General features: G+C 45.4%; 1 pseudogene across 1 annotated transcript; it reads left to right on the top strand.

The window, feature by feature from the left end:
- The first annotated feature begins 18,542 nt into the window (after positions 1-18,542).
- Positions 18,543-46,843, top strand: LOC311226166 (kinesin-like protein KIF15-A; annotated as a pseudogene). Its single transcript has 5 exons — positions 18,543-18,589; positions 21,443-21,521; positions 36,652-36,750; positions 38,380-39,943; positions 46,830-46,843. The product of its transcript is annotated as a kinesin-like protein KIF15-A (transcript).
- Positions 46,844-72,089: the final 25,246 nt, after the last annotated feature.

Here is a 72,089-nt window from a genome sequence, read left to right as displayed (position 1 = left end):
GTGGTCTAATGATCGGGGGAGTGGTCAACATCGACCAATGAAAGAGGATATCCCTACCGAGTACAATGGCACAATCCGCAAGTCTCTATGACAAACGGTTCAAGAGATACACTGAGGGGGTGTGGCCTAAGGGGGCGTGGTCTAAGGATCAGGGGAGTGGTCAACATCGACCAATGAAAGGTGGTCAACATCGACCAATGGCACAATCCGCAAGTCTCTACGACAAACGGTTCAAGAGATACACTGAGGGGGTGTGGCCTAAGGAGGCGTGGTCTAAGGATCGGGGGAGTGGTCAACATCGACCAATGAAAGGTGGTCAACATCGACCAATGAAAAATGAAAGAGGATATCCCTACTGAGTACAATGACACAACCCGCAAGACAGATGGCGCTGTCCAGCAATTCAGTACTGCAACACAGTGATGGGCAATGATGAGTTAAGTGGATGATGTCATTGTCAGGTCAGCTCAGCCATGAGCCCTGAGCCTCACAGCTGTTAAGGCTGAACCAATCAGCCATGAGCACAATGACTTGCATATTCTGAATGTTGTGAAGGGCCAGATTAAACCGAATATATATATTTATTTATATATATATATTTAATTGTATTTGTATATTCTCTAATATTCCCTGATATCCCTTGTATATTCCTTGTACAATATGCATTGAATATCCATTCTAGCCTACTGAACATCCCATAATAGTCTCCATTCTACTATTGGTCGAGACCTTGGTGCCAGGCTGCCATACCCCTCAGACCCAGTTCAAACGTACCGCTCCACATGTACGAACAAGTCCTAGTTCCGCGTAGGAATCTGACTACCGCACCACTAATGGGACTATTTGTTCATAGTGCGTATATATACTGCGCTACTAAAGTAGGACTTCCTTTTCAGTCCAGTTTCTTACCCTCCAATAGAGTCACAGACGTAAAGCCTCCCCGCGACGCCACGTGTGGGAGTAAGGCCAAGTTCGCCTACCATCGGTATTGAGACATCATGTATATTAATATTTGAATAGTCATATTTGGCACTATATCGTCGAGTTGGACGTAGTCTATTAAGCTAATAATAGTCTGTTAATATATAGTGCTTCGTGCGGTGAGAATACTACCGTAGTCAGTACCCCATCGTTTCGGGCAGAGAACTGGCTGCTTACCCAGGGTGGTTGACCCCATGTGAAGCTGCACCCGAGGAGCCCCAGAGCCGACGAGCGAGTGGACCTGTATACCGGATTATTCTACCGACGACAGCCCGCCTTCCCAGGCACGGATTATGCTTTGTATACTTTGATTATTCCATGGATAAAGACCCCCGACACTGCCGTGTGTTGGAACCCCCCCCCCCTGGAGAGGACGCAAGGTGAGGAGACGCTCTGCAAGACGAGGTCGCTTCACGTCTCTCCCCCGTGGACCGGAGAGAGCCGGCCCACAAAGAGTCCACCTGCTTTCATCTGTGGTCCAAGGATCGCCGGCGCATTGAACGGCACTACAGTGGGTTCACCTGGGATACCCTTGGCCGGACGAGGCAGCCGGATTCTACCCCCCCCCCCTCCTACTCCTGTCGGCTTACAAGCGACCGGATTAACCCCCCCTTAGTGTATCTAGTATATAATCATTAAAGTATCATTGCTGTTATTCCTTAACTATTCCAGGTCGTATATTTACCACCTGCGCCATCAGAGATTGGACATTCTCTATTGATATACCGACGAATACTCTTTGCCATAAAAGTGCATACTATTTCAATTCATAAATGTAATTAAGTGATTAAGTGCTTGCTCTACACACCATTGCTGTGTAGTAATAAACGCATACTTCGACTTCGTACATTTGTGTTGGATCCGTTTCATCTACGTGAGAGTGTTTATGATAATATATTTATGCCGTGTACTGGGTGGCCGAATATTAAGTACAAAGGTAGTGGTAGTAAGTATCATATCTAGTAATACAGTCAGGGAATTGTACCCCTCAGTTACAATTGGTCCTTCGAGCCGGAGGGTAATTAGTGTAATATTAATATAGTGTTATTAATATTGAAATGGCCTATGATGAACACTCCACGAAACGATCCTCCTAACCAACGCCCGCAGCGCGAACGACGGCTCCCTCAGTACTTAGAGGCTTACGCTGTCAGTCAACAACCTAGTCTTCTACTAACAGTAAACGCGGTAAAACTAGAAAGTAAAAGTATGTCTAACCCCAACGCCCAGACTACCCCGACCATAGAGGCCCCTACGGGCTCTAATGTAACTGACCAAGTTCACGGTGGGGACCAGTGGGAACCAGACATGACTTCACACCCCGCCAGTACTGAAGAAGTAGTCCCCGATGAGTCCCGGGAGGAATACAACGCTACCGAGAGAGAACTCGGCACGGAAGAAGACGGGGAGAGCACCGTGGAGATAGAGCTCCAAGGCTCCGCAAGGAGTACCCCGAGGGAAGGCTCCCCTATACAACCGCCTTCTCCCAGCGAGGCAGAGAGGACCCTACAGCAGGCCTTCCTCATCAGCCTGAACGCCGCTGCTGAACGCGACCGACTGCAGATCCAGCAGCGAAGCGAACACGAGCAGATACATCTAGAAATAAGACGCATTCAGATGGAAGAGAATATGGCCCGAGAACGAGCCGGTGCTCAACGGGACGCAGCGCGCGACAGACAGCAGTCGCAACTAATAGAACAGCTGATCAGACGGACAACACCCTCTCCCTCCGCCAGAGGCTCCAGGAACTCGTCTAGACACACCTCCAGGGCGGCATCCCCTAGCCGAGTAAACAACCCTGAACTTGACCAACAGACGAGGTCTATACCCCCCACAGACCACCTCCCCCCACCGGTCCAAGCGAGACCTAGCAACCGGGAAGGAGCAGCATATCCTGTGGAGAGGCTAAACCAGAGACTACAAGCACTGGATGACCTAACTGAAGACGAAGAGGAAGAGGAGGAGAACCACGCCCGAAGACAGCACAGTACTCTACCGGACCAGGAGGTCCGGTACAGCCCAGGCTATACTCCCGCGGAGCTGCGCTACAGACCCCCGACTCTATACACGGGTGAGCACGACGCACGACCCGCACCGAGGAACAGCACCTGGACAAGCGGGCCATGGTACACTGCCGGTACCAGCCCATACCAAGGAGCGGGAGGAGACTCGCCTAGGAGGCCTCTCCCCCAACGCTCGCCGATGTATCCACAGTCAGCGTCATACATTGGCACGCCTATGGTACCCGACTTCACCCAAGAGAACCGGGCCCAGTATACAGAACTCCGCATGTGTCTGGAGACCATGTTGGTGGATGTATTGGATGAACGCCACAAATACGCCATCCTACTGAAGCACTTAAAGGTACCCCGCGCACATAATATAGCGCTCGCCTACGCGACTTCCACCACCCCATACACAGCAGCGCTGGTAGCATTGGACCAGAGGTATGGGCGCATATGGGATTACGTGATCCAGGAGATCCGACACATCGACCGCTTACCCCCAGCAATAGACAATCGAGCACTGGACGACCTGTCCATCAGAGTGCAGTCCCTGGTAGGGATGTTGGGAGCGCAAAGAGAGAAGGGGAGGCATGAACTTTACGCCAACTCAAATGTGGAAAGGATTCTGGAGAAGCTGCCGCCCGCTCGTCAGGAGCGCTTTAGGCGGCAGAGGGACCACAGAGACCCGAATGGCCCCGAACCGAACCTCCTCGATCTAGCAGACTTCCTGGCGAGAGAAGTCAGCAGCCTACGGCTAGATACATTCGGACGGAGCACCCCTGGCTCCAGAGAAGGAACCAGACGACTAAATGATGGAAGAAGATCGGTGACTGTGATGCACCAATCGGAGTCAGTACCGAGCAGCAGGAGCCACAGTACCCCCTCCAGAACGGAGAAGTGGAAGATAGTGTGCCCCTACTGTGAGAAAGAACACTGGCTAGCGCAATGTGACTCCTTCCCCAAGCTGAACGCGGAGGAAGCAGGTCAATGGATAAAGTCCAACAAGCGCTGTTTTCGCTGTGCGCGCTCACACATGGCAGCCGAATGCCGCTTAAAGAAAAGGTGCACCAAGTGCGATGGAGCCCATCTGGACATACTTCACGACAGTAACAGACGGCGCCCTTCACCTGCACCATCCAGCCGCAAAGCGAGCGTCATGTACATCGATCCCGCCAGCAGCAGTGGAGCCCGAGTACTCCTAAAAGTAGTGCGTGTGACACTAAGCTACCAGAATAAAGTCCTGGACACTTACGCCGTCCTCGATGACGGGTCAGAGAAGACCCTGCTGCTCGCCTCCGCTGCGGCCCAGCTAGGGCTGCGGGGAAGCGAAACCCAAATGACAATTCGGACAATAAGACGAGATTTGAAGACGATAAAGGGCGAGAATGTCTCATTCTCTATCGCAGCAAGCGGCCAGCCTGAGCGACGGTACCAGATTACAGACGCTTTCACCAGCCAAGAAATAGGACTGTCGCGGTACACATACCCCGTCGCCAAGCTGATGGAGAAATATGCACATCTGCGCAAGTTACCGATCCCGCTCATAGACAATGCTATGCCGACCCTGTTGATAGGCTCCGACCATGCAGACCTCATTGTCCCGATAGACCGGGTTCATACCGGACCCCGAGGCTGTCCTGCAGCAGTCGAGACCCGTTTGGGATGGACTCTCCAAGGCCCGCTCGCCAAATCTCTCAACCGAAGTACAGCCACTAGATGTCTCCACTCCCGAGTCACAGAGGGAGAAACCGCACTCCTGCAACACGTAGAGCGGCTATGGACCTTGGAACAAATGCCCTTTAAGAACGGAAAGAAAGACATTCGCTCTAAAGATGACATTTACGCCATTCACCTCCTCGAGACAGGGACCAAGAGAGTCCCGGTCAACGGCGTGTTGAGATACGCCACGCCACTCCTGCGGCGAGAAGGAATGCCTACTTTCCACGCCAAGACAGACGCCACAGAACGGTACCTGCTGAACACGGAGCGGCGCTTAGCCAAGAACCCCGCCCAAGAGAGTGTATACCGCGCTGAGATTGAGAAGCTCATCACAGCGGGACACGTCACAAAGATGGACATTAAAGAGGCTGACCAGACCACTGAATCGTGGTACGTGCCCCACCACAAGGTCCATCACAACGGTAAAGACCGCATAGTATTTAACTGCAGCTACCAGATCGGATCCCAAAATCTAAATAAAGAGTTACTGCCCGGTCCCACACTCGGCCCCTCCCTACTCGGCGTTCTACTCCGCTTCCGCCAGGAAAAGGTGGCCATCAGCGGGGACATTAAAGGAATGTTCCTGCAGGTGAGATTAGTAGAGGCAGACAAGCCCCTGTTACGGTTCCTATGGAGAGAGAAGCCAGGAGATGAGCACCCAGCCATCTACCAATGGGAAGTTCTCCCCTTCGGAACGACGTGCAGCCCCTGCTGTGCTACATTTGCACTACAGAAACATGTAGCAGAGGACCCAGCAGCGGACGAAGAGGTCCGACACAGCGTAAAGAACAGCTTCTACGTAGACAACTGTCTACAAAGCCTTTCAACCCAAGAAGAAGCCGAGGCTCTCCTGATTAAACTCCGCGCCTCATTGATCAAAGGCGGCTTTGATCTCAGGCAGTGGGCCAGCAGCGATCCGCAAGTACTGCGCAGCCTCTCCTCCGAGGACAAGGCAGCCAGCAGCGAGACCTGGATGGCTACAATCCCGGGAGAAGCCCAGGAGATGACCCTGGGATTGGTGTGGCGATTCAAAACAGAATCGCTTCACTACAGACACAAGCCCCTGACTACGGAGCAGGGAAGGCCGGCGGCGGCGCCGACCACCAGACGGAGTGTGTACACAACACTCGCCCGACAATATGACCCGCTAGGATGTATTCTACCGTACACCACCAGGGCAAAAATGATTGTACGAGCATTGTGGGACAAGGACCAGGGCTGGGACGACCCCATTCCCACACACCTTGCATCCACCTGGAGAGAGTGGGAGATGGAGCTCCACTCACTCCCAGGCGTTAATATGCGCCGAAGCTACTTCCCACCCACGGTGAGGCCAGAGACATGTAAAATGGACTTACACGTCTTCAGTGACGCCTCAGAGGTCGCATACGGATCAGTAGCCTACTTGCGGGCCCAAGACCAGGGGGGAGAGATCTACACAGCATTTGTCCTCGCCCGCTCGAGAATAGCCCCACGCAAGCAACAATCTATCCCACGTCTAGAGCTCTGCGCAGCCCTAGCCGGAGCGCACCTAGCCACGCTCATCCAACGTGAGCTCACCATACCGGTGTCTAGAACAATCCTGTGGTCAGATTCCACGACGGTACTCGCCTGGATCAAATCGGACTCATGCAAGTACAAAGTCTTCGTGGGAGTCAGAGTCACCGAGATTCAAGACTTAACCGAAGAGTTAACCGGAGAAACAGAGTGGCGCTACGTTGATACAAAACAGAACCCAGCTGACGTCATCACCCGGGGGATGCCCCTGGATGACCTCACCCGTCGCAATGTCTACAGTGACGGCCCCGCATTCCTAAGACTCCCGGAAGGACAGTGGCCCATGCCTATCCCGAGGGAAGCAAGTCCAGAGGAGGTGGAAAATAAAAAGTCTGTGTTCTGTGGATTGAGCACCGTAGCCTCCACCGACCCTAACATAGACGATTGCACGTCCATAGAGAGTGCACAACAAAGAACATTCCTGCGGTACCACCCGGAGTGCAAGTCCCCCGCTGATATGTCAGCAGCTAACTACGAGGAAGCAGAATTGCTTCTACTGCAGCGAGCCCAGAGAGACTCGTTCCCCGATGAATTGGCCTGTCTACAGGGAGGAAAGCCCGTCCCATCCGACAGCAGATTAATTAATCTGGCCCCCGAGAGCGACGCTCATACCCTCATCAGAGTGGGTGGTCGCCTACGCAGAGCCCCCAATCTACCGGATGACATTAAATACCCGATCGTATTGAACAGCCGACACAAGGTCACAGAGCTGATTATAAAGAAATACGATGAGGATGTACATCACGCAGGAGCAGAAAGAGTCTTCGCGGAAATCAGACGTCGTTACTGGATCCTACAAGGAAGAGAGGCGGTACGACGCTTCCAGCAAACATGTCTAGACTGCCGCAAGTGGCGCGCGCAGCCCAGCATACCAAGGATGGCTGACCTTCCTCCATGTCGCCTCCGAATCGGTGACAAGCCATTCCACTCAACGGGTATGGACTGCTTTGGCCCGCTGCACATAAAGAAAGGAAGAGGAACCGAGAAGCGGTGGGGTATTGTATTCAAATGCATGACCACCAGAGCGATACACATCGAGCTTCTCCCGACCATGAGCACAGACTCATTCCTTATGGCCTTCCGAAGATTCACATCACGGAAAGGAAGACCGTCTACCCTATTGTCCGATCATGGGACAAACTTCAAAGGCGGCGAAAGAGAGCTGAGAGAGAGCTTCCAAGCTATGGGCCCAGAACTTAAGACCCACCTCGCTCCAGCACAGGTTGATTTCCAATTCAACCCCCCAAACGCACCCCACTTCGGTGGCACTTGGGAACGAGAAGTGCGCTCCATAAAGACAGCCCTGTACGCAGTACTTGGGGCCCAGACTGTGGCGGAAGAAGTCCTAATGACAGTCCTCACGGAGATTGAGGGAGTACTTAACTCGAAGCCCCTCGGATATGTCTCCAGTGATGTGGCGGATATCGACCCAGTTACCCCCAACACACTCCTGATGGGGCGGCTAGATCCTGCATTACCCCAGACAATGTACCGGCCTGAAGAAGCGAACGGCCGACGAATGTGGAGGTACAGCCAAGTATTAGCCGACAAGTTTTGGAACAGTTTCCTACTGCACTACCTACCGTCTCTACAGACCCGCCAGAAGTGGGTAAAGGAGAGAGACAATTTGACAGAAGGAACAGTCGTCATGATTATTGATCAATCACTGCCCAGAGCTATGTGGCCGGCCGGCCGCGTAAGAAAAGTGATCACCGGTGCCGACGGCAAGGTCCAAGCAGCTGAAGTGCTCGTCCAGGGTCGCACTTACACCCGTCCCGTGGCGAGGCTCATAGAACTGCCTCGACTCCCAGACACAATCGATGATGACCATGACCCTACAACCCTATGACTTTGTGAAGTTGACTGACCCCTACAGCAAACCCTTATGTGTAAATAGACAACGCGATTAATCTGCCTCTGTTTAACTGATTAGGTCTGGGACCAATCAGGGGGTGGCTGTTGTGAAGGGCCAGATTAAACCGAATATATATATTTATTTATATATATATATTTAATTGTATTTGTATATTCTCTAATATTCCCTGATATCCCTTGTATATTCCTTGTACAATATGCATTGAATATCCATTCTAGCCTACTGAACATCCCATAATAGTCTCCATTCTACTATTGGTCGAGACCTTGGTGCCAGGCTGCCATACCCCTCAGACCCAGTTCAAACGTACCGCTCCACATGTACGAACAAGTCCTAGTTCCGCGTAGGAATCTGACTACCGCACCACTAATGGGACTATTTGTTCATAGTGCGTATATATACTGCGCTACTAAAGTAGGACTTCCTTTTCAGTCCAGTTTCTTACCCTCCAATAGAGTCACAGACGTAAAGCCTCCCCGCGACGCCACGTGTGGGAGTAAGGCCAAGTTCGCCTACCATCGGTATTGAGACATCGTGTATATTAATATTTGAATAGTCATATTTGGCACTATATCGTCGAGTTGGACGTAGTCTATTAAGCTAATAATAGTCTGTTAATATATAGTGCTTCGTGCGGTGAGAATACTACCGTAGTCAGTACCCCATCGTTTCGGGCAGAGAACTGGCTGCTTACCCAGGGTGGTTGACCCCATGTGAAGCTGCACCCGAGGAGCCCCAGAGCCGACGAGCGAGTGGACCTGTATACCGGATTATTCTACCGACGACAGCCCGCCTTCCCAGGCACGGATTATGCTTTGTATACTTTGATTATTCCATGGATAAAGACCCCCGACACTGCCGTGTGTTGGAACCCCCCCCCCTGGAGAGGACGCAAGGTGAGGAGACGCTCTGCAAGACGAGGTCGCTTCACGTCTCTCCCCCGCGGACCGGAGAGAGCCGGCCCACAAAGAGTCCACCTGCTTTCATCTGTGGTCCAAGGATCGCCGGCGCATTGAACGGCACTACAGTGGGTTCACCTGGGATACCCTTGGCCGGACGAGGCAGCCGGATTCTACCCCCCCCCCCTCCTACTCCTGTCGGCTTACAAGCGACCGGATTAACCCCCCCTTAGTGTATCTAGTATATAATCATTAAAGTATCATTGCTGTTATTCCTTAACTATTCCAGGTCGTATATTTACCACCTGCGCCATCAGAGATTGGACATTCTCTATTGATATACCGACGAATACTCTTTGCCATAAAAGTGCATACTATTTCAATTCATAAATGTAATTAAGTGATTAAGTGCTTGCTCTACACACCATTGCTGTGTAGTAATAAACGCATACTTCGACTTCGTACATTTGTGTTGGATCCGTTTCATCTACGTGAGAGTGTTTATGATAATATATTTATGCCGTGTACTGGGTGGCCGAATATTAAGTACAAAGGTAGTGGTAGTAAGTATCATATCTAGTAATACAGTCAGGGAATTGTACCCCTCAGTTACACTGAATTGTCTTTACATGACTGCATTGTCACGTTGATTAAAAGAAAACTATAAGAGATGAAGCGTTGTGACGCGCACATGAGCACTACAACGAGTAGGCGAAGGGTTGTGTGCGATATTGTGGCATACGTGCGATATTGTGGCACTCCTTCGGCGATCGGGACAGAAGGGTAAAAAAGAGTTGGAAAAAAGATATTCCTAGAGTGCGATTCCATGGTGGTCAATGGAGAGGAGAACCTTCAAAGAAATGGTCGTCAGTTGAGATAGAAATGTCCAATTCCATTTATTTTTCTTTTGTGAACGGGCTGACAGCCGTGTCATCGTTTTGATGTGTTTGTTTTATTTCTACGTCCAAAATTGAGATCACACTCGCAATTCACCCAAGGTAGGGGAAAAAAGATTATTTCAGCTGCTACACTCTAAATTGCAATGCATTTCCAATGGGGCCGAAATTTTACCGTTTAAAGTCGATTCGTAGCCAGACGGTGCGGTGAAACTTTACGAGTTTGAATACCGCTGTTGCCATAGGCAAGCCACTCGTTTTGATACCTTTCACGTGTATGGGGCGCGAACGCTCTGGCACGAGTGGTGTTGGCAAAATCGGTGGAATAAAGAATAAAGAAGAACTAGACAATTCCGCGCGGGGGAAATTGTGAAAGTGTGGGTGACGCCTGTTCACCGCCGGCCAACGGGAGAGGGTCTCTCGCGAGTCTCTATGAAAAACGGTTCAAAGGATACAAAAAGGGGGCGCGGCCTAAGGATCGGGGGAGTGGTCAACATAGACCATTTGAAGATCGGACTTTTCCGAGTTTTAATTTTTTGGCCAGAACACGGTAAAAAAAAACGCTGAATCTTACCCCAGTCTCCTCGGGCCGTTGGGCGATGAGCAAAAATATTCCTATTATGGGATGTTGAAATATGCGATCCATCTCCAGGTTGTATAATAGTATATATGTCCAAATCATGTTGTTTATCGAGTTATTGGTAACGGATCGCTATCCATTGTGTCGAGCCCGAGTCCCGGGACCTATAGCGAGTGGTCGGACCGATTTTGGATGAGCACCAGTTTCCCTTTCTGGTTTGGGCGATCCGCCGATCGGCCACCAGATGGCGCTCTTGAACCGTTTGAGAGTTGAGAGGGGATCAACAGTATATCTCAAGTCTCCGCGGGAGAAATATGATTGCGATCACAGATTTTTGAAATATTGATCTCAATGACGTGTTACGGCATCATTGGCAGAATTAGCATGGCGGGGAATGACGAGGTAAGGCGTCCATGGCGGCCATAGTGTTAAAAAGGTGAATTGTATCCTTTTAAATAGTGCTTGGGAAAGTACTTAAGTCCTTGCATTTAATTTTTCAATGTCTGTGGGAACCCTGTATCAATAAACTTTACAAATGGGTCCCTTTATTTGGAATCTACCGGAATGTATTTTGCAAATGTTTCTACATTATCTTAGCTGAATAAAAATATGTAACAAACCAGGAATAATTGTTAAGGTTATTGAAGTGCTCAAAGTCATGGAATCTTGATCTAAACTGTGTGCAGGGCGTGATGGAGCTGTGAATCTTGATCTAAACTGTGTGCAGGGCGTGATGGAGCTGTGAATCTTGATCTAAACTGTGTGCAGGGCGTGATGGAGCTGTGAATCTTGATCTAAACTGTGTGCAGGGCGTGATGGAGCTGTGAATCTTGATCTAAACTGTGTGCAGGGCGTGATGGAGCTGTGAATCTTGATCTAAACTGTGTGCAGGGCATGATGGAGCTGTGAATCTTGATCTAAACTGTGTGCAGGGCGTGATGGAGCTGTGAATCTTGATCTAAACTGTGTGCAGGGCGTGATGGAGCTGTGGGAGTTCCAGCAGAAGCATCCTGACCTGGACATGACTCCTTGGCTGAAGAAGAATTTTCCAACTGTGCACACCTTCATAGCACAAGGCTTTACACAAAAATGCATCCTATATAGACTCATAAATTATGCCAAAACATTCAGAAATACCCAAATGATGAGTTTGTTTTTTTATGACATGAACAAGCTTTTAAGAACACCGACATAACCGCTGAATATCACTGAAAACCAAGTTAATGTATATCTTAGAAGTTATTTGTTTCATCGTACAAACAGCCAAAGCTGTCATGTATGTTGTGTATGTCATAAATGTCGATATGAATTGAAAATGGGGGAACCTGATGTAAACAAGACAAACGTCTTTCTCTGGTCTGCATCCCCTTAACAATTGTGTGCATTGCGCCAAAGGGAACACAGTTTCTTGAGTCTGGCGTTGTTGTACTTTGTCTATTTAGTGTTACTTTTGAGAGTAGTGGGGGAGAAATTAATGAATGAAAACTTTATTTAACAGATTGCAGAATGGGTACTGTTACAAAGGGTCAGATTAAACCGAATATATATATTTATTGCTTGAGATCCCATGTATACTATTTGTATATCGTTTGATATCCCTTGTATATTCTTTGTACATATACACGGAATATCCCTTTACCTGGTACAGGACAGACCATAATATTCGTTCTCCTATTGGAAGCGATCCCCTAGGCGCCACGGCCATACCCCCCAATGTCTAGTTCAAAGCCACCGCCAAGGCTTGTCTCAACATGCCCAGGTTTGCGCAGGAATACGAGACAGAAATAAGGTTGGCACTAGATTATTCACCGTACGTATAAATACGTCGCAGGTGGATACAGCAGTAGTCTTGTCTTATCCTAAAACGTTCGTTCAACGTATCGTTCGTTCCTTACTAGTAAAGCCTTCATCACGAGTCAACGACCAAGTGAAGTGAGCAACCGTGCATCTAAATAGCGCACTTAGAACCGCGTGCGAATAGGATAGTAAAAGTGTCAGAGCTTAGTGTAATAACGTCAAGTTCGACCTAGTTAATGTGAAGTACCGTGCACCGGGGAATCTACACCGGTGAATGCAGAGCCTTTTCCGGCTGGATTATTGCTTTGGTCCTGTGGCTGTTGGAGCGGAGAATCGTCTACACCCACTACTGTGTGGGATTTACCCGTGAGGAGCATCACTCGAGCCCGTCTCTAGGAGAGGCTGGCTGGCTTTCACCTATGCTGCACGCATACTTGGATTATAGCTGCTGCTTTCGTCTGCCGATCAAGGGAGTAATGTACCACCTCCTGTAGCTGGAGCTTATCGATTCCTCGGTGATCCAGACCTTTGCATTCGAACATTCCTCTCCCCTGCTGGCTTACAACCGGAGGGAACCCTTTTATTATCTCCAGCGGACGTACTAGTGTACCATATATAATTCTTATGATACAGGTGGTATTAATTATCTCCTGCGTAATATTCTCATGGACTTACGCTCTTGACCTATTCATGCACATTCGCCTTACAAGCGCAACTCTCAATCTTGATAAGTAATGTAAGATAATCTTCGTGCTGCTAATAAATATTCTTCTAAACAGTATTTCTTGTGAAGCCGTGTTATTGTGGGAGTGTTCATCACATATACCTGTGTACTGTATGGCCAGTAGTAATGTACATAACGCAGTAGTGGTTTAATGATACCATACTTATTCAATACAGTCAGGGAATTGTACCCCTCAGTTACAGGTACAATACAGTACGGCGCAATACACACAATTGTTAAGGGGATGCAGACCAGAGAAAGACTTTTGTCTTGTTTACATCAGGGTCCCCCATTTTCAATTCATCGACATTTATGACATACACAACATACATGACATTAGGGATTAATAAGAACGAGCCGCCTCGGAAGAAGACGGCCGCTGCTGCTGAAACCACCGCCTCGCATCGCCTCGCTGGCTCTTCCGCTTCATAGCGCGGCATCGGGCGATAAGGGGGGCGTGCTAGCCGCGGTCACGTGGGCTTAGTGGCCAATCAGAGGAACCGGGAAACCGAACTGTGTTGTATTTGGCATAGACGCTTCCCAGATGCCACTCATCTCCCTGATTGAGCTGATTGCACCTGCTTGGTGCACCTGTGGGCAGTCAGTTGGGATGAGTGGATATAGCCTGGAAGATGACACACATCCGGGCGCCTCTCTGTGTCAGTTGCCAGTGACCAGAGCTTGGAGGTTGCCCTGGTTTACCACTGTGTGTGGATGCCTTAGTGTGCTTTGTTTACCACTCTGTGTGTGTGGATTAACCAGTGACAGAATATATATTGTTGTTGTGGGCCTCAGAGCCATTTACTACTTTTCAAGTAGAAGTAAGTATATATATATATATATATATATATATATATATATCTGTATTGTTTTCTGGCTGGGTGGCTCTCAGTGCCAACCCAGTTGGCTGGTGTCCTCCCACACTTAGCGTTTTGGTGCTCAACTATATATTATTATTATATCCACTTTACTATAATTATCTGTTTGTTTTCCCCTTACCTTTTTCCCTGTGTGTTAAATGTTGTGGGTTGTTATTTCCCTTTCCTATAGCGTGGAGGTTTTAATCCCTGCCACAGATAAATATTATTTACTATTTTGAAAACGCTTTGTATTATTTCTTACCTGCCGGGACCAGTGCATAAAGCACCTACTGGGCGGACTGATTTTCATGTGCAGTCAGGCTCCAGCTTATATTCCATATGGTCGACAGACCTTTGTACATGACATGGGGGCTCGTTAGTTTGCGCAATTGTATGGTTCCTTGTTTATTATTGACAGGTGAACTTGTCAATTGGAGCGTGTCAGGTAGGTGGCGTTCTTTTCTTAGTAAATTATATTGTTATGTATCCATTTTCCGTGTTGCACATTTGATTAATGTAAACCGTTCTTGTATATTGTGCTCTTAACCAACATTTTTTTTTGCCACATAGGTAAAGGGTGGATCACCTGTTTGGTTAGGGGGAGGGGGGCGACGCGTCGTGTAACCCGGTGGAGCGCGCAATGAAATCGGTAAGCGACTGAAGATATGTGTAGCCCTCAGCCCGCTAGGGGAGTAGTTTAGTTGGGGATAGGCTAGAGTAACCCAGGTGGTCCTAATTAGTTGGTTAGAATCCGATAATTTTTTGTTTTGTTAGTAGTAGATGTGGTCATTTAGATTGTTTTGGTTAAAGGGTATAAATACGGAATGTGGTTATTGAATGTGCTGCGCACGGTTATGGTTGGGTAAGTGAGTCCGTTATTTTTCTGGGGGGTGGTAAACAAGACCTACAGTTCTTTGTAGGGTGTCAGTCACGCTCTGTGGTGAAGAGGGTATGGCTATGTCGGCTTTTGATTTGGATGTTTTTTTGGTGCTGAGCGGGCCTGTGATGGCCTGACAGCGTGGGGACAGAGAGAGCTGGGCTGTTGTTCTGCAGATGGATGCTTCTCACACAGACCGCAAATAAACTAACGCTTATAAAATGATTTAATAGGCTAAACTTCGTTTAAAATTCTTTATTTTACACTTGTTTATTCTATTTGACTTTTGTCGACATAATGCTACGTGGCCCGACTAGATCCATGACTCCGTTGCGATACAAATGAATTATCTATAAAAGTGGCTATCTTTGAAATCCACTGTTGTGGCGAGCCTGGGGCGAGCCTTTATCGCTACCGGGGAAACCTAGGGGGAACATAGGACCCGGGGAACATAGAACACTTTTGGAACATGGGAAACATAGGGGGAACATAGGACCCGGGGAACATAGAACCCTTTTGCAGATGGGGGAACATAGAACCCATTAAACAAACAAAAAAAGCGGGGAACATAGAACCCGCGGAACATAGAACCCGGGGAACATAGGGATGACCCCAAGCAAGCTACAGGAGCTACTACAGGAGCTACTACAGAAGCAAGCTACAGGAGCTGCTACAGGAGCTGTTACAGAAGCTGCTACAGAAGCTGCTACAGGAGCTGTTACATGAGCTGTTACAGAAGCAAGCTACAGGAGCTGCTACAGGAGCTGTTACAGAAGCAAGCTACAGAAGCTGCTACAGGAGCTGTTACAGAAGCAAGCTACAGGAGCTGCTACAGGAGCTGTTACAGAAGCAAGCTACAGGAGCTGCTACAGGAGCTGTTACAGAAGCAAGCTACAGGAGCTGTTACAGAAGCTGCTACAGGAGCTGCTACAGGAGCTGTTACAGAAGCTGCTACAGGAGCTGCTACAGGAGCTGTTACAGAAGCAAGCTACAGGAGCTGCTACAGAAGCAAGCTACAGGATTTGATTTGATTTTATTACGGATCCCCATTAGCTGGTGCCATGGCAACCAGCTAGTCTTCCTGGGGTCCACACAAAAAACATACAAAAACAATTGTTGCAAAACAGAATTATTAAAAGCCAGTACTCAACATACAATACACAATGAAACTAACAATTAAGATGGCTAAAAACATAGGACCCGGGGAACATAGAACACTTTTGGAACATGGGAAACATAGGGGGAACATAGGACCCGGGGAACATAGAACCCTTTTGCAGATGGGGGAACATAGAACCCATTAAACAAACAAAAAAAACGGGGAACATAGAACCCGGGGAACATAGAACCCGGGGAACATAGGGATGACCCCAAGCAAGCTACAGGAGCTACTACAGGAGCTACTACAGAAGCAAGCTACAGGAGCTGCTACAGGAGCTGTTACAGAAGCTGCTACAGGAGCTGTTACATGAGCTGTTACAGAAGCTGCTACGGGAGCTGCTACAGGAGCTGTTACAGAAGCAAGCTACAGAAGCTGCTACAGGAGCTGTTACAGAAGCAAGCTACAGGAGCTGCTACAGGAGCTGTTACAGAAGCAAGCTACAGGAGCTGCTACAGGAGCTGTTACAGAAGCAAGCTACAGGAGCTGTTACTGAAGCTGCTACAGGAGCTGCTACGGGAGCTGTTACAGAAGCAAGCTACAGGATTTGATTTGATTTTATTACGGATCCCCATTAGCTGGTGCCATGGCAACCAGCTAGTCTTCCTGGGGTCCACACAAAAAACATACAAAAACAATTGTTGCAAAACAGAATTATTAAAAGCCAGTACTCAACATACAATACACAATGAAACTAACAATTAAGATGGCTAAAAACATAGGACCCGGGGAACATAGAACACTTTTGGAACATGGGAAACATAGGGGGGAACATAGGACCCGGGGAACATAGAACCCTTTTGCAGATGGGGGAACATAGAACCCATTAATCAAACAAAAAAAAAGCGGGGAACATAGAACCCGGGGAACATAGAACCCGGGGAACATAGGGATGACCCCAAGCAAGCTACAGGAGCTACTACAGGAGCTACTACAGAAACAAGCTACAGGAGCTGCTACATGAGCTGTTACAGAAGCTGCTACAGAAGCTGCTACAGGAGCTGTTACAGAAGCAAGCTACAGGAGCTGTTACAGGAGCTGTTACAGAAGCAAGCTACAGAAGCTGCTACAGGAGCTGTTACAGAAGCAAGCTACAGGAGCTGCTACAGGAGCTGTTACAGAAGCAAGCTACAGAAGCTGCTACAGGTGTGTGTGGGGGGGGGGGGAGAGGGGGTGTTGGACATTTACGGTGGCCAGTTTTGAATAGCAGTCTCCCGTAGGTGCTCTTTAAGAGCGGTTTTGAATGTGGGTAGGGATTCACATTTTTTTTTTGTGATTTGTGGAACTCCCTCTGGTGTTGTGGGCGTGGTATTAACTGACCTTTGGGAAGTATTTCGACATGTACATTGTATTTCCGTCTCGACTTGTATTTCCATCTTGACTATCTTTTAGACATAGCTGACCTAGTACCTCTGTGTAATAACATACAGTACTATATCAACATTTTCATGAAAAGCTTTATTCCAGGAGCCTCAAGTTTCATTGAGCATGGGTTATCGTATGGTAATGCCTGCATTTCTGCCTGTGTTTATATTTGCAGGTTGAGTTAGGCCAGCTGTTTGATCTCAACAAAAGCCTGGAGGAGTTGGTCAATTCCACTGACGCAACATTGGTCAATTCCACTGACGCAACATTGGAGGCAGGGGCGTCCATTTGGTATGGCAAGGTATGGCACTCGCCATACCTTGGCAAATAAAAATGTAAATTCTTTCTCTTTTTTTCTTTTTTTACAATTTTTTATGTTGATTTAGAATTCGAATGTCAACATTATGAACGAAGCTTCGAACTATTTGGTACAGCCCTAGCATGTTTTGATATTGTCAATTATCTCACTTTTACTAGGTGACTTTTGCTGTGACTAACTGAAATATGCCAAAAAAAAAGGAAAATGGACATAGGGACATTTTTTTATCAGAGGGCAGCAGAGACAAGTGATACAGGGACACAGGTACAGTCTGGCTTAATGATTATAATAGTGCAGTTCAGCATTCAGTAACCCATACTTTTTGTGAATGTGTTTTTGATACTACATTCTGTTGAACACACCTCAAAACCGTACCTAAGGAAAATTGGCTCAATTGCAAGAAAAGTAATAGACAGTTATGATATTACATTCTGCATAATTCGTATGCAAAATATTGTGGTTCCCTGCTTTAGTCTGTTGACACATTTCTATACTAAAAATGCTTGTGTAGTCCTGTGTCATACCTAAATGTCATATAACTGAATTGTATAGAAACAACTCACCAAAAGTGACTATTGCACAACCGATTTGACAAAAAAATCACCTTCAACCCCCCCCCCCCCCCCCCTCCTCACCATACATTGCCTTTTACTGAAAGGACGCCACTTGTTGGAGGAGGTAATGCCACCTTCTCCTGCTCTGAGTCTAGACGAGGCAGGTGTAGTAGAGTATCCTTGGACAGATTGTGAATGCGGAAGTTGTTGGCTACTAGATGCTAGCTAGAAGGACCCCACAAACTAGATTTCCCCCATTTTTTTTGAGCACAGAGAGAGAGGGGAGGGAGAGGGAGGGTGAAGAGCGGCGGAGAAACACAGCCGCCAGTCGATGTAATTTGGGGCTGATTATTATAGATTGCGACTGCGAGCCATGGCGGACAGTGAGAGCGGGAGCGACACCAGCGTTTCCGTTAGCCGGTAATTACCGGTATTTGTCCGGCAAAATCTCTTGAAGTCCGACATATTTAATTTCTCCGGTCTTAATGTCCGGTGAAAATAATTCCCTGAGTCTAAGCACAATTTGATTATTTGAATTGTATTAAAATAGGCTAAAATTAAATAGCCTATGCGATGAACGAAACGATCATTACATTTGTTTCCTCGTTGCTTCTAATAATGACAACGACGTTGTCAGCGAGAGCTTTAAAAACGTAGGTCTCGGTTCGCTTCATCGGACCAAACGCGAACCAAATATAGGAAGTGATTATTATTACCACTGCTCGCAGCACTCACTGCAAAACAAGCACACTGCATCTAATCTCTCTATCTATCTATCTATCTCTCTATCTATCTCTCTATCTATCTATCTATCTATGTCTGTGCATCTTGGGAAGAAGGAAGAAAAAACGCGGCTTATTATTATTACCGAGGCGCGCGGCTTATTATATTATTAAAACGGCTACTTGTGGGCACTCATAAAAACACCGTGGTCTACAAGTTGTTTAGCGAGAGGATGGTGGTAAAGTAATGTGCTTCAATAGAACAATGGATCAATGCCATGTCAAAACTCGGCTCCGCTGATCTGGGCTCCGCAGTACACACACAGACACACACACACGCGCGCGCGCACACACAGGATCGCAGCCACACACACATTTCCACTGTCCAATAGACAAGCGCCCTTTTCGACCGCGTGACATTGAGGTGGAGAGAGTAGTCACGCAAACCACGATAATGTTGCCGGCTCTCTGCTTTCTCAGTTCTTCGCTTGATATAATTAATACAAATGTCCAATATAACGGAATTCGTTAGCTCATAAAAATGTGATTATAACAGACTGCTGTTTAGTGTCCGACCGACTGCCACATACGCGGTCTATTTTATTTCAAGTCAGCAGCAGCACGGAGACGGAGTATCGAGGGACTTATTTTATTTGGAATATATTAATGACTGTATACGCAAAAGTAGCCTAGTTTTAAGTAATAATATTATAAATCTACATGCCTTGAGGATGACATTCTTTATATAGCCTGCCTATCTCAATTGTTTTAAAGCTCAATAAACTATGACCGGAATTAATCTCATTTGTCCGGTAGTTGAAATCTTGCAGGTCACGGAGACCGGCAACAATTTTTTCTAACGGAAACCCTGAGCGACACACCGACTGGACTGGGAGCAGCGCTGCCACAGGAAAGGAGATGGATAGTGACAGTAATACAGTATGGAGTGTAGTGTGGGAGAGGAGCTCGGGGGAGAAGGACTGTAAAAGGAGGGTAAGGGTCATGAGAGAGGGGCAGTAGCTCAAGTGGGGCTGAGGGTAGGGCAAAGGAAGGACTTGACAGAATTGCTGATTTATAGTGGTGAGATTTGAGGGAGAATGGAGAGTTAAAAAAAATTGGGCAATTAAAGTTAAGAAAACTCACGAGAGCAATTAGGAGAAGTGAAGTATGCAAAAGTTTTGAGAGTTGGAAACATTGTAGTATGTATAAGTATAGAGCAGGTGGAGAAGGCGCAGGTAATGAGTAGCATTGGAAAAATCAATATCTCCAAAGTAATAAGAGTGGGGGAGAAGAGGGATGGTTAGCCCCTTTCGGGTCTGTGATGCACTCCAACAAGGTTGGACGAGTAAATACACAGTTACTTTTTATAAACTGGTCAACAATATGCCAACCATTCCAGAGGGGAGCTGGGATGAGACTGAGAGGTGACTGACCAGTTCAGTTGTGCTGCCTCACTCCTATTGCACTTATTTTGATTGAATATACTGTTAGGGGGGAGGATTATCTCTCAAAAATGTTTGTTGAGTGATCCCAAACGAATGCTCTGTCTATTGTTCAGTAAAAGTAATTAATCAGATCCTTTAGGGCTGGGCGATATAACGATAATTATCGCGATATATTTTAATAATCGATAGAGAAAAAAAATATCGAATTATTTTTATTTTATTTTTTGTGACCTGCAACAGGGCAGTTTTAAAACCAGAGACAGTGGACAGACTTGTCTTTCTTGCCTGCAACTTAAAGTAATGGCTTTGCTTGTCCAAATGACAATACTGACCAGATTGAGATTTATTTTTCTCTTGTCCATTTATTTTGTTTGCTTTCTAATTTAAAATACAGTTTGAAACAGTCTGTACACAGTAGGCTATGTGTGCTAGCAGAGCTAGTCTCCAGTCACGAGTCACGGTGCACATGTGTGGTGGTTTGTCCACCAAAAAAGCGCCAAAAGATAGAAAAGAAACTAGCAGAGCCAGAACTGTTCAACTCCTCTGGAGCCACAGCCAGCAGAGAAGCCGGTTTACTTTCGCTTTCAAACCAGCTGCAACCTGAGAACTGGAGTGTGAGGGGATGTAACACTAAAGATGGCGGCAACGACAAAGAATTGCTGCAAAATAAACATACATCGGTTATCTTTTTTTTTAATACTCGATTTTTTTTATTATCGAGTAATATATCGTTATCGATATCGTTATCGCGATATCATTTTTGGCCATATCGCCCAGCACTAAGATCCTTACTCCGTATCGGCTGTTGACCAATACTTAAAGTCTAGGACTCTGAATCAATATCTGCATTGAAAGGTCAAGGTGCTATTGGTGCATCCACATTTTTTAACTGATGACTAACTCCATAGATACAACTAATGGTATAATCTCTCCCCCAGTGGCAGGGTGGCCTAGAGGTAGAAAGACCAACTAGCAGTAACTGGTTTTATTTCTGGTACCGACATGTGTACGTGTAAATTAGGAGCGATATGTGGAAAGACGGATTTAAATAGTTTTGTGTTGATTGATGGTAACATTTCTCTTTTTTCTTCTTCTTCCGTATGTAGCGAGGACTCGTGTGAGGACATGAGCTGTGAGGAGGACAGCCTCTGTGGCTCCCCTGGCAGCGACGTGGAAGGGGCCTTTGTGGGATATTGTGAATATCAGAAATGTACAAATAGTAGTTAGGGAGAATGGCTGAGGTTCCCGCCCTAGGTGATCAGCTGAAATGGCCCAGGTAGAGATCAGGAATGCTGTCGGGAGGAGCCTTATATAGTTAAAAGGGGGGGGGGGGGGGGGGGGGGGGTCAAATTGGGGGGGGGGGGGATAGGATAGGGGATAAAGGGGAGGGGAATGTCTTTACATGAGAGTTGGGGGATCAATATATTATTCCACACCCTGAAGAAGGCCAAGTGTAGGCCGAAACATGTCGGTTTTTTAAAAGAATTCTAAATAATGTAAGCCAACAAATAAAGGCTTTTTAAAATGTGTAGAGCTGCCTTGGATCTCAACTTTTCTTCTATATTATTCCACACCTTCCATCACAGCAGGAAGTGATGCTCTCTGCTTATGTGGGGGGGGGGGGGGGGCTAGACTGCCCACTGACCTGTGGCACTGTATCTCAACTGTTAGGGTTTTAGTGTGGTCATCCTGTTGGAACAGACCTGCTTCTGTTTCTTGTACAGTATAGCACACCCTGGATCATTCAAGTGCCTGTGTGAGTTATGATGGATAGAAGCATATCTGCATTATTGTTTACATCAGTTGACTCAGTCATGAAGCGGATTTGTTCTTCCAGGTATTATGCAGTGAACTATTGGAGAAATAATTCATCATAATTATACCGAATGGAATCAAAGCACAAGTTCACTGGTGATTCCCCACCCTTAGCCGTTTTATTAGTATTATTATTATCTTTTTTTTATTTTGTATTTTGTGGTTAATCATCATGGAACTGAAAATGTTAATATCTTGGCAGCTTGATGGCAATACGTCTGAATGTCTTCTCTATTTTAAGAGGTTCTTTTGGAGTGTCAATTTACCACGTCCAGGCATGACACATTCCAGATAACAACTAAAAGCACAAGGGCATAAGGATGTCAGTGGTGATTCAAGGGTTAACTATTCAGCAGAGTAACTGGTACATACTGGCACGTTTTACAAAAAAAAATTGAATACATTCTTTAAAAAAAAGTTATACACCATGATTCAGTATTGTGTAAGTGTGTGTGGCATACTAATATGTAATTCCTACACTACCTTAATGTGATATGTGTGAAAACCTTTATGGAAGTGTGATTGTGAATGAAAGTAATTTGTCTTTGTTGTTGAGATTCAATAGCCTACTGTAAAAAGAAAAAATATCAAACCAAAAAAATTTACATAATGGATAAAAAGAAAAGAAAGACTTTGTTTTGTGAATACTATATATATATGGCATATTGTATATAATCATATTTGTAACTGAGGGGTACAATTCCCTGACTGTATTGAATAAGTATGGTATCATTAAACCACTACTGAGTTATGTACATTACTACTGGCCATACAGTACACATGTATATGAGATGAACACCTCCACAATAACACGGCTTCACAAGAAATACTGTTTAGAAGAATATTTATTAGCAGCACGAAGATTATCTTACATTACTTATCAAGATTGAGAGTTGCGCTTGTAAGGCGAAGAATGTGCATGAATAGGTCAAGAGCGTAAGTCCATGAGAATATTACGCAGGAGATAATTAATACCACCTGTATCATAAGAATTATATATGGTACACTAGTAGGGCAGCTGGAGATACTAAGAGGGTCCCTCCGGTTGTAGGCCAGCAGGGGAGAGGATTTGTCGGTAGCGAAAGTCTGGGTCAACGAGGAATAAGGAGACTCCAGGTACAGGAGACAGTGCAATAATCCCTTGATCCGCAGACGAACAACAGCTATTCTCCGGTATGCAGTGCCGCATGGAGGAAAGCTAGCCAGCCTCAGGGGTCCTAGAGGCGGGCTCGACGGTGCTCCTCACAGGGTAAATCCCACACAGCAGTGGGTGTAGACGATTCTCCGCTCCAACAGCTACAGGACCAAAGCAAATATAATCCAGCCGAAAAGGGCTCTGTAGTCGCCGGGTAGGTTATCCAGTGTACATATCCACACGGTTCTCATCTAGGGCTCCTCGGATGACGGCACCAGTTTAGGCCGCCCAGCCTGGATAAGCACACTAGCTCGGTACGATGAAACGTTGGTAATGCTGGTCACTGTAGAACGGTAGCCGCACGATACACTATACATAATAGACTATTACTTAATAATAGAATAGGTCGAACTCGACGATACAGCGTTAAACTCTGACACTTCAGCTATCAATTTGCACGCGGTCTCAAGGCTCTATTTTGGGGCAAAACGGGCCCACTTCACAGCACGTTGTATCGTGGTGTGAGGCTTCAACTTATTGGTTAACATACTGCTGTATTCACCTGCGCCGTATTTATACGTAAGGTGAACAATCTAGTACCAGCCTTATTTCTGTCTCGTATTCTTGCGCAGAACCGGGCATGTCCAGGCATGTCTTAGCGGTGACTTTGAACTAGACATTGGGGGTATGGCTGTGGCGCCTAGGGGATCGCTGTCCAATAGGAGAACGAATATTATGGTCTGGCCTGTACTAGGTAAAGGGATATTCCGTGTATATGTACAAAGAATATACAAGGGATATCAGACGATATACAAATACTATACAATATATCTCAAGTAATAAATATATATATTCAGTTTAATCTGACCCTTTGTAACAATATTGTTGCATAATGAAACATGTTGGAGTAACCCCTCCAAATAAAAATAACAGATTCAGATGTGGTGTTGTGACTTAGTATTATGTTATCCTTTGCAATTGTATAGCCTAAATGGTAAATGGCTGCATTTATATAGCGCTTTACAATTTCTTCCTCACATTTTGCCCATTCACTCACACATTCACACCGATAGCAGAGGCAACCATGCAAGGTGCCAACCTGCACATCGGGAGCAATTAGGGGTTAAGTATTGCTCAAGGACTGTGGGAACCTCCGGATTACCAGACGACTGCCCTACCTCCTGAGCCACTGTAGCCTAATCTACTGCATCATTACTGAACTAATGCAGCAACATTCAGTAGGTCGTTTGGTTGATTCTTGGAAATGTGGAGCTTGAAACACATTGGGTGAAGGACAAAATAAATAAATCTTGTGGTAGAATCTTTTTAAAATGCAATTAACTCCCTAGCATTTACGCATGACGCATTCACATTCGAAATATGGTCAACATTTCAGAATAATTTGGTTTACAAAGTGCACCCCTGATGCACCCTCATCATGATTTCCTCCCATTTAACCAATTACGAGAGAAATAGTCTCTTCCTTCCTCAAATGTCTTCCGCTGGGTCAAGATGGCCTCTTATCTGAAAAGCCATCATTCACCCCAGCAGAGCAGATATCTTTCAACAATCAGACACAGGTCCAAAGGGCTTTATCCCCTGGTTTCACTCACAACCTGTGGTGGCATTAAAACTTTATTTTTCATCGACTCTTAGGCAACAATCATTTGGTCCCAGGGCAAGGACTGACTTGGCCAACGAGAACTAACGGCTGGGGAACTTGAGAACTGTTAGAACTGTTTCACTCTTTAACTACTGAACCCCGTACTCCCACACCCCTCATTCATTTACTAGCATCTCAAATCTTATTTATTTATGCATACTTTATATTTATTGATAATCCATTTACTTACACCAGGGTAGACTAAGTATGGAGTATTGCGCATTGCACAGAGTAGGCTCAGGATATAATCTGCATATGACACTTGATTATCAAGAAAAACTACTGGATATTGATTTCTCAAAACCGAGTGGGAACCATGGTCAGTCTGGTTCTACTGTCTTCAATCTGTCAAATCTGAAATGATTTATGGGTTAGGGTTACTTTATAAAAGTTAATGCTATGAATGTATTTAAAATTCTGATCAGACATTCTTCTGTTCCTCTAACCATCTGTCTGTCCTCCTCTTGTCTGTCTGTCTGTCCTCCTCTCGTCTGTCCTCCTGTGCTCCACCAGAGGCTTCTCAGAGTTGTTGGAGCTCTCCTCTCTGGTCTCCTACCAGAACATCCTGACCCAGCAGGCGTCGGAGGAAGATGAGATGGGTTTCACCAGAGCCCAGCAGCTCTACCGCCCTGCACAATAAACCCCTTTTGTTGTTTATTGATATGTATTATCTATGTAACTAAAAGTAATTGTAACTTTTTTAATAAATAAATTCATGCCCCACATGTGATTATTATATTTATAATAATGTTGTGAATATTTTGTGTCCTTGAGCAAAACACTTAACCCCTAATTGCTCCTGATGAGCAGGTTGGCACCTTGCATGGTTGCCACATAAATGCATCCACTTTACCATCTACTAGTGAAGTATAACTCCATGTATCATGGCTTGTTCTCCTTCAATGACGAGCAATTGTCATTTCATTAGACACAGACCAGCTGTGCAATCGAATTGAATTAGCTAACTGGCTAACTGGCTCTCTCTCCCTCTCCTCCTCTCTCTCTCTCTCTTTTTTTTAATCAAACGCTATTTTAAAAAACGCACGTTGCTTATCAAGGCCACCTGCTGTATCTTGCAAATATGTGTAATGCTAAAACTAATCCATATTGCGTTTTCTAACCATGAGGAACCAACATTGCTAACTGTTTTTAGGTACACAGATAAGAGCTATATGGCATTTAGATGTGATGGTTCACCGATGAGATGCTGCTCATGGCTGCCCTTGGGGGGAGGGAGTGCAGAGACTCAAACGCATCAGCGACCCAACTAACTGCGTGTCTGTCTGCATGCCCAATAAAGACTTCTCCAAGTCCAGTTATTATACTGATATCCAATCATTAATTCTGCCCCCTCCCACCCAGGCCTCCAGCCTCTAACCCAGGCCTCCAGTCTCTAACCCAGGCCTCCAGCCTCTAACCCAGGCCTCCAGCCTCTAACCCAGGCCTCCAGTCTTTAACCCAGGCCTCCAGTCTCTAACCCAGGCCTCCAGCCTCTAACCCAGGCCTCCAGCCTCTAACCCAGGCCTCCAGTCTCTAACCCAGGCCTCCAGTCTCTAACCCAGGCCTCCAGCCTCTAACCCAGGCCTCCCGTCTCTAACCCAGGCCTCCAGTCTTTAACCCAGGCCTCCAGCCTCTAACCCAGGCCTCCAGCCTCTAACCCAGGCCTCCAGTCTTTAACCCAGGCCTCCAGTCTCTAACCCAGGCCTCCAGCCTCTAACCCAGGCCTCCAGTCTCTAACCCAGGCCTCCAGTCTCTAACCCAGGCCTCCAGCCTCTAACCCAGGCCTCCAGTCTCTAACCCAGGCCTCCAGTCTCTAACCCAGGCCTCCAGTCTCTAACCCAGGCCTCCAGCCTCTAACCCAGGCCTCCAGCCTCTAACCCAGGCCTCCAGTCTCTAACCCAGGCCTCCAGTCTCTAACCCAGGCCTCCAGCCTCTAACCCAGGCCTCCCGTCTCTAACCCAGGCCTCCAGCCTCTAACCCAGGCCTCCCGTCTCTAACCCAGGCCTCCAGTCTTTAACCCAGGCCTCCAGCCTCTAACCCAGGCCTCCCGTCTCTAACCCAGGCCTCCCGTCTCTAACCCAGGCCTCCAGCCTCTAACCCAGGCCTCCAGCCTCTAACCCAGGCCTCCCGTCTCTAACCCAGGCCTCCAGCCTCTAACCCAGGCCTCCAGCCTCTAACCCAGGCCTCCAGTCTCTAACCCAGGCCTCCAGCCTCTAACCCAGGCCTCCAGCCTCTAACCCAGGCCTCCAGTCTCTAACCCAGGCCTCCAGCCTCTAACCCAGGCCTCCAGCCTCTAACCCAGGCCTCCAGTCTCTAACCCAGGCCTCCAGCCTTTAACCCAGGCCTCCAGTCTCTAACCCAGGCCTCCCGTCTCTAACCCAGGCCTCCAGTCTCTAACCCAGGCCTCCCGTCTCTAACCCAGGCCTCCAGCCTCTAACCCAGGCCTCCAGTCTCTAACCCAGGCCTCCAGCATCTAACCCAGGCCTCCAGCCTCTAACCCAGGCCTCCAGTCTCTAACCCAGGCCTCCAGTCTCTAACCCAGGCCTCCAGCATCTAACCCAGGCCTCCAGCCTCTAACCCAGGCCTCCAGCCTCTAACCCAGGCCTCCAGTCTTTAACCCAGGCCTCCAGTCTTTAACCCAGGCCTCCAGCCTCTAACCCAGGCCTCCAGTCTCTAACCCAGGCCTCCAGCCTCTAACCCAGGCCTCCAGCCTCTAACCCAGGCCTCCAGCCTCTAACCCAGGCCTCCAGTCTCTAACCCAGGCCTCCAGTCTCTAACCCAGGCCTCCAGTCTCTAACCCAGGCCTCCAGCCTCTAACCCAGGCCTCCAGTCTCTAACCCAGGCCTCCAGCCTCTAACCCAGGCCTCCAGCCTCTAACCCAGGCCTCTAGTCTCTAACCCAGGCCTCCAGCCTCTAACCCAGGCCTCCAGCCTCTAACCCAGGCCTCCAGCCTCTAACCCAGGCCTCCAGTCTCTAACCCAGGCCTCTAGTCTCTAACCCAGGCCTCCAGCCTCTAACCCAGGCCTCCAGCCTCTAACCCAGGCCTCCAGCCTCTAACCCAGGCCTCCAGTCTCTAACCCAGGCCTCCAGTCTCTAACCCAGGCCTCCAGCCTCTAACCCAGGCCTCCAGCCTCTAACCCAGGCCTCCCGTCTCTAACCCAGGCCTCCAGTCTCTAACCCAGGCCTCCAGTCTCTAACCCAGGCCTCCAGCCTCTAACCCAGGCCTCCCGTCTCTAACCCAGGCCTCCAGTCTTTAACCCAGGCCTCCAGCCTCTAACCCAGGCCTCCCGTCTCTAACCCAGGCCTCCCGTCTCTAACCCAGGCCTCCAGCCTCTAACCCAGGCCTCCAGCCTCTAACCCAGGCCTCCCGTCTCTAACCCAGGCCTCCAGCCTCTAACCCAGGCCTCCAGCCTCTAACCCAGGCCTCCAGTCTCTAACCCAGGCCTCCAGCCTCTAACCCAGGCCTCCAGCCTCTAACCCAGGCCTCCAGTCTCTAACCCAGGCCTCCAGCCTCTAACCCAGGCCTCCAGCCTCTAACCCAGGCCTCCAGTCTCTAACCCAGGCCTCCAGCCTTTAACCCAGGCCTCCAGTCTCTAACCCAGGCCTCCCGTCTCTAACCCAGGCCTCCAGCCTCTAACCCAGGCCTCCAGTCTCTAACCCAGGCCTCCAGCATCTAACCCAGGCCTCCAGCCTCTAACCCAGGCCTCCAGTCTCTAACCCAGGCCTCCAGTCTCTAACCCAGGCCTCCAGCATCTAACCCAGGCCTCCAGCCTCTAACCCAGGCCTCCAGCCTCTAACCCAGGCCTCCAGTCTTTAACCCAGGCCTCCAGTCTTTAACCCAGGCCTCCAGCCTCTAACCCAGGCCTCCAGTCTCTAACCCAGGCCTCCAGCCTCTAACCCAGGCCTCCAGTCTCTAACCCAGGCCTCCAGTCTCTAACCCAGGCCTCCAGTCTCTAACCCAGGCCTCCAGCCTCTAACCCAGGCCTCCAGTCTCTAACCCAGGCCTCCAGCCTCTAACCCAGGCCTCTAGTCTCTAACCCAGGCCTCTAGTCTCTAACCCAGGCCTCCAGCCTCTAACCCAGGCCTCCAGCCTCTAACCCAGGCCTCCAGCCTCTAACCCAGGCCTCTAGTCTCTAACCCAGGCCTCCAGCCTCTAACCCAGGCCTCCAGCCTCTAACCCAGGCCTCCAGCCTCTAACCCAGGCCTCCAGTCTCTAACCCAGGCCTCCAGTCTCTAACCCAGGCCTCCAGCCTCTAACCCAGGCCTCCAGCCTCTAACCCAGGCCTCCAGCCTCTAACCCAGGCCTCCCGTCTCTAACCCAGGCCTCCAGCCTTTAACCCAGGCCTCCAGTCTCTAACCCAGGCCTCCAGCCTCTAACCCAGGCCTCCAGTCTCTAACCCAGGCCTCCAGTCTCTAACCCAGGCCTCCAGTCTTTAACCCAGGCCTCCAGCCTCTAACCCAGGCCTCCAGCCTCTAACCCAGGCCTCCAGCCTCTAACCCAGGCCTCCAGTCTCTAACCCAGGCCTCCAGCCTCTAACCCAGGCCTCCAGCCTCTAACCCAGGCCTCCAGTCTCTAACCCAGGCCTCCCGTCTCTATCCCAGGCCTCCCGTCTCTAACCCAGGCCTCCAGCCTCTAACCCAGGCCTCCAGCCTCTAACCCAGGCCTATAAAGAGTTTTTCATTCTATTACACAATGGTGACTAAATTGGGTTTTATTGAAATTCGGACCAAGAATCATATCACATAATTTCTCTCTAAAAGTACATCATATAAAAACATGATTCTTAGTTTTTATTCTAATTAGGGTCCAATAAGCCCAAATAGCCAAGAGAAATAAAAAGTGCATGTAAAAAAAAAAAAAAAGCTTGGGCCTTAGGTTAAGACTGCACTACATCTACCCAGGAGATGAGATGCGTCTGCTGCTGGATGCACCACGTTTTAGTGGAAATTAAAAGCGCTCTTCCCCCACCCCTTTTTTCAGTACACCCTTTGCATTGTTGCCAACACCCGGTTCCAGTTCACAGAGGTCTGTATTTCCAACCAAAGTAAAGGGCCTATGTAACACATATTGCACAACTTGCAAGCAGAGATACTTGTGATTGCAATTACTTAAAATACCAGTTCATATCATTCTCATGACATCATGCCATTGCCTACCAATATAGCTCAATTGTACAACTCATTGGCCATTAATGATAATCCCATGTTATTGTTTGTCATGTCTGTGATTTTTAGTTGGACACTGTTAATCACACCATTCTGATTGACAAGCTAAAAGCAATTGGTTTTGATAGTCTATCAGTGAGCTGGATGCAATCCTACCTGGAGGGGAGAGAGCAGATGGTGGAGGTAAACGGTACCCTATCCCCCCCCCCTCACAGTAAGCTGTGGTGTTCCACAAGGAAGCATACTAGGTCCACTACTGTTCCTAATTTATGCATATGACATGTCGTCAGCTTGTGACTGCAACTTGTTCCTGTTTGCGGACGACTCAGCCCTGCTGGTCTCTGACAAGAACAAGTTACAGGTTGAAAAAACCCTCAGCTCAGAACTAGGCAAAATCTGCATATGGCTCGCTGATAACAAACTATCATTACACATGGGCAAAACAGAGTCCATTCTCTTCGGTTCAAATAACAAACTCAGCAAGACCGACGGCTTCTCAATTACAGTGGGTGACAATATTGTCACAAGGAAAGAAGATATTACCTACCTGGGTTCCATCCTAGAGGCAAATCTTTCCTGTGACAAAATGGCATCCAATGTAATAAAAAAAGTCAACCAACGAACTCGATTCTTGTACCGGATCTCCTCACTGGTAAACAAGAATACCCTGAAGACTCTAGCAGGAGCACTCATTCAAGGGTACTACGACTATGCTTGCACCTCATGGTACCAAAGCACCTCAAAGGCGCTAAAAACAAAATTACAAACATCTCAAAACAAACTGGTCAGACTACTGCTTGACCTTACTCCTAGAACCCACCTCACCCCTGCCCACTTTGACAACCTAGGATGGCTTAGAGTAGACGACAGAGTACAGCAACTTGCAATGGGCCTGGTCTACAAGATACACTACACGACCAAGGTACCCATGTACTTGACAAAATACTTCCCAAAGGTCAGTGAATACCACGATCACAACACCAGAGGGAGCTCCACAAATCATGTTAAACCCAGATTCGGCTCAAACAAGGGACTAAACATGTTTCGCAATTATGCCACATCAATGTGGAACGCCCTACCCAAAGCTGTAAAGGAATGTGAATCACTACCCACTTTCAAAAACACTCAAAAAACACCTAAGGGAGACTGCAACTCGAAACTGGCCCCTGTAAATGTCCGAACACAACCCCCTCCAATGTACAGTAAATTACCAAGTATGGTCTTGTCAATAATCCAATGTACAGTTTTGTTTGTACAGTTGTACAGTGTCCCCCACCCACCCCTCCTACCCACCCCCCCCCCCCTACCCAACCCCCGCCCCCACTCCTACCCAACCCCCCCCCCCCCCCACCCACCCAACCACCTCCAATGTACAGTCCCCCCCACCCCCACCTACCCAATCCAATGTACAGTTTCTACGTCAAATGTATATACTCTTTTTTTTCTGGACTCTTTTTGTATCACAAACAGTACTGTAATTGCAAATCTGGTATGTCATAAATGTATAGATGTAGCAGTACTGTCTATCTGTATGTCATGTATGTCATATATGTTACGATGAATTGAAAATGGGGGACCCTGATGTAAACAAGACGAAAGTCTTTCTCTGGTCTGCATCCCCTTAACAATTGTATGTATTGAGCTGTACTGTACTGTACCTATTCTGCAATCTGTTAATAAAGTTTTCAATCAATCAATCAGACATGAACTCAATTTGTGAGTGGTGGTGTACTCTACTAATGGAGCATTTCCAAACTGAGGGGTACGTTACAGTTTAGTCTTTGGTGTGTTGCTAGAAAACAGGTACAGTTACAGTTCATTTCCTGATCCAGGGCGGCTGGAGTTGGTAAAGTGGTCGCCCAATTTGCCAGCAATGGGATTAATAGTGACTTTACTTTTTTACTTTGTTGCTTTTTTATATCTTGGAGTATAATTAGTCAACATGTGTTGAAGCAATGATATGAAACCTTTGTTACATATCGGCTGTCATTTGTTTCCAGTCAGAATTTTGCTTTGCGTCGGTAATTCCACTGATATTTGAAAGGCACAGCAAGAGGTTTGCCCACAGGACCAGGGAGTCGAGGTGTCTGCTCCAAGGACGGCTACAACCCGTTTACAGGGTGCCTCGGACTTCAAGGATTACTAGCAGTATCCCACAACACCTCCACGCTGCCATGGACCGCAGTGCTGAACAAAAAAAGCTGGTAGACATCATCACAGCACATCGGACTAAAGAACACCTAAAGGTACAGTATGTTGGCACCTGTTGCCAAATCTGTGTTTACCAAGCCTATCTGACTGTCTACAATGATTTGATCCTGGACGATTCTCTCACATTGTCTTTCTGTACTCTCAGGCCGTCGTAAGTGGCAGAGAACCGTCAAACTGGTTGCAGAAGTACATCCAGAGGTCACCAAGCAAGAAGCAGTCATGGTCAACGTGTGCCCCAGTCTATTTTCAGGACGACGGGCATCAAAACAGTGTTTGACTTCTTGTCAAACATCCTGGCCAGCACAGTCTCATCTGTACCCATCCTGGATAACGTAGCCTATATCCTTGAAGTCTTGCTGCCTGAGGTGAATTTGTATGATATTTTTACTTTTCACTATGTATGTACTATGTATTTCTCCTCATTTACTCAATGAATCAGACAATGCTGTAATACAAATTGTGTGGGGTCAATGTGTCTCAAGTTAATATCTTACAGGAGAATGAAACAAGCCTTTGTTGAGAGATTTCAATTCTAATGTGTGGAGGTGTGCAGTTATTGAAAAATAATGCATGATCCAGGGGCTAATTTACTTGCCTTTGTCTCATGGGGTAAACTGATGTTTCCTAACAATCTTCTCTCTCCATGACAGGCCACTATAAGCGCTATTGCAGCAGTCAATGAGGTCACCAGTAAGAGGGCTGAAGAAATCTTCTGGACCCCAGATGTCGACAAAAGGCATGCCAACATGATCCTAATCATCAGATTCGTTTTTATTATCTGAAACATTTTCTTTTAAATGTCGGTTTTGAATTCTCTTTGTCACAGTATGTGTTGTTCTGGTCATATCGCTATTAGACCTAACTATGTATAGTGGTACAGTGTAGAATTACCAGAATATTGCATTGTCAAACTTTTTAACATTTTCTATATATTATGCTTTTTCATATTAGTGAGTGGGAGGCATTCGATGACAAAATCAACCGTGAAAGGAAGAAGCAGCGCTGAACACGTCAAACTCGGCTGCAAGGGTCCTCACGCACACCAAACCCTGGCAGCACATCACCCCCACCCTGCAAAAACTCCACTGGCTCCCCATCAACTACCGAATCCCCTACAAGAGCCTCCTCCTCACCTACAAATCCCTGCACGGGTTGATCCCTTCCTACCTGACGACCTACTCCAACTCCGACCTCCTCACCATCCCCCGCACCAGGCGTTCCACACAGGGAGACCGAGCTTTTCTCTGTAGCTGGAAAAGGACAATGGCAATGGTATGACAAGGTTTGGCACATGTTTCCACGAAAGCAGGATATCATTTTTTAAATCAACTCTGTAGATCATCCTCCATGTGTGTGGTTTTACAAAGTAAACAATGGGACATAGGGGTGTAACGGTACACAAAAACCACGGTTCGGTATGTACCTCGGTTTTGAAGTTCGGTACGGTTTTCGGTACAGTGGCGGGAAGTTTGGCTTTCCATGTTCCACTCAGGGGTGATGTAGTGTGCAATAACTAATTGTACGTGTAGGGCTGTGTGGAATAATATATTGATTCCCCAACTCTCATGTAAAGACACCCCCCTCCCCTCCCCTTTGTCCACTATCCTGTGTTCCCCCCCCCCCCCCCCCCCCCCACCCATTTGACCTATCAAACGGGACCTCCCCCCCCCCCCCTTTTTACTATATAGGGCTTCTCCCAACAGCATTCGGGGTCTCTACCTGGGTCATTTTCAGCTGATCACCTGGGGCGAGGGCCTCAGCCATTCTCTCTAATACTATGTGTATAATTCTATCTGTCTGGTTAATAAACCTCGTTATTAACTGAACCTCGGTTGACTGAGAACGTTCAGGATATCCACAATATCCCACAATTGGCATCTACGAACTTGTGACGGACTCTTTGCGTCCTCCCGGCGTGCTGTATTGTTTCATCTATACAGAGAAAAGTGAGTATAATAGAATGGTCGACCAAATATATGGCAAGGAATTAAAACCTTCCCGCTTTTCTCTGTGCCAGGTGAATATTACGGTATGTTGTCAATATTGAGATCATGGCTGAGTGAGAGTAATGTGCATTAATATATCTGATTTGTATTGTGAATCGTTACGGGGGAACACGTGTACCCCGGTCTTCCTCAGGTGTGAAGGAAAGATTTGCTGGGTTAATGGTACCTGTTCCCAGACTGAGTGTTATAGACACTAGCTAAAATATGTACTGGGTCGAAGTGTACTAAACCCTGACTTGAGTTTTAACCAGAGACTAGCTAAAAGTATGTGCAATGGGAATGTAGATTTCCTAGTTAGGACCAAGAGGGTGCTAACTAAACTAATATGTTGTGACCAGGGGCTGGCTGACTTAGAATATATACTGTTGGTAAGAGGACCGACTTATTATTATACGTATGGCGTGTTAGTAGTGATATTCTTGGAAACGTTACTTGATTCGAATCCGTTCTATGTTTTTTTCTGCAAATAGGCGGGAAGTAGGACCGAGATGCTAGTATTAAGACCGTGATAGGATTTGCCCCGAGTATCATTGTATTAATGCCAAGTTCACACTGACTAGACCTGCGGTCATTAACTTCCTGGAACCGATATAGTCAGGTTAGGTTAGCTATTGTCATTACAGATAGGTGGGTAGAGAAACACGGGACATTTTGGTCGTGTTGTTCAGGGACCGTGAATTTTGACTATAGTATATTGGACCTCTATATCGTTGTTAATAACGGATTTCAGATCCGGCCGTGTTTAGCGGTGTTTGATTGCTCAACAAGGTGAGATACGTGGGCTTATTATACATGATATCCTTGGAAAACACTACTCTGTTAGAAACTGTTCTATGATTCTTCTGCAATAGGCGGGAAGAACGACCGAGAGCTGGTAGAATCATGATTAGATTTACCAGAGTATCGTTGTAATCTTCATAGTTTCAACCTCAGACTAAGCCTACGATCTCTTCCATTCCTGAAAACGATGTATTCTGTGTGAATTGTGTTTACTAGGCTTGGAAAAATAATGGGACAATGCTGATGTGTTTCATACAGTAAAGTTCAACTTTGATTTATGGCTGGGCGATAAAACGATAACGATAATTATCGTGATATATTTAAATAATCGATAATAAAAATAATGTCTAAAAAAATTATAATTTGTATTGTGACCTGCAACAGGGCAGCTTTAAACCCAGAGACGGTGGACAGACTTGTCTTTCTTGCCTGCAACTTAAACAAGTAATGGCTTTGCTTGTCCAAATGTCAATCTTTTTCTCTTGTCCATTTATTTTGTTTGCTTTCTAATTTAAAATACAGTTTGAAACCATCTGTACATGGTAGGCTATGTGTGCTAGCAGAGCTAGTCTCCAGTCACGAGTCATGGTGCAAAAAAGCGCCAACAGATTGAAAAGAAACTAGCGGAGCCAGAACTGTTCAACTCCCCTGGAGCCACAGCTACTTTTTTTGGTACTTTCGCTTTCAAACCAGCTGCAGCCTGAGAACTGGAGTGTGAGGGGCTGTAACACTAAAGATGGAGCCTGAGAACTGGAGTGTGAGGGGCTGTAACACTAAAGATGGAGCCTGAGAACTGGAGTGTGAGGGGCTGTAACACTAAAGATGGCGGCAACGACAGAATTGCTGCAAAATGAACATACATTTGTTGTTTAAATTATTTTAAATATAGATAATTATTGATATCTAACGATATGAAAAATGTTATCGTGATAACATTTTTGGCCATATCGCCCAGCCCTACTTTGGTTGCAGATAACCTACCATATATCTAGTTACCCTTTGGCAGAATTAACAAGTTCAAGTTTTGTTTTATTTGTCACATATAAGGTACATGTACATTATAGTGAACTGCTTGATTCTGTATGAGCCTCCTGGAATTGTGCTTCATACAGTAAATTAATAAATACCAAACGCTATACAATATACCAAACTAAAGTGCAAAAATGAGGTAGAGATGTACTGCAAATCGTTTAGTAATAAATGGATACAATATGGTGTGTCTAAATTGAGTGTGTGGATGTGTGTTCAATGAATGTAGAATGGATTGGTTAGTGTTGCATAGAGTCCACATTGAGCATCCTGATGGCCTGGGGATAGCAGCACCACATTTTCTAATCCCATCTATGGTGATACTTGTAGGTTACCAAAACCAGACCTGGGTCATTTAAAGCAGCTATCCAACACACACACACTTTTTCTTTTTTTTAACATTAACTCCAACAGGTCCTGGTCACGGAGATTGCACCATATTATCATGTAGTAGTCATGGAATTTGATTAGGAAAAATGTGTATGAACCCTGGGTGTTATGGTGTTCCAGGTTAGGCGCCATCTGGAGATTGGCTACTTCGAGGTCTACAATGAGAAGATCTATGACCTGCTGGTGGTGCGAGAGGGACAGACTCAGAATTGGATGACTGTGAGTGCACTGGAACTTTTTAGCCACCTGGGAAGGCTATGACAGGGTAGAGACGGGATATAGGGACGGACGTACACGTCGGCGGTGCATGAATCACGTCACCGTCCATTCGGCCGATAGGGGCTACGTTCACTCACAGACCAGGTTCACCTCTGTATCGTAATCGGTGCGGGGATGACATACGTAGAGAAGCAGCACTCTAAATGCAGATCGATTCTGCTGCTTGTGTGCTGCTCGTGCTTCCATACCACCCTCGGCCCTAACGTTGAACTCAATAGTCTGGCTGACGGTCAAAGACACTACATACTCTGACGGGTCAAAGGTAAGGCCTACACCGGGAGGGAAGATAACCGTATGATGTGGAAATGGGACTAAGCCATCCTGTTGTCATTATCTTCTTTCTCCTGTATGTGAGATAAGCCCACGTGACCACGCCTAGCACGCCCCGCGGCTGAGCGGCAGAGCGCGCTCCTTCGCGAATACGCTCGTTCAGAACGTAATCCCCCCTACATAATAACCACGCAGGTTAATCAAGCAACGCTCGCGCAATACCTAGCTTAATAATAAGTAGGCAATTGGCACAAGTGTAAATTATACATTAGTCACTCAGTTTTAAGGCAATTGGCACAAGTGTAAATGATACATTCGTCACTCAGTTTTAATATTGACGGATAGCTCAACTCGTTTGTCAGCTTGCTGTAGAGCCTATGGTCAGTCGGTGACAAGTTCGAATCACTTAAAAAAAATTGACGTTTAATTAATTTATCATCTCTCTATATAAACATAACTAGCTATTCATATCAATCGAAATAACGTTCATCTCCGATATTTAAACACGGTCCCCAAAATGAATGGAAGCGAAGGAGGAGCCTGACACCTGGGAGGAATGGGGGTGTTGCAGCGTTGAGGATGTTTAAAAAATATAATATAATATATAATATAATAATTTGTGCTTCACCTAAAAATTTGGTCAGCAGCCTCCACTGATGTACAATGTTGTCACGCGAAATAACGTTATGAATAAAAACGCGGAATAACATTATATAATGTTGCGTTACAATGTACAGTTTCTAGTTAATCAGTAAGAGTGTACTGTACATACAGAGTTAAGAGTGTACTGTACATACAGAGTTAGTGTACTGTACATACAGAGTTAAGAATGTACTGTACATACAGAGTTAATAATGTACTGTACATACAGAGTTAAGTATGTACTGTACATACAGAGTGTACTGTACAATACATATAGTTAAGTGTACTGTACATACATAGTTAAGTGTGTACTGTACAATACAGAGTTAAGTGTGTACTGTACATACAGAGTTAAGTGTACTGTACATACAGAGTTAAGTGAGTACTGTACATACAGAGTTAAGTGTACTGTACAATACAGAGTTAAGTGTGTACTGTACATACAGAGTTAAGTGTACTGTACAATACAGAGTTAAGTGTGTACTGTACATACAGAGTGTACTGTACAATACAGAGTTAAGTGTGTACTGTACATACAGAGTGTACTGTACATACAGCGTTAAGTGTGTACTTGTACATGCAGAGTTAACTAACAGAGTAAACTAAGTAAACAGAACGTCACATCAGTATCCTGTGGACCAAAACAGCCGTGTGCAGACTGTGAAGCTGCAGCAAGAGATCACAAAACTGGAGGAGCAGGTGACCATGATGTCACAAGAGTCTGACCACAAGAAAGAGCAACATTCCACTGAACAAGCGACCTGGAACAGAGCAGCTCAGCCTGCGGGAGAACATCATCAAACTGGAACGGACTCGACAGTCTGATCAGCAGACTGGGGAAGTCCTGATGAGTGAGGTCCAAGACCTGTGCCTGCTGCTGCAGTCATCCGATAGGGAGCTGGCTGCTGTGAAGAAGGATCTGAGTGACGGCCACAGTGAGCAGCAGAAGAGGCGTCTCATCTCATCAGCACACGGTTCCAGCTCGACAACGTTCAGCTGGAGTGGGAGCAGCTTCTGCAGCAACATGGGAGCCTGCAGGACTGCTTTGACCAGCTGCAGGCAGAGGCCAAGTTTGAGACTGACCAGGCCAGACAACAGCTTGAGGAGAGGCAGCAGGAGGGGACTGCTCAGCAGGCACAGATCACGGATTTGACAAACTCCCTGCGAACCGAAAGGGAACGGTTCAGCATCCTGACCTCCCAGTTAAGAGAAAGCACATTAAAAGAACTAGCAGAGAATACACTGCTAAGAAAACAATCGTCTGATCTGACTGCACAGAGTCAACAACGGGCCTCTAACGTTGCAAATCTTGAGCATAAATTGACCACAGCCACCGAAACCATAAGTGGCTTACAGCAAAAGATTGAACAAGACGAAAGTGTTGTGCTGGATATGACGGGTGTTGTGCTGGATATGATTAACCAGACCAGAGAGCTGCGTAGCAAACTGGGCCAGGAGGAGGAGAACTCTGCCCTTCTTTCTGGATTCCTCAAGGACATCACGGCCAAGTATAGTGTTGCCTGCTCTGAAAGGGAGGAGATCATGGAACTCCACTCCAGGACGCAGTCAGAGCTGCAGGACCTGAGGGAGGCTGCAGAAAGGAAGGTCATATCCAATCGGATTGAGGTGGACGTGTTGCAGGACGAGGTTGCCTATGCCACTGAGGAAGTAGAGAGCCTCACCAAGGTGCTGGATGAGCAGACTAGTCTCCTCCAAGCCTCTCGGGAGCAAACGGCCCAAAACGAGGCCACGGTCCAGAAATGGCAGAATAAGATGCTTTCCCCGCCAAGAAGCTTCAACACAGATCTGGCACAAGTGCTGGGGAACAAGGAGAGGGAGCTAGATAGTCAACGCTCTTCTATGTTGACTATGGAGTTTCTTCTGGCTGAGCTACATGCAGAGAGGACTGATAAGAATGAGGAAATCCAAAGGCTGATGCTGACGCTCTCTGACACTCAGAAAAGACTGCAGGCCCAGGAGGCGATCCTGTCCCAGTCCCAGACCTGTGTCCAGGAGCTGACCTCTGAGCTGAGCACTCGCTGTCTGGAGCTGAGGGAGCTCAACCTGAAGGTGCGGGATGACGAGAAAGTCCTACAGGAGATTGAGGTTCTTCACAAGCAGGTGAACCATCTGTCAGAGGAGAATGGCAAGCTTGTGGGCCACAAGAACCACAAAAGAGTATCTTGTGAACCTGAAAAAGGAGCACAGCAAACTTACAGAGGTAACTAACTTCTTTATACGTCATCAGTGAACTATTTTATATATTTCATGTATATTCTATTCTACTTATTGCAATGCACTATTTTACTGTCTATTCTATCTTACTCTTTTTATTATTGTCTATTTTTAAAACTGAATCAAACTATAAACAAGGTGGCCTGTTGGGATGTTAGATCCTAATGTGAAAAACTGATTTTATATGTCTGCACTTTATGTGCTCATTTTATTCCTGTCTTTTTTCTGTTGTGAAGCACTTTGAGCTGCAGTTTTTGTATGAAAGGTGCTATAAAAATAAAGTTTTATTATTATTATTATTATTATTATTATTAGTACTAGTAGTAGTACACACTGATTGCAATCTGCTTGCATAAAAACATTATATAAAATCACATTCTGAGGTCAGTGTTAAAGTGCCACATGGAAGAGGTCTGGTTAGTGGTTAGAGTTAGAGGTGGTCTAGGTCTGGTTAGGGTAACTTAGGGGTAGTTAAGCATTCATTATAATTTATTATTATTATTTAGATAGATGGATGTAAAGGGCTAGACCAACTCTTAACCCCTATCCGGACCTAGACCACCTCTAAGTCACAACCCTAACTTAGGGGTTAAAGTTAGGTGGTCTAGGTCTGGTTAGGGGTTAGAGTTAGAGGTGGTCTAGGTCTGGTTATACTGATCCGATACCAGTGCATACATAACAAATAATATATATATATTATATAAATTATAAAACTTTTTTTCTTTTCTTTTTTACAGCTACTGTGTTATATACTGTGTTTTAGTAATAACTAGAAAGTAATGGTATTTATTCAACAACAGGTGATTGTATAGATTAGTATTAGTATCATTAATTGACAACTAAGCTCAATGAGTTCACCCACGGAATGGTTGTTGGTACATTGGTTCCGCACGGACGTTACACGTTGTTGCGCACTTCCTGTCCAGTCGGCTCTGTTTAGGTTAGCTCCTAGCAGAGGCTCTGTTGTGATTTTTAATGCAAAATAAATATTCAACATTCTCTTTTGAGACTCCGCCTCAGACTCTTATCATTTGGCACTAAAAGCTAAACATTGTCATCGGTATGGCTGTCTGCATTATGTCATTAATTGTGTGCGAGAGGTCGATCAGATAGCCACGTTAGCGTGAGCTATAGGTTAGCCACTAGCTAACGCGAGCTAGATGGAAATACAAACAATGTAACGTTACTGGTGAATAAGTGATTTACCTTGGAATACTCCTTTGCCAACTTGATGTACTTTGCTTGCAGGTCTGCAGCTGGATAATGAATAGTCCCAACTTTAGCCAAGGTAACGTTCAGCTAAAACTAGCTTTTCAAATGGCTCCAGCTAATGCTAATAACAGCTCCCCGTCACACTGCTCTACTCGGGACGATGGCATTAAGAAAAGTTATAATTATTTTGTCTCGTCTTGTTTTAGTCAACAATATCAACATACATGAAGAGAAATTTCGTCCTGGTTTTTGTAAATTACATTTTTGTGTCCTCAGTTGTGGTCAACGATATTTAATAAACTATTTAGTCTCGTTAGCGTGACATGGTCTTCAATAACGTGACGTCATCGTCGTTGACGAACATCTTTCGTCATCAATTTAGTCAACAAAATTAACACTGGCTGCCAGGGTTCTAACCCGCACCAAACCCTGGCAGCACATCACCCCCACCCTCATCCACCTCCACTGGCTCCTCATCAAATCCTGCATCACCTACAAAACCCTCCTGCTCACCTACAAATCCCTTCACGCTCTGGCACCTCAGTACCTCACTGACCTCCTCCACCCCTACACTCAGTCACAGTCCCTACGATCCACGGACACTGGTCAGCTCTCCATCCCCCGAACCAGACTGCGGACCTTTGGGGACAGAGCTTTCAGTGTGGCAGCTCCCACCCTCTGGAACTCCCTCCCCGCAGAACTCCGCACCGCCCCAACTCTGGACGCATTCAAAAAAACTGCTCAAAACCCAACTCTTCAACTTGGCCTTTAACCCCTAATCTCTCACTTTATATATATGTATATGTTGTGTCTGTCCACTGTCTGTTACTTTGTTATCCCCCCCCCCCTATGTAAAGCGACCTTGGGTCTCTTGAAAGGCGCTATATAAAATGAAGTTATTATTATTATTATTACATGGCACTACATGGCACTACAGGGTACTATATGGCACTACAGGGTACTACAGGGTACTACATGGCACTACAGGGTACTACATGACACTACATGGCAGTACATGGTACTACAGGGTACTACATGGCACTACAGGGTACTACAGGGTACTACATGACACTACATGGCACTACAGGGTACTACATGGCACTACAGGGTACTACATGGTACTACATGGTACTACATGGCACTACATGGCCCTACAGGGTACTACTACATGGCACTACAGGGTGCTACATTGAAATATGACTGATATTTGTTTTAATATGCTTTGAACAATTGAACATTTGAACAATATAAAATATATTAACTAAATATCATTGAATCAGACAAATTAACTGAGCAGATCATAATAATTGTTCGTATTGTGACATATATGTCACAGCAAATTTTCATTTTAAGGTGATATGCCTGGTGTGACGTATGTGTCACAGCGATTTTTATCAATTGTTTTCTTTATCATTTTATTCAAGAAATGTGTTCACAACAGGTTATATATCATAAAGGCCATGTTATGTAAGCATAATTCTTAAAGGGGCAAATCTTACCTTTTAGCAACAAGAATCTAGCTTTTGAATGCTAGCTACTTCTGTCATTTAGTCACCACCATCAGTCATCATTGTGGAAAGGTGGTTTACGGGAGCACAACATCACATGACCCCACCAGGATGTTCCAGTACATGTGACACCTGGATTTCAGGCTGTGTTGGCCTGGCTCCGCCCATAAGCACTTTGAGTGACAGTCATCCACACAGTCCAATAGCATATATCTGCAGAGCCACAGAGCCCAACGTCTGGGCGGGGCTTCGTGGCGTGGACTAGGTTTGAGGCGGGGCTTCGTGGCGTAGACTAGGTTTGAGGCGGGGCTTCGTGGCGTGGACTAGGTTTGACTGTGCGTCGTGGCATGTACCTGGTTTTGTTGGGCGGGGCTTCATAGTGCGCATGCGTGTGGACTGGAGCATGTGAGAGTATAAGAGTCCATTTTCTTCCTAACTCTTTCTCACAGTGGCCGACAGAAGAACAAGTTCTTTCTCTCTTTCTCACAGTGGCCGACAGAAGAACAAGTTCTTTCTCAACCAAAGATATCTTTCAGTAAAAATGTAAGTACCTATTTCGCTATTTTGGACATTAGGTCCTATTTTCCGTATGTTACTTTATGTTTCTAGTGTCCTATATATTATATGTTACTTTGTATCTATTTTTAATCAAACGCTATTTAAAAAAACGCACGTTGCTTATCAAGGCCACCACGTTGCTTATCAAGGCCACTTGCTGCATCTTGCAAATATGTCTAAAGCTAAAACTAATCCATATTGCGTTTTCTAACCATGAGGAACCAACATTCCTAGGCATATTTTTTATATACACTGGGAAGGGGGAACGAAATGTCATGTCTTGCACAGTATGAGAAGCGACAATAAGGGCTGGGCGATGCATCATCCATGTATCGTGGCTTGTTCTCCTTCAATGACGAGCAATTGTCATTTCATTAGACACAGACCAGCTGTGCAATCGAATTGACATTAAATTAAAACACCTAAGGGAGACTGCAACTCGAAACTGGCCCCTGTAAATGTCCGAACACAACCCCCTCCAATGTACAGTAAATTACCAAGTATGGTCTTGTCAATAATCCAATGTACAGTGTTGTTTGTACAGTTGTACAGTGTCCCCCACCCACCCCTCCTACCCAACCCCCCCCCCCACTCCTACCCAACCCCCCCCCCACTCCTACCCAACCCCCCCCCCGCCCCCACCCACCCAACCACCTCCAATGTACAGTCCCCACCCACCCCTCCTACCCAACCCCCCCCCCCCCCACTCCTACCCAACCCCCCCCCCCCTCCCCCACCCACCCAACCACCTCCAATGTACAGTCCCCCCCCACCCCCACCTACCCAATCCAATGTACAGTTTCTACGCCTAATGTATATACTCTTTTCTTTCTGGACTCTTTTTGTATCACAAACAGTACTGTAATTGCAAATCTGGTATGTCATAAATGTATAGATGTAGCAGTACTGTCTATCTGTATGTCATGTATGTCATATATGTTACGATGAATTGAAAATGGGGGACCCTGATGTAAACAAGACGAAAGTCTTTCTCTGGTCTGCATCCCCTTAACAATTGTATGTATTGAGCTGTACTGTACTGTACCCATTCTGCAATCTGTTAATAAAGTTTTCATTCATTCATTCATTCATTCATTCATTCACACATGCAATCGAATTGAATTAGCTAACTGGCTAACTGGCTCTCTCTCTCTCCTCACTTTTTTTTTATCAAATGCTATTTTAAAAAACGCACGTTGCTTATCAAGGCCACCTGCTGTATCTTGCAAAATGTGTAATGCTAAAACTAATCCATATTGCGTTTTCTAACCATGAGGAACCAACATTCCTAACTGTTTTTAGGTACACAGATAAGAGCTATATGGCATTTAGATGTGATGGTTCACCGATGAGAGATACTGCTCATGGCTGCCCTTGGGGGGAGGGAGTGCAGAGACTCAAACGCATCAGCGACCCAACTAACTGCGTGTCTGTCTGCATGCCCAATAAAGACTTCTCCAAGTCCAGTTATTATACTGATATCCAATCATTAATTCTGCCCCCTCCCTCCCTCAGGCGTGTTGCACAAGGCATAGATCCTAGACCCTGGACTGAGACGACGGCCTATGATTTGCAGGTGAAAAGCTAATAGTCATTACTATTATCCCCCATGATTTCTGCCATCATTGTTATGTTGTAAGATAACATATGTATAAAGACCCCATTTTCTTTTCTTCATGGGCATTAATAACTTTTATTTCATTTCTATACCGTTTCAGTCCCGATACGATACCTGGGCTTTGGGTATCGGCCAACTGTTTGACAAACATCGTTACTTAGCTGGCAGAGTTGTACCCTTCCTGCTGACTTGTTGTACAGAACAGTACAGTTGTAAGTCACTTTGGCTAAAAGTGTCAGCTAAATGACTAAATGTAGTTCACCTAGAGCAGCGGTTCCCAAACTTTTTTGGCCGTGCACCCCCTGTCACCTCCCGACCTAGCTCGCGCACCCCCCAATGGGTTTCTGCTAGAAAAAATTGTTGCTGGTCTCCGTGCACAGATTACATTTTTTATTTTATCTCTTCCCACGGCAACTATGGATAGGGAATTTCTTTATTTAATTAAAATGTTCACGACTATACTCTGCCAGCATGTTTAATATCCATAATACTAAAGGTTTGACTAAGATTTGTATGAAATTTTATTGTAAAAAAAATTTAATTTCTTTTTTTACCACCATTAGCCTTTTCATGCGCGCACCACAGTTTGGGAACCACTGACCTAGAGAATGAAAACATGCCTCCTCTTATTTTTGGTGGCGGGGCGACCTGCTTGTTTATGCTTGGATCACTGATTGGGCCCTTTAACACTTCTGGCACCAACAGCAGAGGGCGCTGTGGCCCTTCAGTGCCAGTGCTTTATCCAATGTAGGATGGGACTTATTTGCGAGTGCTTAAAATATATCAAATATAATAGCAATAGATCTAAATAACACGGTGATCGTCAATGAACTCCAGCAAATCGAGTTTCAATGTATTTTGTTAGAAATCATGCCATTTGTCGCTTGATTTATTATCGTTTTCAAATAAACGCTAGATTATCGATATCATGCGTCTTCATGCACGAACAGAAGCGGGGTCTGAAAAATCGCTTCTCCGTACTTTGTTTGTTGCGAACCTCACACACACACACGCTCCGATGGCGGTGAAAGAAACATCTGATTAACCCAAGATTCGTAATATAAAGTCCTTACCTCACATCTGATGTCCTGCAAAAAGATGAATCCAATTCCTGATCGCCATTCCAAATATTGATCGCGTTTATTGATCCAATGTTATATATCCAAAACGCCTAATCCACGCTGCTCCGAGTGTCCCCAGTCAATGTGTTATAACGATACTGCATGCCCGAGAAGGAAAACCTGGACCGGACTTCTTAGATTGATGCACAGCCCCAGCCAGAGGGATTCCAATGATGTGCAATACCATCCGGGAGACGATAGGCGGCGGTATTTGCCCTTTGCGAGCTCAGACCCATTCCCAATGATAACGTCAGGCTGGATGGATGAAAAATGGATGGATATAGCGAATAAAATAAATATCGATTAAAACCCGAGATTTCTCGGGTTTGGCGCCCAGAGCATGGCGAGTTAACCCGGACGCGTCTATTTTTTTACCAAACGGTTCGTGCGTTTTGCTAATCTGATTGGCCACGCACGTTCTGGTCATGTGACATGTGCGCCCAATCGCATGACGAGCAGTGTCTTAGCCCATTTCCGCGTCGAACAGCCTGCAAACGACCTAACGCCTAGTTTATCACTGGTTAAGCTTAAGCGACTCTTTTGCAGTTGGTTAAGGTTAGAGTTTGGAATCAGGGCTGGCATTCTATCGCCATGCTCTAAGACAAACTCTAACCTTAACCAACTTCGAAAGAGCGCCTAAGCTTAACCGTGCAAATAACTTGCCGTCACACGATTGGGCGCACAAGTCACATGACCAGAAACGTGCGTGGCCAATCAGATTCGCAAAACGCACGAACCGTTTGGTAAAAGTAATGACGCAACCCGGACTATCTTGGGTTTGGCCCCCAAAGGGTTAAGAACAGTGACCGTGTGAATATCTGTATTAATTTCTTGCCGTTTCTTTCCCCTTTTCAGCAAAAGAAGTCTAAGACTAAGACGACCAACGAAGCTCCGACAACCCCCGAGCGTCCAGGCTGCCTCTCCGTAATCTGCAAATTTAACCAGCATTTTTTATCTGCAGCTTTGAGAATTGTTTTTACTTATTATTAAAAAAAAAATTCTTTTGTACATATAGTTTTGTTTTGCATATATATATATATATATTTTTTTTAAGATTCTTAATTAGTACATTAATTTGAAAAGTAAATAATAAAGTATACTTCCTACTCCTTTTTGAACATGTATCGAATCTTTTCGAACTCCTTATCTACGTCAAGGCAGCGGCGACGGCAATCACCGTCGCCCCTCCCCCCCCCCCCAACCTTTCCCCCCGTGTCACTCTCCTTCTCCCCCTCCCTGTTGATCGGGGATACTATACGGAGTTGATTGACACCTCCCATAGTTGTGCGTCTGTGTGTTTCTCCAGTGGAAGTGTATGAGGCTCATTCATAGTCCTGTCTCTTAAGAGAATTTAGCTACAGTGGGGAGTCTATTCATGTGAAAAAAAGTTATAAAAAATCATATGGCATTATTAGAAGGATTTCTTCCTTATTATAGTTTGATATACCCATATTTATCGTATTGTAATATTATTTGGGCCAGTACTTTAACTACTTCTCTTCATAAACCTTTTATATTGCAAAATAAATTAATACGGCTTGCCACTACTTCTAATGAATTTGCTCCTCTTTTTAGGCAACTTAAAATGCTATCAATCTTTGATATGATTGTATACCAGATATGTATTGTTATGTTTAACTGCACCTTTAATTTAGATGTATTAGTGTGGATGACCTGGCGGCGTGAACACTTAAGGCAACGCACTTGTGCTTCCGCATTGCTCTGATTGGCCAGCGCTCTCCCTTCGTGAATCACAGCAGTTCTACGCACCGAGAGTAGACGCGTCACTCGTTGCAGGCTCTCCAGAAAAACACAAAGCCGCCATCTTTAATGTGTCGCATAGGTTGCATAGGTAATATTAATAGGTTGCCGCGGCATTATGCATTCGTAATCCCCCCTACATAATAACCACGCAGGTTAATCAAGCAACGCTCGCACAATACCTAGCTTAATAATAAGTAGGCAATTGGCACAAGTGTAAATTATACATTCGTCACTCAGTTTTAACATCGACGGTTAGCTCAACTCGTTCGTCAGCTTGCTTTACTTCCTGGGCCAGCGGGTCAGACAGCTGCTCGGACAGACGGGAGAGAGCCAGGAGGGTGAAGGGGAAGAGGACGAGGAGGAGGGAGCTGAGGAGGAGGAAGGAACGGAGAGGAGTGGACCGAGGAGGCTCGTCGGTCCTAAGAGATGGGCGAACGCCGTTCGGAAGGGATGGGCGATGGCTCCTGCCCCACCGAGGGCTCCTTCCTGGGCCAGCGGGTCAGACAGCTGCTCGGACAGATGGGAGAGAGCCAGGCGGGTGAAGGGGAAGAGGACAAGGAGGAGGGGGCTGAGGAGGAGGAAGAGGAGAAGGAAGGAACGGAGAGGAGTGGACCGAGGAGGCTCTTGCAAGAGCAGGCCCAGCGAGGGCACCCATCTGTGGGGCGAGAGGGAGAGGAACGTGTGGGCAGCAGCCAGACCCAGAGGAGCCCCCAGCTCCAGGCCTCCGCCCACAGGCGGCCTGCCTCTAGCGACACAGTCTCTTAGACGGTCAGTGTTTTATTAATATGGGTCGGAGGTTCATGTAAAAGTAGGATTGCGCTTTCAGACCCAGAGGAGCCCCCAGCTCCAGGCCTCCGCCCACAGGCGGCCTGCCTCTTGCATTTACATTTACATTTACATTTAGTCATTTAGCTGACTCTTTTATCCAAAGAGACTTACAAGTTCTGTACGACAAGACAGCAAGAAGGGTACAACTCTATCAGCTGAGTAACAATGTTCATCAAAGTGTTGCATGTTACAGTGTAGGTTAGTTTATTAGGACAAGTGCATGACAGTAAGGTTAGTCAGGGTTAGTCAAGATTTTTTTTTTTTTTTTTTTTTTTTTATCATTTCAGATTGAAGAAGTGAGTCTTTAGTCGACGGCGAAAGATTGGACGGGATTCGGCTGTCCTAACTGGGATGGGTAGTTAATTCCACCATTGTGGGGCAAGGACTGAGAATAGGCGGCTTCTCTTTGATGACCCTCCGGGAGCTTGGATAGGAGTAGGTCTGAGGCGGCCAGAAGATGCAGAGCGTAGGGGTCTTGAGGGTGTGTAGTTAGAGACCATTGACCGGAGGTAGGCGGGAGCGGTTCCCTTTGCCGCACGGTATGCTAGGTCGAGGGCCTTGAAGCGGATACGTGCAGCAATGGGGAGCCAGTGCAGGTCCCTAAGAAGTGGGGTGACATGGGCCGACTTCGGTAGGTTTGAGATCAGGCGGGCCGCTGCGTTTTGAATGAGTTGAAGAGGCTTGGTGGCAGTGGCCGGGAGGCCAGCTAGCAGTGCGTTGCAGTAGTCGAGGCGGGAGATGACTGTTGATTGGACGAGGAGTTGGGTGGCTTCTTTTGTCAGGAAGGGGCGTATCCATCTGACGTTGCTCAGGAGGAATCTGCAGGTTCTGGTTGTCGCCGCGATGTGAGCAGAGAAGTTCAACTGGTCGTCGAGGACAACACCAAGGTTATTGGCGGTCGAGGACGCGGCCACAGCTGCATTCTCGACTGTGATGGAGAGGTCGGTCAGGGGGGAGGGTTTGGCGACACAGTCTCTTAGACGGTCAGTGTTTTATTAATATGGGTCGGAGGTTCATGTAAAAGTAGGATTGCGCTTTGTTTACATTTTTAGTTTTTGATCTGATGTGTGGGTTGGAGTTGAGTGAGGATGGGAGGAGGAGTTGCTACTGCTGTTCACACCTCAGTCTCTGTAGAGAAGTCTAGAGGATTTCACAGTATAATAACTTGTACTATGTATGCATACATATTAGCTATTACTATACTACTACAGTCAGGTCCATAATATTGACAATTCACAATTTTGGCTCTGTACACCACCACAATGGACTTAAAATGATCAAGTGCTTTTTTTTTTATTTGAGGTGAACAGTGTAGGAATTACAACAGTTTCTACATTGGTCCCTTTTAACTCGATCAACGCCAGAGGGATATGTGTAATGTGTGGTTAAAAGGCCAGCGTTCTAAAGTATAGGAATACATGGCGGTGTTTGCAGGGCTATGACTACATTATATATTATAGCTATGGATACAATACTATGGCCCATTTGACATCGAGTATCTATCGTTCAATATGTGAAAAAGAAAAGCGGTCTAGGGTAATTCATGGGAGGCTGGTAATAGCCTGCAACGTGTATTATACTAAATGCATTGGCGTTCCGTCCCTACACACGCTATAATTAAAAAATTAAATTCATATGATAGGTAGGCTATTAGGTTCCATCATAAATGCATGAAAGGGTGGGGGGGGGGGGGGGGGGGTCATTTGATGCTTTGATAGTCACCAACGGAATATGTTATGGACTAGCATTACACACGTACTGTACGCTCGGATCGCAATGAAGGCATGCTTTGATCAACGCAAGATTGATATCATATAGCCCTTACCTTGACTAGGATGTGCTCCAAAAAGAATATTCCAATTATCTAGGGATGCCCCGATCGATCGGCCCGCGATCGGTATCGGACGATATTCAGTATAAATATGAGATCGGTGAATTCCGATAATGCTTTATTTTCGCCGATCGTGAAAACCGATCGAAGACATGCACGGAAAACATGATCCAATTCTCAGCGGAGTTCTCACTCTGTGACTTCTCTCTCATGCGTACCTTTCACCCAAATCTAATCTGAACAAACGTTGCGTCGATTGGTTGGTTAGTGAATGGGGGCGGGGCTGTCATAGAATAATATTGGTCCCGCAGGCAGGAATACTATCCTCGAGTTAGCGTAATTTATACAAATGGAAGTATTGATTTCGCCGTAACGAATCATTAAAAAAATATACCGTTAACTGGAATATGTTAGTGTGTCGGGTGGCATTAATGAGAAAGGAGGAGGGGCCTCAATGAGCCAGGTTCCCTTATAGGGGGCTACCTGCGGGAGGAACGTTAGTTGGAATTGTTTGTTGCGGCCAGTGCAGTGAGGTAGGTGCACACCTCACTCCGGGATGCAGGAACAAGCGTTACACACTAAGGTAGGCATTGGTAGTATTCTGGTTTAGGAATAGCGGGTTTTAATATGTGCTGTGCAATATGTGTGACATGGAGTGTTTGTTTCAGATCACTTGCTTGGTTCCCAGCGGGATTGACGGTAGTCGGTAGGATAATAGGACCACCGACGGACCAGGTAGTTTAATGTAGCACTTTGTTTTAGCATGTAATGTTGTCTAATAAGTATGTGTGTTATTGTTTTAATACTGTTGTGTTTGTTTCCCGGCAGAGCACCAGTGGTCCAGCTGCTCTCGTCGTGAAACACGTTTAGTTATTGTTTGGTAGTTATGATTATGTCTAATCCGCCCGGGCCAGTTGTGCCTTTACACATATGTTGGATTATGTAATTGGTTTTGTGTCCTTGAGCAAAACACTTAACCCCTAATTGCTCCCGATGAGCAGGTTGGCACCTTGCATGGTTGCCACATAAATGCATCCACTTTACCATCTACTAGTTAAGCATTACATCACGTGTAGGAGTGGTTTGTGAACAATAAACCATGCCTAGGGGTGGTTGTTAGGCCCGAGGTGCAGCCGATGGTCGTTAGACCCCCCTAGGCATGGTTTATTGTTCACAAATCACGACTGCAAGTGGTGTAAAGCTTTTATACAACTGCCACATTCATCCAACCTTATTTCTATACAATAAACACACATTAATCGAAGATTTATTGAAAAAACCATCCGCCAGAAAAAGTAGTTCCCACAACTACAAAAAAGACAATTTGCCTCCATGTGGAAGCAGATCGGAAGTGCATCCAACCAACTAACACATCCAACTGTGTATTATTGGAATGATTGAGAGAAGTTGCCTCATGTGGAAGCAGCTTGAAGTGCATCCAACCAACTAACACATCCAACTGTGTATTATTGGAATGATTGATTGAACATTTTATTACCAGATGCAGAATGGGTACAATACAGTACAGCTCAATACACACAATTGTTAAGGGAATGCAGACCTACTTTCCATAGAACTTCATTCTTAGATGCTTCTATAGAAAGTAGGTAAAACAAATTAGTTTTCTTTGCCCTATAGGAAAAAAACGTTTTCTTCGCCCTATTCTTTTATTTATTTTTTTAAACCTACTGTAGAGGGCCTAAACTTAACCAGTTGGAAACCAAGCGTACAGTAATAAAATTAGCAATCAATCAATCAATCAACTCAATAGGCCATGCTCACTTAGAACAGCGCAGCACCCAGCTCTCTCTCAGTCTGACTATCCCCTGCGTTGCAGGCAGAGTGTGTGTGTGTGTGCGTGTGTGTGCGTGTGTGTGCATGTGTGTGTGTGTGTGTGTGGGGGGGGGGGGGGGTGTGGCGGTGGGTGGAGACTAGAGCGAGCGCCGACAGTCGAAAGGAAAAATAAATTGAAAAATAAATTGAAAATTAAATCAATCAATCCGCGATTTTTCTTTTGTTACAGAATGATTCAAGACCCATCAATTACATCATCCAACATTGTTTAAACGACTAAGACATTCGCTGTGACAGAATCGCTTGATATTTAGTCGTTTAGTCCTATCAACATATCCATTTGTAAAGATTATTGTCCACCTTCTTGTGATCCGGCGGATTGATGTGATGTGATTCGGTTGTGGGCGGGTCCTGGGCCAGCAAGCGTGGACTGATCGCAATACATACGTGTAAATGGACTGTTTCAGCCAATCAGAATCGAGAAATTTGCATGCCGTTGTATAATGAAGTATACTCCATGTATCGTGGCTTGTTCTGCTTCAATGACGAGCAATTGTCATTTCATTAGACACAGACTAGCTGTGCAATCGAATTGACATGCAATCTAATTGAATTAGCCAACTGGCTAACTGGCTCTCTCTCCCTCTCCCTCTCCCTCTCCTCCTCTCTCTCTCTCTCTCTCTCTCTTTTTTAATCAAACGCTATTTAAAAAAACGCACGTTGCTTATCAAGGCCACCTGCTGTATCTCGCAAATATGTGTAATGCTAAAACTAATCCATATTGCGTTTTCTAACCATGAGGAACCAACATTGCTAACTGTTTTTAGGTACACAGATAAGAGCTATATGGCATTTAGATGTGATGGTTCACCGATGAGATGCTGCTCATGGCTGCCCTTGGGGGGAGGGAGTGCAGAGACTCAAACGCATCAGCGACCCAACTAACTGCGTGTCTGTCTGCATGCCCAATAAAGACTTCTCCAAGTCCAGTTATTATACTGATATCCAATCATTAATTCTGCCCCTCCCTCCCTCAGGCGTGTTGCACAGGGCATAGATCCTAGACCCTGGACTGAGACGACGACCTATGATTTGCAGGTGAAAAGCTAATAGTCATTACTATTACCCCCCATGATTTCTGCCATCATTGTTATGTTGTAAGATAACATGTATAAAGCCCCCATTTTCTTTTCTTCATGGGCATTAATAACTTTTATTTCATTTCTAGCACATGTTCATTCCACGACAAAAAAATGGAATTGACTGTGGGATTTTTATGCTTATGGTAAGATTGTTTCATATTGGTATACATTGGTTTTACCCTTGAATATATATATTAAGTCTTCTATTGAAGACACAGAACATTACATATAACACTTAACCTCTTAAGGCTTAGTGGTCACATGCGTGGACAGCACTTTTTAGCTCTTATGTCAAATTGTGTACGCTGCTGAATTGGGGTCTTCCAGCCTCTAACCCAGGCCTCCAGCCTCTAACCCAGGCATCCAGTCTCTAACCCAGGCCTCCAGTCTCTAACCCAGGCCTCCAGCCTCTAACCCAGGCATCCAGTCTCTAACCCAGGCCTCCAGTCTCTAACCCAGGCCTCCAGTCTCTAACCCAGGCCTCCAGTCTCTAACCCAGGCCTCCAGCCTCTAACCCAGGCCTCCAGCCTCTAACCCAGGCCTCCAGTCTCTAACCCAGGCCTCCAGTCTCTAACCCAGGCCTCCAGCCTCTAACCCAGGCCTCCAGCCTCTAACCCAGGCCTCCAGTCTCTAACCCAGGCCTCCAGTCTCTAACCCAGGCCTCCAGCCTCTAACCCAGGCCTCCAGCCTCTAACCCAGGCCTCCAGCATCTAACCCAGGCCTCCAGTCTCTAACCCAGGCCTCCAGTCTCTAACCCAGGCCTCCAGCCTCTACCCCAGGCCTCCAGTCTCTAACCCAGGCATCCAGCCTCTAACCCAGGCCTCCAGTCTTTAACCCAGGCCTCCAGCCTCTAACCCAGGCCTCCAGCCTCTAACCCAGGCCTCCAGTCTCTAACCCAGGCCTCCAGTCTCTAACCCAGGCCTCCAGTCTCTAACCCAGGCCTCCAGCCTCTAACCCAGGCCTCCAGTCTCTAACCCAGGCCTCCAGCCTCTAACCCAGGCCTCCCGTCTCTAACCCAGGCCTCCAGCCTCTAACCCAGGCCTCCAGTCTTTAACCCAGGCCTCCAGCATCTAACCCAGGCCTCCAGTCTTTAACCCAGGCCTCCAGCCTCTAACCCAGGCCTCCCGTCTCTAACCCAGGCCTCCAGTCTCTAACCCAGGCCTCCAGCCTCTAACCCAGGCCTCCAGTCTCTAACCCAGGCCTCCAGTCTCTAACCCAGGCCTCCAGCCTCTAACCCAGGCCTCCAGTCTCTAACCCAGGCCTCCAGCCTCTAACCCAGGCCTCCAGCCTCTAACCCAGGCCTCCAGCCTCTAACCCAGGCCTCCAGCCTCTAACCCAGGCCTCCCGTCTCTAACCCAGGCCTCCAGCCTTTAACCCAGGCCTCCAGTCTCTAACCCAGGCCTCCAGTCTCTAACCCAGGCCTCCAGCCTCTAACCCAGGCCTCCAGCCTCTAACCCAGGCCTCCAGCCTTTAACCCAGGCCTCCAGCCTCTAACCCAGGCCTCCAGTCTCTAACCCAGGCCTCCAGTCTCTAACCCAGGCCTCCAGCCTCTAACCCAGGCCTCCAGCCTCTAACCCAGGCCTCCCGTCTCTAACCCAGGCCTCCAGTCTCTAACCCAGGCCTCCAGCCTCTAACCCAGGCCTCCCGTCTCTATCCCAGGCCTCCAGCCTCTAACCCAGGCCTCCAGCCTCTAACCCAGGCCTCCAGTCTCTAACCCAGGCCTCCAGCCTCTAACCCAGGCCTCCAGCCTCTAACCCAGGCCTCCAGTCTCTAACCCAGGCCTCCAGTCTCTAACCCAGGCCTCCAGCCTCTAACCCAGGCCTCCCGTCTCTAACCCAGGCCTCCAGCCTCTAACCCAGGCCTCCAGCCTCTAACCCAGGCCTCCAGCCTCTAACCCAGGCCTCCCGTCTCTATCCCAGGCCTCCCGTCTCTAACCCAGGCCTCCAGCCTCTAACCCAGGCCTCCAGTCTTTAACCCAGGCCTCCCGTCTCTAACCCAGGCCTCCAGCCTCTAACCCAGGCCTCCAGTCTCTAACCCAGGCCTATAAAGAGTTTTTCATTCCATTACACAATGGTGACTAAATTGAGTTTTATGGAAATTCGGACCAAGAATCCACATATGTGGACATCATTGTTCTCTAAAAGTACATCATATAAAAAGATGATTCTTAGTTTTTATTCTAATTAGGGTCCAATATGCCCAAATAGCCAAGAGAAATAAAAAATGCATGTAAAAAGAAATAGCTTGGGCCTTAGGTTAAGACTGCACTACATCTACCCAGCAGATGAGATGAGTCTGCTGCTGGATGCACCACGTTTTCCCCCACCCCTTTTTTCAGTACACCCTTTGCATTGTTGCCAACACCCGGTTCCAGTTCACAGAGGTCTGTATTTCCAACCAAAGTAAAGGGCCTACTGTATGTAACACATATTGCACAACTTGCAAGCAGAGATACTTGTGATTGCAATTACTTAAAATACCAGTTCATATCATTCTCATGACATCATGCCATTGCCTACCAATATAGCTCAATTGTACAACTCATTGGCCATTAATGATAATCCCATGTTATTGTTTGGCATGAGTGATTTTTAGTTTGACATGAACTCAATTTGTGAGTGGTGGTGTACTCTACTAATGGAGCGCTTCCAAACTGAGGGTTACGTTACAGTTTAGTCTTTAGTGTGTTGCTAGAAAACACGTACAACTACAGTTAATTTCCTGATCCAGGGCGTCTGGAGTTGGTAAAGTGGTCGCCCAATTTGCCAGCAATGGGATTAATAGTGACTTAACTTTTTTACTTTGTTGCTTTTTTATATCTTGGAGTATAATTAGTCAACATGTGTTGAAGCAATGATATGAAACCTTCGTTACAGCTCTGCTTCTTCATCTCCATGAACAGGTTTGCTGCAACTTAATTCCCACTGAAGAGGGCCAACTATCTGAACAGGCTGCTCCTGTTTACAGTCCCAAAGGAGGCTTATTGAACCCCTCACCAAGTGCTTTCCAGAACGTCTCCCGGTTACCTGTGATGTCTGGCAAAAGTCACACAAAGGAGGAGGTACGGTCGAGGGAGCAGCTGGAGGAGCAAAACCGGCTCCTGAGAGAGACACGATCTCAGCTTAGGGACGAGGAGGCCCAGCTGAGTGACGAGGAGGCCCAGCTGAGGGACGAGGAGGCCCAGCTGAGGGCCCAGCTGAGGGACGAGGAGGCCCAGCTGAGGGCCCAACTGAGGGACGAGGAGGCCCAGCTGAGGGACGAGGAGGCCCAGCTGAGGGCCCAGCTGAGGGACGAGGAGGCCCAGCTGAGGGCCCAGCTGAGGGACGAAGAGGCCCAGCGGAGGGACGAGGAGGCCCAGCTGAGGGACGAGGAGGCCCAGCTGAGGGACGAGGAGGCCCAGCTGAGGGAGGAGGCCCAGCTGAGGGACGAGGAGGCCCAGCTGAGGGACGAGGAGGCCCAGCTGAGGGCCCAGCTGAGGGACGAGGAGGCCCAGCTGAGGGACACGATCCACACCAATGGCCCACCGCCTCCGCCACAACACCATCCAGGAGCTCAAGATGCAGGGCCAGAGGCCTCCTAAGGGGCCTGGGGGCCAGAAGGATGATGACGAGGCTGAGGAGGAAGAGGGAGGACCAGCAGCTGTTATGGACCTGCTTCCCCGCACAGACATCAGCTGAAGGAGACCGAGGAACGTCCTACCCCAAACCCCCTGCTCTCCAAATGTCCCGGTCCTCCCTCCTCTGTGGACATGTCCTCTCATCTCCAGAACCAGCCGTGCCCGCAGAGCTCTGCCCCTTTTTAACCTGTATATATAATTGTGTTTTAATCTTTATGTATATGATTGTTGTGTTTTATGTATTTTTTTATCAATTTAACTGACCTTTTTATCTAAAAAATTAAAAAAAATAAACCTTCGTTACATATCGGCTGTCATTTGTTTCCAGTCAGAATTTTGCTTTGCGTCGGTAATTCCACTGATAATTGTTTTTCTTAATTTGAAAGGCACGGCAAGAGGTTTGCCCACAGGACCAGGGAGTCGAGGTGTCTGCTCCAAGGACGGCTACAACCTGTTTACAGGGTGCCTCGGACTTCAAGGATTACTAGCAGTATCCCACAACACCTCCAGGTTGCCATGGACCGCAGTGCTGAACAAAAAAAAGCTGGTGGACTTCATCATCACAGCACATCGGACTAAAGAACACCTAAAGGTACAGTATGTTGGCACCAGTTGCCAAATCTGTGTTTACCAAGCCTATCCGACTGTCTACAATGATTTGATCCTGGACGATTCTCTCACATTGCTTTTCTGTACTCTCAGGCCGTCGTAAGTGGCAGAGAACCGTCAAACCAGTGGCGAATCCTTGTGGAAGCCAACGGAAGCCATGCCTCCCTATAAATTTCATATCAAATTATGAAATATGAAATATGAAAAAAAAAAAAATATTAAAATATAATTTTTTTTTAATATAGTTTACATTCATTTTCATCTGTGCATCCGTGTTTTTTTTTTTTTTTTTTTTTTAATGTCTACCTCTTCTCCTTCTCACTCCCTCTAACACACTGTCAGACTGTGCTCACTACTGCAGCTAGTATAGGAGAGAAGCAGTGGGTAGGTCTCTTTCTCCAGGCTTCCAGCATTATAGAGTGAGTCCAAACTCCAAATCCGATCCTAGCCAATCAGATTCGAGCTGACTGCCACTGGCCACACCCTAAAAGTTTAAAACGGAGCTGGGAGGAAGACGTTCAGCATAATATTCCACCTGGAGGCGGGGCAGGTGCCATATTTTCCCCTCTGCACTCTGAACATTGTATTAACCCGTAACTGTTCCCACGGGCCGAATATTGCCCCGATCCTCGCGAGATTAAATCCACGGGGACCTCTCGGCGTGCCGAAGCTTTTCCTAAATCACTTCCATCATCGAAAACGAGGGGAAAAGGTCGGCTCGCGACCCTGAAAATGTCGCGTGATTTTAAAAACGCTGTATTAAGTGAGCCTATTATGGGATCCACGCGAGCTTTCTATCGTGGAAACATCTGGGCGTCCCGCAACTTTTACTGATTCACATGTAGCCCCTAAAATGCTTAGAAAAGGAAAACAGAAAGCGTGGAATAAACTCGCCGAAACGGAAAAGTGTCCCACGGGCGCGCCGTGATTCCGATCCGCGTGAAAATATTCACGGCCATAGAGGAGACCGTGGGACACCTTTTTGCAACCGAATATGTGTCTCGAATTTGCTCCCACGCGGCGCGCAAAATCGCGCAAGGAAAAATCGGACCAAAAATTAACCAATGCTCCAGCAGTATTAATGACCCTGATGTAAACAAGACAAACGTCTTTCTCTGGTCTGCATCCCCCTATACAATTGTGTGTGAATGAATGAAAACTTTATTAACAGATTGCAGAATGGGTACAGTACAGTACAGCTCAATACATACAATTGTTAAGGGGATGCAGACCAGAGAAAGACTTTCGTCTTGTTTACATCAGGGTCCCCCATTTTCAATTCATCGTAAATGTGTATTGAGCCGTACTGTATTGTACCCATTCTGCAATCTGTTAAATAAATAAAAATAACGTTTGACTGGCCGCCGAGCCATACTGTAGTGTACATGGTGACTGCTTGACTTTAAAAAAAAAAAAAAAAAAAAAAAAAATTATTAATAAAAATATTGAATAATTTTTTTTTTAATTTTTTTTTTTTGGCTTCCCCTGTTATGTTACCCACGCGACGCCACTGCGTCAAACTGGTTGCAGAAGTACATCCAGAGGTCACCAAGCAAGAAGCAGTCATGGTCAACGTGTGCCCCAGTCTATTTTCAGGACGACGGGCATCAAAACAGTGTTTGACTTCTTGTCAAACATCCTGGCCAGCACAGTCTCATCTGTACCCATCCTGGATAATATAGCCTATATCCTTGAAGTCTTGCTGCCTGAGGTGAATTTGTATGATATTTTTACTTTTCACTATGTATGTACTATGTATTTCTCCTCATTTACTCAATGAATCAGACAATGCTGTAATACAAATTGTGTGGGGTCAATGTGTCTCAAGTTAATATCTTACAGGAGAATGAAACAAGCCTTTGTTGAGAGATTTCAATTCTAATGTGTGGAGGTGTGCAGTTATTGAAAAATAATGCATGATCCAGGGGCTAATTTACTTGCCTTTGTCTCATGGGGTAAACTGATGTTTCCTAACAATCTTCTCTCTCCATGACAGGCCACTATAAGCGATATTGCAGCAGTCAATGAGGTCACCAGTAAGAGGGCTGAAGAAATCTTCTGGACCCCAGATGTCGACAAAAGGCATGCCAACATGATCCTAATCATCAGATTCGTTTTTATTATCTGAAACATTTTCTTTTTTAAATGTCTGTTTTGAATTTTCTTTGTCACAGTAGGTGTTGTCCTGGTCATATCGCTATTAGACCTAACTATATATAGTGGTACAGTGTAGAATTACCAGAATATTGCATTGTCAAACTTTTTTACATTTTCTATATATTATGCTTTTTCATATTAGTGAGTGGGAGGCATTCGATGACAAAATCAACCGTGAAAGCAAGAAGCAGCGCTGAACACGTCAAACTCGGCTGAAAGGGTCCTCACGCACACCAAACCCTGGCAGCACATCACCCCCACCCTGCAAAAACTCCACTGGCTCCCCATCAACTACCGAATACCCTACAAGAGCCTCCTCCTCACCTACAAATCCCTGCACGGGTTGATCCCTTCCTACCTGACCGACCTACTCCAACTCCGACCTCCTCACCATCCCCCGCACCAGGCGTTCCACACAGTGAGACCGAGCTTTCTCTGTAGCTGGAAAAGGACAATGGTATGACAAGGTTTGGCACATGTTTCCACGAAAGCAGGATATAATTTATATATTTTTTTATAAATCAACTCCGTAGATCATCCTCCATGTGTGTGGTTTTACAAAGTAAACTATGGGAAATAGGGGTGTAACGGTACACAAAAACCACGGTTAAGTATGTACCTCGGTTTTGAAGTTCGGTATGGGTTTTCGGTACAGTGGGGGGAAGTTTGGCTTTCCATGTTCCACTCGGGGGTGATTTAGTGTGCAATAACTAATTGTACTTGTAGGGCTGTCAACAAATATTCTATATCTAAAATGTAAGTGATTAGGGCATGACAATTGAAGCTTATTTTTAGTCTTTATTTTTAGTTCTCTCATTTAAATTTTTATTTATTTATTTTTTTTTTACGGGAAAGTGGCCAAGCCACAGTCGACATTCTACTTATGGTATAATTTAGAGTGTTAGATCCTATGGTATACATAGGAATGTTAAGGATAATTGGATCATTCTGGGATATCCGGTGTTTGCAGGGAGGGAGTCATACGCAAAGGTTGTGTTCATGGAACACAGTCCTGTACGACTCTCGGTGGGAGGGAAGGGTAGGGGATTTTTATTTGTATATTATGTATCGCTGCTGTCGGGACAAAACCTCAACTCCATTTTTTGAATTATTTTTTTATTATATAAATCAACTCCGTAGATCATCCTCCATATGTGTGTGTGGGTTTTACAAAGTTTAAACAATGGGAAAGCATTAAACCGATCATCTGTCTAAATCTCTTAACTCTATTCACCCTCAAATCTGTGTTAGTTTTTTTCATCTGCTGAAAAGTTGGGTTTTTGGAGTTATGAGGTTTTGTCCCGACAGCAGCGGTATGTTTTTAAGCTCGGCTCTCAACGGGACCTCACTAGTGGGATGTATATCTATTATTGCCTCGCACTCTAGAAGCATTACCAAAAATTACAATGCAACATGTATAGACTATGGCTAGTTTGAATATAATGATATGGAACACCGGGGGAATAAATAACCAACTCAAACGCAAAAGCGTGCTCACACTGATGAAAAAAGAACATGTGGACATTGCTCTGCTAAGCGAAACGCACATTCTAGGGAAAGACATAGATAAATTAGCGGACAACACATACCATAATATCAGTCACTCTTCTATTGGTACGAGAACTCGGGGTGTAGCCATAGTCGTTAAACGTAAGTTGAATATTGTACTAAAGGGAGTATGGTCTGATGTAGAAGGTCGGATAACTATAGCTAAGATTGAACATAAGAACAGGAAAATAGCGTTGATAACGGTATACGCCCCAAATTTGTATGAAGAAGATTTCTTCACTACACTAACCAATGCAATGTTAGACATTCCCAATTACTCATTTATAATAGGAGCGGATTTTAATGCCATCTGGAACCCAAGGATGGACAAATCTTACCTCGCCTTTTCCAGCGAACAAAAGAATTCATCGAAGGCATTAAAGGATTGGTCGAAGATTACAGGTGTAAATGACTTATGGCGGTTACTTAATCCCACGACCCGAAAGTACTCTTGTCGATCTGCGAGACATAATACACTATCCAGAATAGATTATGTCTTTGCATCACAGAGACTATTTGATAATTATGAAGTGGAAATGATACCCAACAGATCACTGTTATTTACTCCTTAAAGGTACATTTGGTATACTATCCTCCCGAGCCCCAAGATGGCGATTTAACTCGTTGCTGCTTAATAACAAGGAATTCATTACACAACTCAAAGAAGCTCTTATAGTATTCCAACGGGAGAATGCAAACTTGGTGCAAGACCCCAGAATAATATGGATGTCGGTAAAGGGAATGATCAAAGATTTCACGGATAGCTTTTCCTCCAAAATGCGCAAGAATCAATGCACAAAACTGGCTGAGCTGGAAACGCTTTACTCAACGTTATTTAATTCTCTAAAATACAACAACTCAACTAGAAAATCAAGTTAACGTACTAAAAATAGAGATCAATGCCATATACAGACAACAATTGGAAATACAAATACGCAGCACAAGACAACAGCAGTACTCCCATGGTTCGAAACCCAGCCACCTATTGGCCATGCGATTAAGAATTAATGCAACATTTGCAGATATAACTACCATTAGAGCACAACAAGTACTTGTAACAGATCCTGTAAAAATAAACGATACATTCAAAGTATTCTACTCCGACTTATATAAATCAGAAACGACCTTCGATCAAAACAAAATAGACACATTTCTTAATCAAATTATTCTCCCTAAACTTTCAGAGGATGACGCTAAACAGTTAGAAACACCGATCACACTAGAGGAACTCAAGAAGGCCATAACCGCAATGAAAAGTGGTAAGGCTCCTGGAAGAGACGGTTTCCCATCAGAAATGTACCTTTCTTGTTGGGACATAATTGGCCCCTTATTACTAAATATGATCTTATACTCAGTCAAGGAGGGAACTTCCATAAGAATGACAATATTGCACTCATAACAGTCCTCCTTAAAAAAGGCAAAGACCCCAACGAGTGCGGTAGTTATAGACCTTTAAGCCTCCTCGGAACAGATATCAAACTGTACTCTAAGGTATTAGCCATCAGATTACAAAAGCATATGACGTCTTTAGTTCACCCGGACCAAACTGGCTTCATAGGAGGCCGCCTGATCACTGAGAACATAAGACGAATACTGCACGTACTTGATGCCGACAAGGAGGACACCATACCTAAGGCGATGCTGTCCCTGGATGCTATGAAAGCCTTTGACAGGCTGGAATGGTCGTATCTATGGGCAGTGCTAGAAAGGATGGGGTTAGGAAAAGGATTCATCGATATGATTAAAGTATTATACAAAGACCCATCGGCCATGATTACAACAGGCACAATCATCTCCAAAATATTTCCGGTATCACGCTCTGCCAGACAGGGTTGTCCTCTTAGTCCCGGACTGGTCAATCTATCATTAGAGCCTTTAGCACAATCCCAATCCATAGAACCAATCGTAATAAAGGGCACACAACAAAAAATTAGTTTATATGCGGACGATGTAATATTGTTCATGCAAAACCCCAACACCACATTGCCTCATCTGCTCAAGTTGATTGAGGACTTTGGTGATTTATCGGGATTTAAGATAAATTGGCCGAAGTCGGCTTTCCTTCCACTTAACACCCCTGCAAAAAAAGATACAACCCTCCCAGGACAGATACCGATGGTAAAACATTTCAGATGCTTGGGAGTGGAAATATTCCCCACCATAAGACAAACGGTGAAGCACAACTACACAAAAATCCAAAACAAAATCAAAGACGACCTTGATAGATGGGCAAAACTTAAAAACACAGTACAAGCACGGATATCAATAGTTAAGATGGATGTACTACCTAAAATCAACTTCTTCAGTTCAATGCTACCGTTACCCTCTCCAGAGGGTTACTGGAAAAGATTACACTCCTCCACATACAAATTTATTTGGAATAACAAACCACCACGTATAAAAAGATCCACCGCACAGAGAAATAAGGCAGATGGTGGCATGGCATTTCCAGATTTTTTCCTATATTTTAAGGCGTACACATTAAGTCCATTGACAACATGGTTTGACTCCCAAGCATTAGCATCCTGGAGAAAAATAGAAGAAAACATAGTAGCCCCACATAGACTGAAGGACATAGCATACACTAAACTACCAATCAAGCACTGAACGAAAATTTGGCCCCATAATTACTCATGCAATCCGGATATGGCGTGAATCACAAAAAAAAAATCCTAACCCACAAAAATGGCACAATCATACTCCCTTATTCAATAACAATGCACTCTTAATTGGAAAACGACCTATAAGATTCCCTATATGGGAAGAGCAAGGCATACACTCATTAGGGGATGTTTTTAACAAACAGGGTTTTTGTAGTGATAAAGAAATACGCAAACATTTTTATCTCACCAAGTCCACATGGCTTTTTCACAAACAGTTAGAGCTATGTTTGAAGTCTCACGGTGTTCCATTAGACAGACCAATTGAACACCACAGATACCACAAATTCTTCTACGCAAGAGAGACATCGAGAGGTTTTGTTTCAGAATTTTATCATCAATTACTAACGTCCTCGTATGAAACCCTCCAACTAGACTCTGTCTGGAGGAGGGATATACCAGACCTGGAAAATGACTTTGATTGGCAAGGAGCCTGGGCAAATGTCCGACTTACATCAAGGAACCCGGATCATCAACAAATCAATCTTAACTATATTCACAGGACATACTTGACTCCTATAAGACTGTGCCGAATGGGGCTTAAACAAGATTCCAAATGCACCCAATGTACAAATGGGGACGAAGGGACATGTATGCACATGTATTGGGACTGCTCACCAGTTAAGGCATTCTGGGAAGATGTGACACAACAAATATCAAAACTCGTATCTTGGAATATACCTGTACACCCCTCGGTATTACTATTGAATGATGTTTTTGAGTTTGCAGTGAATCCACAGCTAAAGAGATTGGTTTTATCGGGTATCACAGTAGCCAAAAAGCTGATCGCATCACGCTGGTTTCAACCGGAAAAAATTTGCCGTAAAGTTTGGTTTCTTACATATCTCAATGTAATTTACCATGAAATATCTACAGCAAGAATTCTGGGTCTCAATGAATCCAAAATGTCAATTTAGAAGTGGTGGAGAGAATAAAAGCTAGCTTATAATGGTAGTGTCTGGTTAGGTGCGAGGGATAGTGGAGGTACTTCTCAAGGTGGGGTCCGGGAGGGGGGGGTTCGAGCTGGAGCATATGTGTGTAGGTTTTTTAGATAACAGGTATTAGGGGTATATCTTATATAAGACAACTAACTAAAATGTGATCTCATTGGATGTGCCCTGACAATTAATGCTTGTATATCTTATCGTGTGTTGTCATGTTTGTTTATATGTTTGTTTAAAAAATAATAAAAAAATAAAATACAAAATATTCTATATCGAAATGAATAATCAACTTGTAAAAGAGAAAAAAAATTATATTGGATTGTGAAAAAAAACAGATGGGCGGTCAATCATTAGTGGTTAACATACCGTTGTATTTGTTCGGCACGTTACACACTGAAACGGTTCGGTACGTATATGTGTACCTTTACACCCCTAATGGGAAAGCATTAAACAGATCATCCGTCTAAACCTCGTAACTCTATTCGCCCTCAAGGGACTAAACACGTTTCGCAATTATGCCACAAAAATGTGGAACGCCCTACCCAAAGCTGTAAAGGAATGTGAATCCCTACCCACATTCAAAGCTGTTCTTAAAGAGCACCTACGGGAGGCTGCAATTCGAAACTGGCCACCGTAAATGTCCAAACCCCCCACCCCCTCCTAATAGACAGTCTCCTCCCCACCGCATGTATATATTCTCTCCCCACCGTATGTATATTTCTCTCCCACCCACCCCCTCCAAATGTACAGTCTCCTCACCACCGTATGTATATTTCTCTCCCACCTACCTCCTCCTAATGTACAGTGCCCTCCCCATCATACTCTGTCAGGATCTATGGGTAACAGTACTGTATATTTGAATACCGTATATGTCACAAATGTATCAGTACTAAATACCTGTATGTCCCTATGTCAATATGAATTGAAAATGGGGGACCCTGATGTAAACAAGACAAACGTCTTTCTCTGGTCTGCATCCCCTTAACAATTGTGTGTATTGAAACGTACTGTACCCATTCTACAATATGTTAAATAAAGTTCTCATTCACACTCAAATCTGTGTTCATTTTTTATTTTGCATACTAATGTTCTGTGTCTTGAGTCATACTGTATTGTATTCTGCATCTGTTAATAAAGTTTCAATCTGTAAGAGCCTCAAATTTCCATGTATATTTAATAAGTTGTCAGCCAGTTTCTAACCTGTAACATTCCTAAAGTAAAAGGCACAAGGGTAGATCAATGTCATTGAAGTTGTGTAGACAATCTGTCCATTCCTGGTAACTAATGCATTCTACATTGTTGCCAGTATTTATAGTATGTGGAATCTAGATATGGAAATATGCAGCATTGCACTTGATATACAGTACTTTCTCACATGGTTGATTATCAAACCCATTGTGTTTACTGATATATACCATATAAGAGTGCGTGTCAGACAAGAGGGAAGGTTTTAAGGTTTTAAACTGGATACCAAGAAAGAAGGTAAAGATGACTTTGAACTGTACAGTAACAGTAATCCAGAACTATTTCATTGCACTGTAAAGAAACTGATTTTATGAATATACATATGGCAGAATTAGGAATCATATGGAGAGCAATGAACACGCTAGATAGAGAATATACGTACTATTCACACCCGCACACAACATATTCAAGGATAGACTATTTTCTCATGACAACAGGGGACAGATATCGGGTGGAAGAATGCAGGATAGGAGTGACGGATATTTCAGATCATAGCGCAATATATCTGACAGTAAATCTTAAAAGAAGACGGAGGAATACAGTTTGGAGACTGAATGTAGGACTATTGAACAACAAAGGTTTGGTTAACCAGGTGAAGGAAGACATAATTAGATATAGAGAAGAGAACGATAATGGGGAGGTAGATCCAAACATTTTATGGGATGCACTAAAGGTAGTAATACGGGGAAAATTGATAGCAAAGACGGCATTACTCAAGAAGGCTAGAATAGGGACATACCAGAACTTGATAAAGAAGCTGAAAGAATTAGAGAAAGAACACCAAAGCTCAAAGAACCATAAGACATTTAGAGAGGTTAAGGAAGTTAGGACAGATAAACAGGGAGCTGCTGTCAGAAATAGAGAAGAAAGCTACAGTAGATACATGAAACAGACATACTATGAAGGGGGACCGAGGGCAACCAGACTGTTAGCTAGACGAATTAGGACAACAAAAAATAAACACAATACACACAATAAGGGACACAAACACAAACAAAATACTGAGAGAACCAGCGGAAATAGAGAAGGCATTTGAAGAATATTATAGGAAACTATACACACAACCGATAGCGGCAGGGGAGGAGGAGATAGAATTTTTTTTTACCATCAATAGGGAAGGAACAGAATGGAATATTAAATACAGAAATCACAGAACAAGAAGTGGGGAATGCGATCAGTAGGGCAAAGAGTAGTAAGTCACCGGGTAGCGACGGATTCCCCTCGGAATTCTACAAAACATTTAGGCAGGAACTGAGCCCCATGTTAGAAGCAGCATTCAGACACACAATGGAAAAAGGCACAATGCCACCTTCATGGAAAGAGGCCATAATTACTACAATTCCAAAAGAAGGGAAAGATAGAGAACTGTGTAGTAGTTTCAGACCTGTGTCCATACTTAATGTAGAGATGTATACATCAATAATATCCAAAAGATTTGCGACATTGGGCGGCTAGGTGGTGTAGTGGGCAAGGCACTCGCCACCAGTGTGGAGACGCTAGGATTCGCGTGTTCGAATCCAGCTCTCCACATTGTTTTCAGTTTAGCTGGTCGTCCGCAGTAATACACATTGGCCGTATTATGGGGAGGGAAAACTGAAAGGTGGGGATCGAACGTTGTGAACAAGCGACTCCTACAAGTCGGTTGGTGCGCCTGCGCAGTAGAATCAGGAAGTGTCGGGGGCAGCGTGAGCCTCCCACGCGTTACTCCTCGACACAGAGATCGAGCTGCGCAGGTGAAAAGATGCGACTGCTGTTACCTCAAGTACCGGAGGGGACTTGTGCTATGTATGACTTAGTCCACATTGCAGCCGGCTTGTGGGAGGCAAGAAACAGCGTTCGTGACAGGGGAGGGTTGAATTGGATGATACGAAATTGGGATGGGAGAAAAATATAGAAAAATGGGAGAAAAAGTGGATAAAAAAAAAAAAGATTTGCGACATTTATGACAGATATAATAGACGAAGACCAGACTGGATTCATTAAAGGAAGGCAGACACAGGATAACATAAGGAAGACAGTGCAGATAGTAGAGGAGATACAAAAGGAAGGAGGAAGTGCAGTATTAGTTAGCCTAGATGCAGAAAAAGCCTTCGATAGTGTAAGCTGGTTATTTCTATATAAAGTATTAGAGAGATTTGGATTAGACAAAAACGCTATGAAAACAATTAGGGCATTATATCAAGAACCGACGGCTAGGATTAAGGTGAATGGTAGTCTGACGGACCGGATTAAACTAGAGAGAGCTACCAGACAGGGTTGTTGTCTTTCGCCGACGCTCTTCGATGTATTCATCGAACCACTGGCCCAACTAATTAGACAGACCAAAGACATCAAAGGGGTGGAGATAAGGGGGACGGAACATAAATTGGGATTATTTGCAGATGACGTGATAGTATATATGAGACAACCAGACACAAGTTTCCCAACACTGATGGATCTGCTGACAGAATATGGATATTACTCAGGGTATAGACTTAATGTGACGAAGACAGACATTAGCACTGAACTACACACCAACGATTGAGATCAAAGAAAAATACAAAATCAAATGGGACATGGACAGGATCAAGTACCTAGGGGTGAACATCACAAGAGGGGTGGAGGGGCTATACGATGCAAACTATACACAGATAAATCAGAAAATCAAGAGAGATCTAGAAAGATGGACGGTGATGCCCCTAGATTTCAGTTCAAGGATCGAAATCATTAAGATGAACATATTACCAAGGTTACTATACCTATTTCAATCCCTACCTATATTAATACCACAAAAACAATTTAGGGAATGGGATAGACAGATATCAAGATTCATTTGGGGGGGGGGAAAGGCCAAGGATCAGATATGCGACTCTACAATTACCAAAGGAGAAAGGAGGGATGGCAGTACCCAGTTTAGAAAGCTATTACTATGCAGCACAGCTTAGAACAGTAGCATGCTGGTGCAATGTGAACTATGAGGCCAAATGGAAAGATATAAAACCAAAAGAGAGGGATTCAAAGTGCAGGCACTGATAGGAGATAGGGCGCTGTTCAGAAGACAGGAACAACTACTAGATCCAATTACCAGATTCACTATAAACATATGGAACACAATAGTAAAGAAATACAAGCTAGAAAAAGAATCTAAGATACTGAGATGGATAGCACACGACAACAAATCCAGACCAGGGATAAGACCATGGGTTCAAGAGGTGGGAACGGGGGGGTATAACAGCAATGTGCACGATGACAGAAGGAGGGGAGATGCAGACTCTACAAAAATTGAAAGAAAGATACGGACTAGAGAATAGGGACCACTTTAGATATTTACAGATTAGGGACTACTATAACAAGGAAATAAAGCAAGATAGAGACAAAGAACAGAATGGGGTAATTAAGATAATGGTAAAGTCATACGAAGGACGGAAGGGGAGGGTGATATCAGCACTATATCAGGCAATAATGGACAGTAAGGGAAATACAACATTGTATGTGAAAGAAAAGTGGGAAAGAGAGTTGGAAATAGAGATAACAGAGGAGGAATGGTATGACACATGTAAGACACAACAAACAACCACAGGATCAAGGATATGGAGGGAGTTTGGGTGGAAAAATATAATTAGATACTTTATAACACCAATTACACACCAGCAAAGAAAACATGTTGGAGGGAGTGTGGACAGGCAGGGACGAACCATACACACATATTCTGGGGATGTCAGAAGATAAGGCACTACTGGGAAGAGATAGGAGGGATAATAAATGAAATAATAGGATACGAAATACCCCAGGGAGGCCAAGTGTTGTATTTGGGGAATCTGTCACAGGAAGGAATCCAAGGGGAAGACAAATATTTGATTAAGATATTGATAGTGGCAGCCAAGAAAGCTTTAACTAAACTGTGGTACAAGGTAGAAGTGCCGACAAAGGATCAATGGATAGTGTAACTGAGGGGTACAATTCCCTGACTGTATTGAATAAGTATGGTATCATTAAACCACTACTGCGTTATGTACATTACTACTGGCCATACAGTACACAGGTATATGTGATGAACACTCCCACATTAACACGGCTTCACAACAAATACTGTTTAGAAGGATATTTATTAGCAGCACGAAGATTATCTTACATTACTTTACTTATCAAGATTGAGAGTTGCGCTTGTAAGGCGAAGAATGTGCATGAATAGGTCAAGAGCGTAAGTCCATGAGAATATTACGCAGGAGATAATTAATACCACCTGTATCATAAGAATTATATATGGTACACTAGTAGGTCCGCTGGAGATAATAAAAGGGTCCCTCCGGTTGTAAGCCAGCAGGGGGAGGAATGTTCGAATGCAAAAGTCTGGATCACCGAGGAATCAATAAGCTCCAGCTACGGGAGGCGGTACATTACTCCCTTGATCGGCAGACGAAAGCAGCAGCTATAATCCAAGTATGCGTGCAGCATAGGTGAAAGCCAGCCAGCCTCTTCCTAGAGACGGGCTCGAGTGATGCTCCTCACGGGTAAATCCCACACAGTAGTGGGTGTAGACAATTCTCCGCTCCAACAGCCACAGGACCAAAGCAATAATCCAGCCGGAAAAGGCTCTGCATTCACCGGTGTAGATTCTCCGGTGCGCGGTACTTCACATTAACTAGGTCGAACTTGACGTTATTACACTAAGCTCTGACACTTTTACTATCCTATTCGCACGCGGTTCTAAGTGCGCTATTTAGATGCACGGTTGCTCACTTCACTTGGTCGTTGACTCGTGATGAAGGCTTTACTAGTAAGGAACGAACGATACGTTGAACGAACGTTTTAGGATAAGACACGACTACTGCTGTATCCACCTGCAACGTATTTATACGTACGGTGAATAATCTAGTGCCAACCTCATTTCTGTCTCGTATTCCTGCGCAAAACTGGGCATGTTCAGGCATGTCTTAGCGGTGACTTTGAACTAGACATTGGGGGTATGGCCGTGGCGCCTAGGGGATCGCTTCCAATAGGAGAACGAATATTATGGTCTGTCCTGTACCAGGTAAAGGGATATTCCGTGTATATGTACAAAGAATATACAAGGGATATCAAACGATATACAAATATTATAAAATATATCTCAAGCAATAAATATATATATTCGGTTTAATCTGACCCTTTGTAACAGATAGAGTTGATAGAGGGGATACAGGAAATGGAGAGAATCACACATCTGCTGAGGCTGCAAGAAGAAAAGTTTGAATGGAAATGGGGAAAATGGGAAGAATACAGGAGGGGAAGTAACGACATCACAGAGGTTTGAAAAGGATACAAGGAAATGAATACAAATGTAAATAAATAATGCAAATGTAGAATGGACCGAAACACGCATGTCACACTTTTTCTTTACTAATTTTTTTTCTATTCGTTTTAATTTATGTACCGTGTATTGTCTATGTATGTTGTTGAAAAAATGAAAATAAAAATTTAAGTTAAAAAAAAAAAAAAAATGATTTTATATGTCTCAGGAGAAGACTGGTACTCATCATCAGGTCCACAGACGGGCCTCCCATCTTTGTCTCCACAAAGTACTGGGGGGGGGGGGGGGGGGGGGGGGGGTCTACTGTATGTGAGACATATTTCCTTTAGAGTGAAAGAAAAATGACATGTGAACAAGTATGTTGTGTGCCAGGATAATGTGCAGTCATGGTAAAGTGAGAGGTGACGGGTGGACCACCACTTATGTCATGTGTCCAGGCAGGCCTCAGGTACAAGTCATTTTAACTCCAGCAGCCCATTACGTACCAACCTGTTTCTTTCCCCATGAATCCCTGCACAGCCACAGACAATAAACTAGGGATGTCCGATATTATCGGCCGACCGATATTATCGGCCGATATCGGCAGTAAAATGTGATATCGGAAAATATCGGTATCGGTTTAAAAAAAAATAAAAACAATAACAATATTTGTTATATATATATCCAGTGAAATGATTAGTTACCTGAAATTATTCAGTTTTTTGGGGG

Source organism: Notolepis coatsorum (genome assembly GCF_963971535.1).
Source record: "Notolepis coatsorum genome assembly, chromosome: 3".
Lineage (NCBI taxonomy): Eukaryota > Metazoa > Chordata > Actinopteri > Aulopiformes > Paralepididae > Notolepis > Notolepis coatsorum.
This window is presented reverse-complemented; position numbering and strand designations above follow the sequence as displayed.